Source organism: Dipodomys merriami, unplaced genomic scaffold, assembly GCF_024711535.1.
Source record: "Dipodomys merriami isolate MVZ:Mamm:240054 unplaced genomic scaffold, mDipMer1.0.p SCAF_1499, whole genome shotgun sequence".
Taxonomy (NCBI): Eukaryota; Metazoa; Chordata; class Mammalia; order Rodentia; family Heteromyidae; genus Dipodomys; species Dipodomys merriami.
This window is the reverse complement of record NW_027202825.1, coordinates 1,358-73,446: the sequence shown is the minus strand read 5'-3', so window position 1 is coordinate 73,446 and position 72,089 is coordinate 1,358.

Below are 72,089 nucleotides of genomic sequence, written 5' to 3'. Positions count from 1 at the left end.
AATATTTTCCTCTTTTTTAAGTTTGCTTATCTCAGGTCTGAGACAGAATGCTAACTAATAACACAGATAGTATTGAAAATGTTAATACTAATGTCAGGTGTTGGTGGCTCAAACTTGGAATCCTAGCTACTCAGTACGCTGAGATCTGAGGGTGGCAGTTCAAAGCCAAGCCAGACCAAGCAGGAACGTCCACGAGACTCATCTTTCAAACTCAAAGAAAAACAAACAAACTTGAAGTGGAGCTGTGGCTTTCATGGTAGAGCACTAACCTCAAGTGAAAAAGCTTAGGGACAGTATATGCAAACCCCCAACCAGCACCCAAAGGAAAAAAAAACACGAAACCAGGCAATGATGGCTCACACCTGTAATCCTAGCTTCTCAGGAGGCTAAGATCTGAGGCTCTCAGCTTGAAGCTAGCCTGTGCAGAAAAGTCTGTGAGATTCTCATTTCCAATTGGCCAGCAAAGAGCCTAAGGCAGAGGAATAGCTCAAGTAGTACAGTGCCATTCTTGAGTAAAAGCAGGCAAGCAAGCATGCAAGGCCCTGAGTTCAAGCCCCAGTACTGGCACACAAAAAAGAAAAAAAGAATTATTAGAATTGAGGTATGATGCATGCTATCTACACTGCCAAAAAGATCCCGAGATAAAAACAAAACAAAACAAAACAAAACAACTTGGCAGTGTTTATCCAACCTTATCCTGGGGGAGAGATGCTTTGTTGGGGGGGGAGAACTATTTCATCAGCCCTGGGAGAAATTATTCCCTCAAAACCAGTATCTTTTTAACACAATACATCTGACCATGGCCTCATATTGAAAATATACAAGGAATAAACCCCATCCAAAGCTAATAAACCAATCACTAATGGTCTAAGAAGCTAAGGAGAGACCTTCTCTGAAGAGGTAAGAATGGTAAAGAAATACAGGAGGAAATGCTCATCAGCCCTGGCCATAAAGGAAACAAATCAAAACAACTCTGAGATTCCATCTCACCCATGGTGGATTGGTCAGCATTGTGATTTCGAACAACAAATGCTACGGGAATGTGGGGAAAAGGGAACCCTACTGCACTGTCGGTGGGAACAGAAAGTAGTGTAACTATTCTGGACTGTAGTCTGGAGGTCAGACCCTCCCTACCACTCAGCCATAACCACTGGCCACCTACCCGACCCTAACCAGCCAGGATACCATAGAGATACCTGCACGTTCAGGTTCACTCCTGCATGACTCACAATATCCAAGCTACAGAAAACACCCAGATGCCCTACAAATAGTGGAATGGATCAAAATAAGAGGTACCTATACACAATGGAAATTTACACAGGCATAAGAATATCGCAGGAAATTCATGGCTCTAGAACAAATCATGTTAACTGAGGTAAGCCAAGTTCAGAGAAACAAATGGTGCATGTCTTCTACTACATGAGGAAGCTAGACCTAAAATACACGGGGACATGATAAACTATACAGGACTCTAGTAGATAAATACACAGGCACATCAATATGCATCTGATCACATAACACTTATCAAAATGAACTCCAGGAAATGGAAACAAGAGATTTTTGTTGTTGTTTTTGTTTTCTTTTTGTCTTGTTACTTCATCTACCTTTGGGAGAGTAAAGCAGGGCACAGAAATAGAGGGACAGAGGGTGAATAAATGCAACAGTGATACTCACTAGACACTGTTGAAAATGATCTATATAACCTGTGGGTAGTTATGGGAAGGCAAAACTGAGAAAGTGCGGGAAGGGGTGACACTGTCCAAAAGAAATGTACTCTTTACCTGGTTTATGTGACTAGAACCCCTCTGCATATTATCTCTTTTCTCTTTTTTTTTAAAAAATCTGTTACAGGGTTTGAACTCTGGACCTGGGCGCTGTCCCTCAGCTCTTCAGCTCAAGGCAAGCACTCTACCACTTGAGCCACAGCTCCACTTCGGGTTTTCTGAGTGATTTATTCGAGATAAGAGTCCCACAGGCTGGCTTTGAACTTGATCCTCAAGATCTCAGCCTCCTGCTGGGTGCTGGTAGCTCACCCCTGTAATCCTAGCTACTCAGGAGGCTGAGATCTGAGGATCATAGTTCAAAGCCAGCCCAGTGAAGGAAATCCGTGACTCTTATCTCCAATAAACCAATCAGAAAACCGGAAGTGGCTCTGTGGCTCCAGTGGTAGAGTGCTGGCCTTGAGTTGAAGAGGTCAGGGACCACGCCCAGGCCCAGAGTTCAAGCCCCCAGGACTGACCAGCAAAACAAAAACAAACAAAAAAATTAAAAACAAAACACTAGTATCTTCTGATGCTTGATTCTGGTTAGTAAGCAGGTCTTACGTTAGAAATATAGCTTGTGCTGAATTGGCAGGTGTGAACATGAAAGCCACCAAAGGCACCCTATGTATTTTAAATAAATAGTCTGTCCCACAAAAAAGGAAAAAGTAGCATTTTTGTTTGAGTGGTGCTGGTGGTGGTTCTGGAGTGTTGAATTCAGGGTATTACACTCGAGCTCTACCACTTGACCTCCAGCCCTTTTTGCTTTGGTCAATTTTGGGTCTGGTAGAGGCTCAGGCCTGCCTGGACTGTCCTCACAGTAGACTCTTCTCACCTCTGCCTTCCTGTAGCAGAGATTACAGGTGCTCATAATATTGGTGATTGCAGCTCACTACCATAACTGGCACAAGAACTTTAACTTATAGAGCTCAGGGACTAATTTAGTCATCTGAAGGCAATCGTGATAGAGCAAGACACATTTAGCAGACATTCAACTAGGTGGATTATATAATCAGAGTGACCACTTTCAAAACAACTGATGAACAGATGATTTTGCTGGGGAAAGAAAGACTAGAGAAGGCAAAGTACACAGCACATAGACAGGAGGTTTGTTCACTGTTGTTCTTTAGTCAGTCGTGGGCCTTGGCACTGTCCCTGAGCTCCTCAGCTCAAGGTGAGCGCTCTACTGCTTGAGCCACAGCACCACATTAAACAGGTTTTGCACAACCAAGGGAAGGTGCTAGTCAGTCAACATTTGCTGAGCACTCAGTGCTGATGCAAACATTCTTACTGACTAAAGCTGAGTGCTCCCATGGACAAAGGCCTTAACCAGACAAGACGTTTCCCCGCTTGGTGGTACTGGGGGTTGAACTCGTGCTAGTGAGGAAAGTTCGCTTCTACTTGAGTCATGCCCCAAACCCCTTTTCTGCCTTGGTTTACTTTCAAGATAGGGTTTAGACCGGCGTGAGCAACAATCTTCTTACTTGGGCTTCATATTGCCAGCATCTGCCACCAGGCCAAAGAAATGGTTGAGATGGAGTCTTATTAGCTTTTTAATGCAAGAGCCCCTCATCTCCCTACAGTTACAGACTTGCATCAGTACTTACCTGTGAATTTCAGGGGGGAAAAATCATGATGTGCTGAAATTAGAATAGAAATCAGAAAGAAAAAAAAAAGAAAAAGGAAAAGAAAAGAAAAAGTGATGGGAATGTGGCTCAGTGGTAGAGTGCTTGCCTAGTATCCAGGAAGCCCTGGGTTCGATTCCTTAGCACCACAAACACAGGAAAAATGGGAAGTGGTGCCGTGGCTCAAGTGGTAGAGTGCAAGCCTTGAGGAAAAGAAGCTCAGGGACAGTGCCCAGGCCCTGAATTCAAGAAAGGAAGGAAGGGAGGGAGGGAGGGAGGGAGGGAGGGAAGGAGGGAGGGAGGGAGGGAGGGAAAGGAAAAGGCAAGGCTTTGCCAGTACCACAGCAGCCTTTGTTCTGGACTTAACAATGAACTGCCTTCCTGGGCCTTCAGCCGTTACACTGAACCAATCACCCCCTTTCATCTGTCTCTCCTCTGCCTTCTTGTAACTGGGATTACCTGCTCCCCATCTCCTGCCTTTCTTTCTCCCAAATACAAAATGCCAACTAAATTGTTAGGTTAAGTGTATGGCATGCTTCCCTTCTGCATTTCACCACCATGGCTTCTGAAACACTTATTCTCTGCTTTCTTGTTTTCTTTTAAGCTCCTCAGAAGACCTACTCCACTACCTATTTTCAATAAAAACACAACAAGAGGACTGTTTCTTCTACAAACAGCCTTTTGTTTCCAGTTCCTCCAGTGCTGAAACAAAAGAAAGTCCTTTATTTATTTAATTTATTTTTGCACATTGTAGGACCTGAACTATGGGTCTGGGAGCTGTCCCTTACCTCTTCAGCTCAAGCTAGTTCTCTAACACCTGAGCCACAGTGCCACTTCCAGCTTTTTTCTTTTTGCTTATGTGGTAGTGAGGAATCGAACCCAGGGCCTCAGGCATGCAAGGCAAGCGCTCTACCACTGAGCCACCTTCCCAGCCCCTCTTGTTCCAATTTTTAATTGGTCTTCTCATAAGTTTATTTCCCACCATCACTGATATCAGACATGCTCATCTGAAATGAGCAAAAGTACTACTTCATTACAGAATGCAAGAGGAGGAAGAAGATAGCACAGGGCACACAGCTGATCTACAGAGACAGGAAACACAGGGTAAACAAACAACAGGTATCACATCACAAGCATTCCTCTCCCTCTCACCTAAGGGCACCTTACCCCCATGTGGTAGAGGCTCAGGTCAAAAGCACTGTTATTGCCCTTACCCTATCTCCCCAACTCACTCCGTGTATTTCAGTGTGTCTCCCTCCCTCTCTTCCCTCACCCTGTCTCCCCGTGAATCAATGCCACCATTTCTCCCTGCTACAGTTAAATGTGTTGGGATCCTAGTCCCTAAATCCCTGTTTCGATGGTGTTTGAAGGCACTGAGAAGCAGGTGAGGCTGGGAGTTTGCACAAGGAGACCTGGGATCACAGGCTTGCCAGCTTGGAGTCTGGGAGCTCCCCACCTCCACAACTTGACGCCAAAGGCCTCCAAATGCCTTAAACTTGTGAGGTATCTTATTTACTAAAGCTTCAGAAAATAAACATCCTTAATACTTCCCCCACTGGGTGGGGAATGCCAGAGGGCAGATCAGGATAGAGAAACCTACTCGTCTGTGATGGGACAGACAGACACACGTGCTTCTGATGTGATTTTCTTCTGCTGTTCTGGGAAGTCTGCCAATATCTTGATCATTTTGTATGTTATAAATATTCAATGGCCCTTGCTTTATGATTGCCACCACTTGCAATAGCTTGTCGGAGCTTACAAGGTCCTCATGATCTAGTATCCACAAATTTCCAATTCCCGCTATTTCCCTTGACTTACACCTGGACTCCCTTCTCAGTCCATTAACTTGCTACACCTAAAATTATTCTGGCGTTCAAAACCTGTGCCCCTCACCCTAACCCCCTCCAGCACTTTGGAGATATTTGCATTACCACTCTCTTTCCTCAAAACTCTTCAGCCAACAGATATGGAATGACATATTCAGATGCGTGAAGGCAAAGCTCGCTGGGTTCACTGCTGTGCATAATACACTCAATGTAAACGTACCCCAAAAAGACATTTGAATCTGAGAGCTACAGTCAGCCACGCAAGTATTAGAACTATTAAAGTTTAAATTTTTCTTCCTTTTCTCATTTTTGCTACGTAAACTCTCTATTTCTTCACAAGGAAAGCTACACACAGGACGTGTACCAGATTAAAAGGGAAGCCCTAATGCCGGGCGCTGGTGGCTCATGCCTGTATTCCTAGCTACTCAGGAGGCTGAGATCTGATGATCTCGGTTCAAAGCCAGCCCGGGCAGGAAAGACCATGAGAATCCTCTCTCCAATAAACCAGCAGAAAACCGGAAGTGGCACTGTAGCTCAAGTGGTAGAGCGCTTGCCTTGAGCTGAAGAGCTGAGGGACAGCACTCAGGCCCAGAGTTCAAGCCCCAGGACCACCAAAAAAAAAAAAAAGGGAAGCCCTAGAGTGTCAGGAGACAACCATCAGACAACAACGTACTATGTATGCCCTGGAGAGCATAAGGACAGACCTAGACTCAAGACAAATTTCAGTTCCATCATTTATATCATGTATGTCCTAAAGACAGTCATCATTTATCTGAGGCAGTTTCCATCTTTTCCTAAGAGTTCTATGTCAGCCAAGCACCAGCTCACTCCTGTAATCCCAGCTATTCAGGAGGCTAAGAGCTGAGGATCATGATTCAAAGCCACCCCAGGGAAGCAAAGCCTCTGAGACTCCTATCTCCAGTTAACCATCAAAAAAGCAAGTGGTAAAGTGCTAAAAAAAAAAAAAAAAAAGGTCCAGGGTCAGTACCTAGGCCCTGAGTTCAAGCCAAGACTGGCACAAAAGGAAGGAAGGAAGGAAGGAAGGAAGGAAGGAAGGAAGGAAGGAAGGAAGGAAGGAAGGAAGGGAGGGAGGGAGGGAGGGAGGGAGGGAGGGAGGGAGGGAGGGAGGGAGGGAGGGGGTGGGAAGGAGGGAGGGAGAAAGGAAGGAAAAGAAGAGAAAAGGAAAGAAAAGAGAAAAGAAAAGGGGCTGGGAAGGTGGCTCCGTGGTAGAGTGCTTGCCTTGCATGCATGCGCCCCTGGGTTCGATTCCTCAGCACCACGTAAACAGAAAAAACCAGAAGTGGCACTTTGGCTCAAGTGGTAGAGTGTTAGCCGTGAGCTGAAAAGCTGAGGGACAGTTCCCAGGCCCAGAGTTCAGGCCCCACAATGTACCAAAAATTAAAAAAGGGCAGGGAAGGATTTGCCAGTCACTGGTGGCTCACGCTTGTCATCCTAGCTACTCAGGAGGCTGAGATCTGAGCATCGCAGTCCAAAGCCAGTTCAGGCAAGAAAGGCTTTTCTACCCATGAGACTCTAACCAACAACAAACCACCAGAAAACCAGAAGTTGTGCTATGGCTCAAATGGTAGAGCACTTTCCTTGAGCTGAAGAGCTCAGAGACAGTGCCCAAGCCCAGAATTCAAGACCCACAACCAACAAAAAAAAAAAGAGAGGGGAGACTTTAAATTTTCAGGTAATTCGGCTGGTAAGGTGGCTTAGTGGTAGAGCACTTGTCTTGCATGCATGAGGCCCTGGGTTCAATTCCTCAGTACCACAGAAGCAGAAAATGCTGGAGGTGGGGCTGAGGCTCATGTGGTAGTGCGCTCACCTTGAACTGAAGAGCTGAGGGACAGCACCCACGCCCAGAGTTCAGGCCCCAAGAGCAACCAAAAAAAATTTTTTTTCAGGTAATTGGCAAAAAAGAGTAAGTAACTGGGGGATTGGGTATCTAGCTCGGGACGAGCACTTGCCTGGCAAGTTCAGTGCTCAGCCTTTATTTTTTGTGGGGGGCGGGGGCGGAGGAGGGAGAGGGAAGAGTAAGTAATTAGCTGTACTATAAAGGTGAGCATATGAGAACTTTTTTTGTGCCAACCATGGGGCTTGATTTAAAATATTTTAGAAGTCTCTTAGTGTTCAATTATTTCTATTGATCATGAACATTGTAACAACATAAAAAGAAAGGATACCTTGGTAAGTTAAAATGCACCCATAAGATGTCATATAAAAGCAAGCACTCGGGCTGGGAAGGTGGCTCAGTGGTAGAGCACTTGCCTTGCATGCATGAGGCCCTGGGTTCAATTCCTCAGCACCACATAAGCAGAAAGAAAAGTCGGAAGTGGCGCTGTGTCTCAAGTGGTAAAGTGCTACCCTTGAGCTGAGGGACAGCGCCCAGGCCCAGAGTTCAGGCCCGCGACTGGACCCCCCCCAAAAAAAGCAAGCACTCCTGCTACAAACCTGTAATAACCTACACCTGCAGAACAGAAAGGAATACAAAGAAAGAATAAAACTCCATTTCCAGATCACAATGACTAAATACAAGAAAGAATCTTGTGGGGAAAAATAAGCCACATTATCTTTGAGAGTGTATGTGTTCTAGTACAGAGTGATTACAGACCCAGTAAGCTGCAGTTTTAAAATGAAGGTTGAAACTGCAGTCGTAGATGAAAGGGGGCCTCTCCAACATTTGCTCTGGGTCCAGCGACTCTCAGCAGTTGGCTGGAGTCTAAGCTGCATTATCCTGCCTGGCTGCAACAAAGGGACGGCCCCTCCAGACCCTGGGTGAGACAATGTGATAAATGACTGCTCTGTCAAGGGACCCTGAGATGGAGATGTCTAGGAGAAGGGGAATGTATCTAATTTAGGAGGCCTGGGGGAAGGGGAAATAGAGGAAGGCAGAGTGTCTGACAGACAGGTGCACCATCTCCTTGTCACACAAACACCAGACCAGAAAACTTTAGGAGTAAACTCTGCAAAACCCCACATCACACAAACTGGAGCTTAATACTACCATGTCACAGGAGACCTAGTTTGGTCCCTCCCAAGTCACTTGGACTTTAAGGAAAACGTTTCCACCTTCCCAGACCTCTATTCTCTATCTCCAAGTCCAAACTTAAGAAAATACTGCTTGTCCGGGCTAGGAAGGTGGCTCAGTGGTAGAGTGCTTGCCTTGTATGCATGAGGCCCTGGGTTCGATTCCTCAGCACCACATAAGCAGAAAAAGCCAAAAGTGGCGCTGTGGCTTTGAGCTGAAGAGCTGAGGGACACTGCCCAGGCCCAGAGTTCAAGGCCCACGACTGACCGAAATAATAACAATAATAATAATAAATAATAATAATAATAATGCTCATTTGAGTTCTGGGGATGGAATTAAATACAAAGTCCCTTCCTTCCTTCAATCCCCCAGCCCACTAAAGACTGCTGAGTCAGAACTGAGTGAAAGTACGGGAGCTCAAAGCTCATGCTCAAATTAAGGAAATATCCATTGCCATCAAGAGAGAGAAAGAGAGGGAGACAGACAGACAGACAGACAGACAGATGTTAAATCACATGGGAGGCCCATCATTTCAATTCCTCTTCCCAGCTGTCATTGTTTACACAACAGAGGACTAACCCTGGCTGGCTCCACAGGACCTCTCTGCTGGGGAGCCCAGCTGTCATTGTTTACACAACTAGTCCTAACAGAGGACTAACCCTGGCTGGCTCCACAGGACTTCTCTGCTGGGGAGCTTTACTGATGATGACACTCAGTCAACACAGACTATGAATTCATACATCAGCACATAAGGCATTTCCAATTGAAAAAAAATGTTATCAGAATTGACTGTGGTATAAATGCCAGCCTTGAAAACAGCTATCCAAAGAATAGTGAATCTTCATCATGCAGTCAGCATGTGATAAAAGAATAGTAAAGCAAGTTTACTAAAACTGCATGTTCAGGAACAAGCAAGCAGCATGAAAGAGACCTTCATTAAGTCGGGCACGAGTGGCTCACGCCCACAATCTAGCTACTCAGGAGGCTGAGATCTTGAGGATTGCGGTTCAAAGCCAGTCCTGGCAAAAAAGCTCTGTGAAAGTCATTTCCACTAAACTACCAAAGAAGTGAGAAGTGGGGCTGTGGCTTAAAGAGATAGAGCACTAGCCTTGAGCAAGAGCAGCTCAGGGACAGCACTCAGGCCCTGTGTTCAAGCTGTACAACCAATCAAAATAAAATATTATGTATTAAAGTTACTGTTACACAATAATAATATGTTGTATTATTGTGCAGAAAACTTTTAAAGCCAAATTGACCTTTACCTGCAATTAAGTACAATATGACAGAGTGAAGAAGCTAGAATTTACTTCGGGTGTACGGTTCCCTTTGAAGATTACTGTTAAAACTTATGCTCCCAGGCTGGGAAGGTGGCTCAGTGGTGGAGTCCTTGCCTCACACGCATGAGGCCCTGGGTTCAAATCCTCAGCACCACAGAAAAGAAAAAGGCCGGAAGTGGCATTGTGGCTCAAGAGATAGAGCACTAGCTTTGAGCTGAAGAGCTCAGGGACAGCGCCCAGGCCCAGAGTTCAAGCCCCATAACCGACAAAAAATAAAAAAAAACTAAGTAAATAAATAAACTTATGCTCCGGCCTGATCTAAGTTATTACTGGAGGTTCTGAACATCAGATTTAATAACTACACACCAGCAAGGTATTTATAATCTAACGGCATGTGACAACCAGGAGAAAAAAGAAATCACTATTTTGCTGGATTGAGATGGATTAAGTTGTTAGTTTCTTGAGGGTGAAAAAGAGCTAATGAATCTATTATAGGGAGAACATATCTGTGACCTTTCTAGAATTTTAATGGATTAAAAGAAAAATGACCTCTCAGGCCAGCCCAGGCAGGAAAGTTAGATACTTTTCTCCAATTAAGCACCAAAAAAACCCCCCCAGAAGTAGAGCTATGGCTCAAGTGGTAGAGGGCTAGCCTTGAGTGAAAAAGCTCAGGGACAGCATCCAGGCCCTGAGTTTAAGCCCCAGGATTGGCACCAAAGAAAACAGTAAGTTCCGGTTCATGAGCTGGCATTCCTAATCACAGAATCTCAAAACTTCAAGAGATTTTATTGTTCAACTAATCAAAGTCATCAGATGCATAAGAGACTGCAAGAGACTAGCAAGCAGAAACGTAAGATCTGGTCTACAGTTTTGTCTTTTAAGTTTTCAATTGGTTGTCTGATGTTGAAGGGAAAAAAAACTTGGGGAAAGTTTATATAAAAAAATGAGTCCTTCACATCCCTTGAAGAATCAGTAAGCTCTAATTCTGATTCATGGTTGTTCATGACAAGATCCCACAGAGGCTAATGAGTGACTGGTCTTTTAAAATGAAAATGTACACTCCATTTCACCAACTAATACATCGGGCCTACTCCCAAACTAGATCACCTATCCAGCTCTGTGGGTGAGTTTTCACATCCACAACGTCAATAATGGGAAGTCATCCTGAACTGTGCTCAGTATGTTCTTTTCAAGTTAAACAGGTATTCTTATCCCTTCCTTCCCATGTGGGCCTGCTCCTCCTCAAGCCCTCTCCCAAAACAGATACTTTCTTTCACCTGTAACACTAAGGAGTAACACAAAAGTCTTAAGATAGGACACTCAGCTGAGCGCCAGTGGCTCACACCTGAAATACTAACAACTAAGGAGGTTGACATCTGAGGATCCTGGTTCAAAGCCAGCCCAGACAAAAAAGTCCATCAGACTCTTATCCTCAATTAATAAGCAAGAAGATGGAAGTGGAGGTGTGGCTCAAGTTGTAGAGTGCCAGGCTTGCCAAGCAAGAGTGTGAGGCCCTGACTTGAAGCTCCAATACCAACAAACGGTATCATGCAGGCGTGGGGTTTTTTAATCCCGGGTATTAAAATCTGAAGCAGCAGCCTTGCCCAGAGAGCAGGCCAAGTAACAGGGAAGGCTAATCAATCATAGCTTGAAGACAGGAGCTAGGAAGTGAGGGAAGAGGGAGCCGGCCAGAGACAACCAAATGTGATCAACTACCAGGGCTGAGAGTAAACTGACTGCTGGAGGGTTGTGAAGAACAAAGGGCTAGGATACACATGCCAGATGAGGAAGGGAGGGAAGACATGCAGGAGGAGCAGGGAACTCAGTTGCAGAGAGGCAGGGTCACTTCTGGAGAAACCCACCTGCATGGTTTCTTGGGAAGGCTCTGCTCCAGAACGTGAGCTGGGCTCTGGGGGCCTGGCAGTGTGGTCTGAGGATCACAGATCAAAGTCTGGGGGAGGAGGGCCTCCAGAGCTCCTGGAGCTGGAGCCTGTCTGCATGTGTGGTGGATGTGAGCATGAGCGTGGTAGGCAGGACAGATGTCTCCTTCATCCAGGAGGGTTTGTCTAGAAAGGAGGCAAGAGCTTTATAAAGCCCGGGACATGAGTGAGACGCAGAGTGGCGAAGCACCTAAAATCAGAGCCTTACCTCCAATTAACCAGAAAAAAGCTAGGATGGAACTGTGGCTCAGTGGCAGAGTGCTTGCCTAGCATTCATGAAGCCCTGGGTTCAATTTCTCAGTACCACATACACAGAAAAAGCCAAAGGGGTGCTGTGGCTCATGTGGTGTAGAGTGCTAAAAGAAGCTGGGCGGGGGGGGGGGGGTAGCTGGGAAGGTGGCTCAGTGGAAGAGTAGCTTGCCTTGCATGCATGAGGCCCTGGGTTCGATTCCTAGCACCACATAAGCAAAAAGAAAAAAGCCAGAAGTGGCGCTGTGGCTCAAGTGGTAGAGCACTAGCCTTGATCTGAATAGCTGAGGGACCCAGAGTTCAGGCCCCATGACTGGACCCAAAAAAACAAAAAAATAAAGAGGCTCTGGGACAGTGCCCAGGCCCTGAGTTCAAGCCTCGGGACTGGCAAAATTCAGTTAAGTTGTACCTTTAGCCAGGCATTATGACATTCGTCGGTAGTCCCAGCTATTCAAGAGCCAAAGCAGAAGGGTCACTCCAACCTAGAAATTCAAGTTGCCAGTCTAGACAGCATGGAAAGACTCCACATTCTGTAGGCACCAGTACAAGTTAGTACTAAATGAGTTAACTGACCATCATACTAAAATTCCTTAGGCCCCAAATAAGAGACAATGTAGCCGGGCACCAGTGGCTCACACCTGTAATCCTAGCTACTCAGGAGGCTGAGATCTGAGGATCACAGTTCAAAGCCAGCCTGGGCAGGAAAGTTTGTGAGACTCTCATCTCCAATAAACCACTAGAAAACCGGAAGCGGAACTGTGGCTCAAGCTGTAGAGTGCTCGCCTTGAGCTCTGGAGCGCAGGGACAGCGCCCAAGCCCAGAGTTCAAGCCCCACAACCGACCAAAAACAAAACAAAAAAAACTGTCAATAGGCACATTTCAGAAACTAAACATCAGGGGCTGGGAATGTAGCTTGGTAGGAGAATGTATACTTAATATGCAGAAGGCCCTGGGTTCAATTCCCAGCACTACAAAGAGGGGGGAGGGAGGAAGGGAGGGGATGTTACAAACTTAATCACATTGTTAAGATCCAATGGTGAGGCCCAGTACTTGTATTTTGCAGAAGCAAATGTTTACGCCTCCGCATTTCTAGTTATAATAGGTAAGAACACCAGTACTAGCCAACACTGGTGGTTCACATCTATAATCCAGTCGACTTGGAGGCTGAGATCTGAGGACGGAGCCAGTCCCCAGCAGGCAGGCAAATACAGGTGACCATCGCGAAATTAACCCAAAAAAGAGTGGGTATGGTTCGAGTGGCTGAGCACCAAACCAAAGCAATGAATCCATCGACAACCAAAAACTCCTAGCTACTTAGAGATGAGAGAATCTAGGTTCAAAGCTAGATCAGAGAGAAGTCTAAGACTGGATCTCCAAATAGGTAGCAAAAGCTGGCTGTAGCTGGCTATGGTAGAGTACCAACCCAGTGGAGCAAGACCACCACCAGGCCATTCTAGACCACAGTACTGCCATGCAACACACACCTGCATGTGCATGGGCCCTGCCTACTCTACAGACTCAACCTAACCATAAACCTCCACTGATGTCTTGCTTTTGTTTTCTCAATGTTGTTTTGTTCCTGCATCAGCCTTCACAACCTGCCACAACCTTGACAAGTTTCTAATGAACTTCTTTTTCAAGAGAAGGCTGTTTTAAATTTTGACATGTACTTAGCAGTGGTCTGGAATTTACAAGATAAATGGAAAGCCTAATGTCAGCCTTTGGATTTCCCTATCTTGTCTTACAGCTAACATTTCAAGTATGTGATCGACGGTAATGACTTGCAGGGAAACCTATGCTCAAATCCGACGCGCATTACATCACATCCTTGCGCTCAGGGAAGCTCCAGATGGACCCTTACACTAGATTGGACAGCAGGGACTGATGGACTTGTTCCAAAGCACTAAGCCACCATCTGCAGCCTTCTGTTAATTCCCTCCATCTTATCTTTCCCATTCCAAAATCTTTTTATATACCCATTGCACCAGTAACCCAGATTTGTCCTGCACCTAGCTCCTTCCCATAAGACAGAAATAAATATAATATTATTCTCAACTAAACAATGTTTTCACATTATCCTTTAAATCCTAAAACATTACTCTGTATTTAACAGCAAAAGTACCATGCAAGGTACTTTAGAGTACAATACTCGGTCACTAATGACACAGGAACTTGTCATGAAACGGTGAGAAAATTATCATTTTAGGCCATCTTTGTTCTGCTGCTAGGCTTGGCTCTCTCCTGGTTCTATTTCCAATTAAGCCACGATATGTTGTGTGAGCTGTACATTAAACCCAAATTATTTCTAACATCTTTTCCATCTCTTACTGTCTGCCGGACTCCAGAACGTGTTGGAGTTGCCTGTACACAATAAAGAGCATTCAACGTCAAGTGAGAGTCCAGCAATGACGTCACTGTATGAGCAACCCCAGAGCTGGAGGCAGAGATGGGATGTAGGGCTACTCAATCCCTCAGGACAACCTCAAGTTTTCAAAGACTGCCTAGGCTACACCGTCAGATACTGTTTCAGATAAAATCAATAAATAAATGTATACAACCTGCAGTTCCTGGTGGTTTTTGTTGTTTTTCTGTGTATGCATGTGCACACTAGCACATACAAGCACACATGTGTATTATCAGTACTGGGGCTTGAACTCAGGGCCTTTTACTCAGTTCTTTTGCTCACAACTGGCGTTCTACCACGAGACAAACCTCCACTTTCGGCTTTTTGCCTATTATTTGGAAATAGAACTCTCACAGATTTGTCTGCCTGGGCTGACTTGGAACCATAATCCTCAGATCTCAGCCTGCTGAGTAGCTAGGATTATAGGCAGGCATGAGTGACCAGGGCCCAACTATTGCTTCTTGCTTTGAGACAAGGTCTCATTACATGGCTACGTAGTAGCCTAGGTGAAGCTCATACTCACAACCCTCCTGCCTCAACTTCCCTAGTAACTGCTGGGATCACAGACATATACCTACACCCACATTGATCATAGCTCTGCTTTTAGGAAATTATTTCTTTCACTTGTTCATTCATTCATTCAGTCAGTCAGTAAATATTTTCTGAGTCAACATACAGAGAAGATGACAGACAGATCCTGTGGATATAAGTGTAAAGAGCTAAGATCCCTGCTGATAGGACCTATATTATTAGAGAACCATTTTTGAGAGAAAACAGACAAACTGAAGAGAAAAAGCAGGAAGAAATGAGTTGGCAAAACAGGGAGAAGGTGAGATGTGAATGCTATTTTAAGCCTGGTGACGATAAATAAGAGATATCAGTAATGACTGAAGCTTACGGGTGGGAAATACTATTCTCTTCATTTACTTACAATTTTTTATGGTGATGGGAGTGGGGATTGAATTCAAAGGCCTCAAGCTTGCCAGGCAGGTACACTAGCTTCCACATCTCAGTCCTTTTTCATTTGTGCTAGTTATATCTGGTTCTTGCTTGCTGCCTGGTTTTGTACCTGGGCCCCAATAGTACTGCACTAACTGGGAGATGATGCGTTCCACCAACACGCAGCTTCTTCAGGTGAAGTAAGAAAGCTGGGTTGGATTCCTCAGCACCACACACAAAGAAAAAGCAGGACATGGCACTGTGACTCAAGTGGTAGAGAGCTAGCCTTGAGCAATAGCAGCTCAGAGACAGTGCTTAGGCCCTGAGTTCAAGCCCCAGGACTGGTGATGATGACGATGATGATGATGAGGCAATTAGATTGTATAAATTGCTGGGAGCAGTTCTGGAGATTCACATTCTAACCAAACTCCAGACAGGAGTATTGTAGAACAGGGTTTTTCAAGCTCATCACTGCTGCCATCTGAGTCAGAGTTCTGTGTTTTGGAGGGCTGCCTTTATGGACTGTAAGATATCTGGCACTATCCCTGGCCTCTGCGGTCAGCACACAGACTTTTCTAGAGTGAGAAAAATACTCCTGCCTCTAGATGGTGCCAATCACCTTTTGTCTGTACTTCTGTCAGAAGAGACCTGGCTTCTCTGTATTTTGATAGCCCATCTATATGAAACAAAGGCTGGCTGATTTTATGGTAAGGTCATCTTCTACCCAGACAACTTCCGTTCTCAAAGCCCAGCCCAGATTTTACTCAGTACATTATCTTTGCCTTTTACAGCTTAGGGCCTTTCCCTTTCATCAATTACTAGCACCTGAAGGACTGTATGCAGTTTTACGTTTGTATTTGTGGACTTATACTTCCTATGATGCTTCCCTTTAAACCGTATGAAACATCCCCCACATACACACAGCAGCCTGGGCAGCCAGCTAGGAAAGAGCACACAGCTCTGTACTTGCTTGTATGCCCGGTCCTTGGGCTTGAATTCAGGGCCTGTTTTCCTTCAGCTTTTCTGTTTTTGTTTTTCTTTGTTTTTGTTTTTTTTGGTCGGCCATGGGGCTTGAACTCTGGGCCTGGGCACTGCCCCTCAGCTCTTCTGCTCAAGGCTAGCGCTCTACCACTTGAGCCACAGTGCCACTTGTGGCTTTTTCTGTGTATGTGGTACTGAGGGATCAAACCTGGAGCTACATTCATGCTAAGCAAGCACTCTACCACTAGGTCACATTCCCAGCCCTGTCCTTGAGCTTTTTGTGCTCAAGGCTAGTGCTGCTCTACCACTTGAGCCACAGCTCCACTCCCAGCTTGTTCTTGTAGTTAACTGGAGATAAGAGTCTCATGGATTTTTCCTGCCCCAGCTGGCTTCAGGAAGGGGACCCTACAATTGAACTCTTCAGTCTGCCAAAATGCTAACTACATAGGAAATGGAATTCAGCTATTTCTGGTGGTTTTTGGGGAAAAGAAAAAGTTCAACACCCTCCCACTTGCTCCCAGAGTGAGTTCTTTCCCAAGAGAACTTTTAGCCCTCCCCTACTTTCCTCTGATGCCACAGTGACTCAAATACCCTTCTGCAAGTCATCTTTGACCCCTCAATGCCCAATGGTTGTTTTCCACTGTCTTTCTCCTGTGTCTCTCTTATTACTCAGCAATACCAATCCTGTGACGGGGAGCAGAATCACTTTTTTTTTTTTTGGTCGGTCGTAGGGCTTGAACTCTGGTCCTGGGTGCTGTCCCTACATTTTTCAGCTCAAGGCGAGCATTCTACTGCTTGAGCCACAGCACCACTTCCGGTTTTCTAGGGGTTTATTGGAGATAAGAGTCTCACTTCCGGCTTTTTTCTTTTTGCTTATGTGGTGCTGAGGAATCGAACCCACGGCCTCATGCATTGCAAGGCAAGTGCTCTACCACTGAGCCACTTTCCCAGCCCAAGAGAAAGAATTTTTAATTCCATTTTTACTTTAAAAAGCTGCATATTGGCTGGGAAGGTGGCTCAGTGGTTAGAGTGTTTGCCTAGCATGCATGAAGCCTGGGGTTTGATTCCTCAGTACCACATACACAGAAAAAGATGGAAGTGGTGCTATGGCTCAAGTGGTAGAGAGTTAGCATTGAGCAAAAAAAAAAAAAAAAAGCTCAGGGAGAGTGCCCAGGCCCTCAGGTCAAGCCCAGAACTGACAAAAAAAAAGTTGCATATTACAGAAATGGAAGTACAGGAATAAAGATGGGATCTATCCATCACTAATGTGAAAACTCCAGTCAGGAGGCTGTCAAGTAGATCCTTTTCGCAACTGATCCCAGCATGATGCAAGCTGGTCTGTGTGCCGTTTGTAACACACAGGGATTGAGAAGAAAGGTCAGAAACAATAGATAAAAATCAGTACATGTGTAAGATACTCACTCAAATCAATACCACTCTAGGAGTGTGAAACTTCTCATTATGGCAACCTGAGAAATCTTCTTTGAACACCTTTCCCTCCGTAAAGGTGTACCAAATGTCTCCAGGAAATAAAAACATTCTTACCCATAAGTAGGATTATTTACAAACAATCTTTCTGGAAAAGAGAACACACAATGGAAATGGAAGAAAGGATTTAAAATAGATCTGTTAATTGAACAGTCTTTGTCAAGCAAATCCACTATTCCTAGTGTGCTATTTATTGTGCCTAATAGAACCAACACTCAGGGAAAAGGTAGTCATTAAAAAGGACTGGTCAGAAGGGGGAAAACACAACAAACAAGCCAGCTTTAAAAGTTTCTCAATTTTAAGTGAGTTACTCTGAGGGAATTATCTGGAGGTGACTTTAAAGTTTAACATTAAAATATGAAGAAAAGATCATCATGTCCCCATCCCCTATTTTCACTTTTTTTGGGGGGTGGGGGATGTTATGGATGGACGGAGGGGCATGAAAGACCAGACGCAGTCTGCTATCACTTTAGGTTCAGGTAACCTACTGCCAAGTCACACAATTACTCCAGAAAACCTGCCTAAGGAATGCGGGCTGCCTGTCAAGGTTACAAGCTGTCCACTGCAGTGTAAGATTTACAAGAAAGTGACATCATGTAAACCTCATAAAGGTCACATGGTGTCAGGAACTTTAAACGAGAAAATAAATACTATCCTCCATCTAATTTTGTATACTAATTTCAAGTCAGCATACATAAATACCACACAGCACACAAGAGCATTACCATAAGGGGTCACTTGCTCTGTGAAGAAAACACTGCTTTTGGCTGTGAAAGTAACTGATTTCACAGGAGGCTATTTACACAAATTCTAGGATTTTAGCACCTTAATGCAGGCCAGAACTTTACCCCTCCTCCACCAACCCCAGAGCAAGTCCCAGGACATCAGGAGAAGAACACAACAATGGAGTGAAGAGAAAACAAAGGCAAGGGGTTCAGGACTTAACCCCAGCTGAGAGAGAGAGAACAGCATTGTGGCTCAGAGGGCGAATGCTTGCCTGACAGTTGCAAGACACTGATTCAATACTCAGCACCAAGCCTTTGGCCTTCATCTGTAAGGACCAAATGAAATAGCTCAGACAAGACTAGGTGATAGGTGCTTCCAGAAAAGACAAGAGCCACGGGTAAGAGGAAAACACTGCCTTGATGTTCTGCAATATGTTCCCTCAAGAAGCTCAAACTTTTCACACAAGTACACTAGGCTGCCTAGGTCACCACCACAATGCCATCCTCTCTAAAAACCATCTACCCATGGTAGATACCACCTTGGTATCTTTGCCTGGAAACCCAATGACATTCAAAAATCATGAATGATTATTAGAGTTCTGTCATTTTGAAAGATGGGAAAATGAATGTGTTATGTGTCCGGAACACATATTATCACCACCACCACATGTGCGCGCGCGTGCACCCACTCCAGAGCTGACAAGAGTGCTGGCGGGCAATGGCTGCAAGGCCACAACAGCACAAAGCAGCCAGCCTGCCACGGAGGCCTTTATAGAAAGAACCAGGCAGCTTCACATCTCCCTCCCTACTGCTCCAAAACACGCTTCTTTAATGATTCCCCAAGAAAGGTTTCTTGGAATAAAACCATAGAAAGGGAAGGGATGGTAGGGGGAAAATAATGGAGGGGGTAACAATGTTCAAGAGGAAGTGTACTCATTACCTCACTCATGTAACTGTAGCCCTCTGTATAGCATCTTTACAATAAAAAAAAAATTAAAAAAAAAAAAGAAAGGAATAAAACCTAACTAACATCTGTTTCCCAGGTTTACTGACCTGTACAACCGCTGACAGCATGCAAATCTGGAAGCCTAGCAACTTCCTTCAATTTCTCTAAATGGGAATCCTGAAGAATTTGAATGGGGGGGGGGGAGGAATCACTGTTTTGTAGTGTAGAGCCAGGGACACTCCTCGGTGTGCACCAGTCCCCCACCCCCGAGGACATCTCATGTTGGCATCTGGTTTGCTTTTACACGGATGTGAATTCTGTCTTGCTTAATTTTGTGGAACACTATCAGGACAGCCTAAAATACAACTGGGCGGCTCAGTACAAGCAACCATCTGCCCTGTGACCAGGTGAGGCTCAGGGCTAGATTCCTGGTGTGCTAAGGGTCCAGAATGAGGACTGGCCAAGCACAAGAAACACGTATGTGCAGCGCAGAGACGCGGGGGTGGGGGGGCGCACCACCAGCCAAACGGGTTTCCACCTAGCTGGTGTGACACACACCCTTTCTTTCAGGGCTCCCGTCGCACATGCACCATTCTGCCACATGCCCTGTCCCTTATCTCACTCTGAAAAGGAACCACAACTGGACTGCAGGTCATCTCTCTGCCATTGAGTCTGGGTTTCAGATGGCTCATCCATGCAAGAATTTTATGTTAGATGAACTCCAGGTATTTCACAGACCCAAAGTTCTGTGATTTTAGGAGTGTTTTTGAGCATGCATAACAAGCATGGTGGAGAACCCTGGTCAGGATCCTTACCACCAAGTAACGATCTACCAAATACCTACAAATCCATCCTCGGCGCATCTGAACTAGGGATTTTTCTTCTTTCTGTTCAATGTCCAAATTACTTTTAAAATAACTTCCGAGGCTTAAAGATTAACCTTTTCCTCAATTAGACCTAAAATTGTGAGGAATTCTGGAGGACAAATGTCTTAAAACTATATTTTGCCCTTCTTTCACTCCTCTTTGTTCTGTTGTATTTGAGATCCTCGTACATAGAACCACGAATAAAACCCAGGTCTAGTTTGTGGCTTGCCTATCCTCCATGCTGCAACATCATGTATGGAACTGGGACCTCTCCAGAGAGCAGTGTCACCCACCCTCATATTTTCATTTTTCACTGGGTACTGTTCATTGCTTTTTTGTTGTTGTCTTCATATTAGCCTCTAGCAAACACTAGTCCACATCTGTCAAAAACATGGGCTCAGTGTCTTTGTCAGTAGTTCTTACTGTTAAAAGAGCAATGGTCTAGGCTGAGGAGGTGGTTCAGTGGTAGAGTGCCTGCGTGGCATGCATGAAGCCCTGGGTTTGATTTCTCAGTACCACATACACAGAAAAGGCCAAAAATGGCTCTGTGTCTTAAGTAGCAGAGAGCGGCTCAGGGACAGAGCCCAGGCCCTGAGTTCAAGGCCTAGGACTGGCAAAAAAAAAAAAAAAGGAACAGGCTCAGGATCTTTGTGATTCTTTCCTCAGCAATGCTATTTTGGGCCAGATACAACTTTTAGTGAGGAGCAGCACCATAAATTAAACTACAGTGATTAAGGGATGGGCCTCGCTCCGTGTGCCCCGCTGGGCTTTATTTCTTACAACCCATTGACAGACTTCTTCCAGGACTTACTGATTTGCTTATTATCTAGTTCATTCCACGAAAAAGAAGGCAGTTATTTTTGTGTTGTGTTTACAAGTTTCACACCAGCACCTACTTGGCCTGCCTAACACACAAAGGATGCTTTATAAATATTTGCTGAAAGAAACAACTCTCCCCACTGTAATCCTAGCTACTCAAGAGTCAGAGGTCAGAAGATCACAGTTCAAAGCCAGCCCAGGCAGGGAAGTCCATGAGACTTTTATTTTTGCCAGTCCTGGGACTTGAACTCAGAGCCTAGACACTGTCCCTGAACTTCTTTGGCACAAGGCTAGCGCTCTACCACTTAAGCCACAGAGCCACATCCAGCTTTTCTGTGTGTGGTACTGAGGAGGTGAACCAGGGCTTCATGCATGCTGGGCAAGCACTGTACCACTAAGCCACATTCCCAGCCCCTCCAGGAAACTCTGATCTCCAAGGAACCACCAGAAAACCTGGAAGTGGTGCTGTGGTTCAAGTGGTAAAAACGCTCACCTAGAGCTGAAGAGCTCAGAGACAGTGTCCCAGGCCCTGCCTTCAAGCCCCAAGACCAACCACAACAACAACCACCACCAAAGAAATAGGAACTCAGCGGGATGCTGGTGTCTCATGCTTATCATCCTAGTTATTCTGAAATCTAAGACCTGAGGATGGCAGTTCAAAGCTAGCCTCAGGAAGGAGAGTCCAGGAGACTTTTTTTTAAAAAATCAATTGTGAAGCTTCTTAACTCAGGGTCTCCGATACTGTCTTGATCTTTTTTGCTCAAGGCTAGAGCTCTACCATTCTGGTATTCTGGTGGTTCACTGGAGGTAAGAGTCTCCCAGACTTTCCTGCCTGGGCTGGTTTCAAACCTTGATCCTCAGATCTCAACCTCCTGAGTATTACAGGTGTGAGCCACTAGCACCTTGTGGAAGACAGCTAGCCTTGAGCAAAAGAGCTCATGGGTAGGGGGACAGGAGAGAGGGGAGGGGTCAGGGAGATGAGGGGAGGGAGAAAGGAGAGGAGGGGAGGGAGGAAGAGAATGAGAGAGATAGAGAGAGCACATGCACAAGAGAGAGAAGAAACATGATCTTGCCCCTGTACTCAGTTTCAGTAGAAGGCTTAAAAAAGATCTTCTGGCCAGGTACTGGTGGCTCATGCCTATGATCCTAGCTATCCATGTGGCTAAGGCCTGAGAATAATAGTTCAAAGCCAGCCAGGACAGGGAAGTCTGTGAGACCCATCTCCAATTAACTACCAAAAACCATGAAGTAGAGCTGTGCTCAAGTGGTAGAGTGCCAGCTGTGGCCAAAGACTAAGGGACAGTGCTCAAGCTCCAGAACCAGCATACACAAAAGAAAAAAGGAAAGAAAGAGAGGAGAGGGGGAGAGAGGAAGGAAGGGAAGGAGGGAGGGAGGGAGGGAAGAGAGAGGGAGGGAAAAGAGGAAAGAAGAAAGAGAGGAGAAAGACAGAGACAAGACAGGACAGGACACCTGGGCTCTGGTAGCTCATGCCTGCAATCCTAGCTACAAAGCAGGCTGAGATCTGAGGATCATAGTTCAAACTCAGCCCAGGCAGGAAAGTCTGTGAGGTTCAGGTGGTAGAGCACTAGCCTTGAGCAAGAAAAGCTCAGAGACAGCACCCAGCACCAGTACAAAAACAAAGGCCAGTATGTTTCAATTAAAATAGTTTCCTGGGAGTATAGTTCAACAGTACAGCACCTGCCTGTCTAGTATACTAGAGACCTTCTTTCTTGATCCCTAGTCCTGCCAGGAAAAAAAAAATACATGTTTCCTCACTCAGTCCACTACATCTAGTCATCATGAAATGAATACCCTAATCAGGGCTAACTTATTATTTCCTGTAGTTGAGGCCTCTTAAATCTTTGATTGAAGAACCTCCTTCAGAATTGATTAAAATGTTAAACCACAAACACATTGCCAGCAGATTGTGTATAAGTATACGAACTCAAAAATCTACCACCCATCCTTTGGCACCATGTGGAGGAACTGTTGATTGTATTTTTAAGTTCCTCCTAACCTTTAGTCTTTTTGGGGGGGGATGGGCAAAAAGGAAGGGGCCAGTCTTGGGGCTTGAACTCAAGAGCCTGGGCACTGTCCCTGAGCTGCTTTTGCTCTCTACCACTTGAGCCACAACACCACTTCTGGCTTTTTCTGTGTATGTGGAACTGAGGAGTGGAACCTAGAACTTCATGCACACTAGGCAAGCAATCTACCACTGAGCCACATTCAGTAATTATTTTAATGTGCAAATTCATGGCTTGTGCTCCCAGTAAGGAGTTAATCCAAGGAAACACCAAGTATAACATTCAAGACTCAGCATATTATATCCAGGTGATCATGCGGGTTAGGTAAGGGACTTTAAACCACATAAAACCACAATCAGAGCCCAACACCAACCAGTGGCTCACAAATATAACCCTAGTTACTCAAGAAGCTGCTGGCTGAGAATCAAGGTTACAAGCTAACCAGATATACCAGCAGAAAAGTTCAAGAGACTTTTATCTCCAATTCACCAGCTCCTCTGATAGAGAGCCAGCCATGAAAAAAAAGCCTAGTTAAGATTCAAGGCCCAGACTTCAAGGCACAGTACTAACCAAAAAAGAAGAAAGAACTAGAAAGAGACACAGCAAAGTTAAAGATTAGGTTCTCAAAGGCAAGAAGCTCATTAAAAGATACATGAAAGCAATCAATTAATTTTCATTATCCTGCTACCATAAGAACTACATAAATGATTCTACCTGAACATTTCCAGTTCCTTTGGATCAGACCACTGAAAAATCTCCCTTATCAAGTAAGGTACTAGTTTCTGAGAAGACCACTTGGTTAGGGGAAAATGCTAAATCTTTGAAGAAGAAACCAATTAGCTTTTCTCTTTGGAGTCAACAAAACTTAGCCAACCTAACCACTAAAATATTAAGCAATTACATAATGCTAGATTAAATAGTATACAAGCTGGGCAACAAGCCGGGTGGCTCACGCCTATAATCCTAGCTCCTCAGAAGAATGAGATTTGAGGATCACAGTTTGAAGCCAGCCTAAGCAGAAAAGTCCATGCGACTTTTTTTTTTTTTGGAGGGGGTCCGATCGTGGGGCCTGAACTCTGGGCCTGGGCGCTGTCCCTCAGCTCTTCAGCTCAAGGCTAGCTCTACCACTTGAGCCACAGTGCCACTTCTGGCTTTTTTCTTATGTGGTGCTGAGGAATTGAACCCAGGGCCTCAGGCATGCAAGGCAAGCGCTCTACCACTGAGCCACCTTCCCAGCCCCCATGCGACTCTTATCACCAATTAACCACCCCACAATCAGAAGTAGAGCTGTGGCTCAAAGTGGTAGAGCACTAGCTTTGAGTACAAAAGCTCAGGGACAGCACCCAAGCCCCATGAACAAAAAATAAACAAACAATTGTGGCTCTGAGCTACTTTTTTCTTTTTCTGGTCGGTATTGGGGCTTGAATTCTGGGCATGGGCGCTGTCCCTCAGCTCTTTAGCTCAAGCCTGCGCTCTACCACTTGTTCCACAGCTCCACTTCCGGTTTTCTGGTGGTACACTGAAGGTAAGAGTCTCAGGGACTATCATGCCGGGACTGTCTCTGAACCAAGATCCACAGATCTCAGCCTCCAGAGTAGCTAGGATTACAGACATGAACCACCAGCACCCTGCTCTGAGCTACTTATTAACTGCCAATCTTCTGACAGGACAGTTATGAGCCTAACTGATATTATCTACTTCTATATAAAGCACATAGTAGGTACTTAATGATGCCAACGATTTAATTCAGTGTCACTAATCCACTGTCTTAACCACCCGCATACTTCAGTCTCCTCTGAAAAAATCCCTACTGTATGACACAAATACATTGTGAATATATTTAGGAACTAATAAATATACAATAGGCTACAATGTTACAAGTTTTTAATCTCATGGGTGATAGTGGGTTATTTCAAATTTTTACGTTATTTTCCTATAATGTTCAAGGTTTATATAATTTTATGCATTTGTATGTGTGCCCATACTGGGACTTGAACTCAAGGCCCAGGCAATTATCCCTAACCTTCTTTTGCTTGAGGTCAGGAATCTTATTACTTGAGTTGAAGCTCTACTTCTAGCCTCTGCCCCCCTTTTCTAAAATAGTTTATTGGATATAAGAGTTGCACGGACTTTCTACCCAAGCTGGCTTTGAATCACTATCCTCAGACCTCGGCCTCCTGAGTAGCTAGGATTACAGGCGTGAGCCTAACTACCACCTGGCAATTTTATGTTATTATTTTTTAAACCACAATTAAACAATGTAAAGGATCATTAACCGTACACTCACAGATTTCTGGACTGATGATTACAAACACTTTATTTAGGGCATAGAAGCATTGAAGTCCTTAGATATATCTCCAAACGAGGTGCTGGTGGCTCACGCCTGTAATCTTAGCTATTTAAGAGGCTGAGATCTGAGGATCACAGTTCAAAGCCAGCCTGAGCAGAAAAGTCTCTGAGACTCTTATCTCCAATTAACCACCAAAAACAGGAAGTGGCACTGTGGCTCAAAGTGGTAGAGTGCTAGCCTTCAGCTCAGGGGCAGCACCCAGGCCCACAGTTCAAAGCCCCATGATCAACCAAAAAACAAAATCTCCAAATGATAAGAGGCTAAGGAGTTTAATGGTAGAAGCCTCGCTAGCATGAGACCATGTGTCCAATCTCCCAGCTCCCAGCACCAGGGAAAAAAAAAGTATGTTGCCTTTCCTGAAGAAATCCTCTATATTCAAGGCTGCTAACGAAGTAAAAATATTTTTAGCATGCCAATATAAAAACATCAGCCCTTCAGGGCTGGGAAGGTGGCTCAGTGGTAGAGCACTTGCCTTGCATGCCTGAGGCCCTGGGTTCGATTCCTAAGCACCACATAAGTAAAAGAAAAAGGCCAGAAATGGTGCTGTGGCTCAAGTGGTAGAGTGCTAGCCTTGAGCTGAAGAGCTGAGGGACAGCACCAAGGCCCAGAGTTCAGGCCCCACAACCAGACCCCCCCCCCAAAAAAAAAATAGAAGCCAAGTCCTTGAGGATTCCATAAATCCAAATGTTCAGCCAGGTAATCAAGAGTTAAAAATAGAGGAAGAGATCTGTCCCACAGGTGAAAACTGGCTTCCTTTAAAATAAAATAAAACAAAACACGGGCTGGGAAAGTGGCTCAGTAGTAGAGCGCTTGCCTACTATGCATGAAGCCCTGGGTTCAACTCCTCGGTTCCACATACATAGGAAACGCCAGAAGTGGTGCTGTTGCTCAAGTGGTAGACTCTTTTCTCCTATAACCATGCCAGGCTGACATGTTAGCTACTCTGGAGGCTGAGATCTGAGGATCCAGGTTAAAAGCTAATCAGGGCATGAAAGTCTGTAGAACTCTTACCTCCAATTAACCACCAAAAACCCTGAAGGGGAGCCTTGACTCAAGTGGCAGAGTGCTAGCCTTGAGCACAAAAGTTCAGGGACAGCACCCAGGCCCTGAATTCAAACCACAAGAATGACACCAAAAAAAAAAATTTAAGCCAGGCTGGAGGCAGAGCTCAAATGTTAGAGCTCCAGCAGTGAGCAAGGAAATTGAGAGGCTATGAGTTCAATCCCCCATTAGAGAAGAAATGATATCCAACTTCTACCTGGTATTATTCACCATTTCTATCTTTTTTTGGGGGGGTATCTGGTCGTGGGGCCTGAATTCTGGGCCTGGGTGCTGTCCCTCAACTCTTCAGCTCAAGGCTAGTGCTCCACCACTTGAGCCACAGCACCACTTCGGCTTTTTTCTTTTTGATTATGTGGTGCTGAAGAATCGAACCCAGGGCCTCAGGCATGCAAGGCAAGTACTCTACCACTGAGCCACCTTCCCAGCCCACCATTTCTACATTTTCAAGTTGCTGTACTTGGGCCTAGGACCTAACCTAGGAATCTTTTCTTTCTTTCTTTGCCAGTTCTGGGGCTTGAACTCAGGGCCTGGGCACTGTCCCTGAGCTTCTTTTTGCTCAAGACTTAGCACTCTACCATTTGAACCAAAGCACCACTTCCAGCTTTTTCTATTTTATGTGGTGCTGAGGAATCAAACACAGGGCTTCATGTATTCTAGGCAAGCACTCTACTACTAAGCCACATTCCCAACCAGATTTTTTTCTTAAACAGTCAGGCCAATAAACTATTTGATATTTTTTAATTACCAAAGAAAAATAAAAATCAATTATATTGAATCAAACTGATTAGTGTCCTCAGTTCTTCACAGTTGAGTCAAGTTTGGTAAACAACTAATTCAACATATCTCAACTTTTGAAAAAAAATCTCTACTTAAAACATAGCCATATAGCCCATCATCCTAGCTCCTCAGGTGGCTGAGATCTGAGGATCATGGTTTGAAGCAGCCTGGTCAGAAAAGTCTGTGAGAAGACACTTATCTCCAATAAATACCAAAATTCAGAAATGGAGATGTGGCTCAAGGAGTAGAATACAAGCCTTGAGCCAAAAAAAAAAAAAAGTAGCAGCTCAAGGGTGTGCGTGCACACACACACATGCACACACGTACTTGCACACACACAAAGGGGGGCATATCAAAATAAATACACATGATCTACGATAGAGATACAAGAACCAGAGCGTTAAGTAAGTAGGTTACCTAACGTCTCCAAAGAAAAAGAAGTGTGAAGAATATTTACAGGGCATACATACTGGAATCTAAATAGGTATCTGAGGTGTTTTTCAAATTGCATATATTTTAATTGAAAAGAAAAAAGTTACTCCCAAGGAAGACTAGAATTAGAAGACAGACACTTCGGGTGTCTGCACCAGTCACTGTGTAAGCTACAATCACTTCTCATTTCTCCTTTAAATATACTTGACCTCTTCAAACAATCTGCGTTTCTCTTTAGGAAGTGAGCCCGCTAACACTCAGAAGCCACACACGTGTAGGACCCAGGACAAATGATTCCCAGGATGCTGGGAGCATGGCTGTCTTCAGGCTGAAATGAGACAACCTCTCCTTTTCCTTCCCCAAAATGGGTGCACGGGGGACCCAGGGACCGGGTTCGTTTCCCCCCAAAGTCTCTCCTGACCCGGCATCCTCTCCAGGGTCCCTTGGAGCCCGAGGAGGGAGTGCGGGGTGCAGGGCCCGGCGGCCTCCACGGAGAGACGCAGCCCTGATTCGCTGGCCATGGTCGGGGTGATTTTTTCCTGCTGACCCACTAAGGAAATTCAGAACATTCGGGAGTAACTGTCAGAAAACAAACAAACCAACCATCCAACCATCCAACCATCCATCCAACCATCCATCCATCCAACCATCCAAGCATCCAACCATCCCTCCTGCGGACTTCAGGCTCCTGAGCCTCAGCTGCCCGGATTCTAGTGAAGGGGCTCCCACCGAGAAGAGGAAAAGTCGTTAGAAAATCACCTGGTACCACAGCCCCCTCCCCTCCCCTCCCCTCTCCTTCCTCCTCCTCCCCCTCTTCTTCCTCCTCCCCCTCCCCCGCCGCCGGAGGCAGCCCACAACTTCCCAGCATTGTTCCTCGCACCACCATGGGAGCTCAGGCCGCAGGAGCCTAGGTCCCCGCCTCTCCTTCGTGGAGCTCGCCTCCCCTGCTCCGGGAGCAAGGCTTCCCCACCGGGCCGGGTGCAGGGCGGGCGCAAGGAGGGGAGAGGAGGGGGGGCAGGGAGAACAACAACAATACAACAACAGAACAGCACAACAACAACCACCACAACACAAAAGCCGCACAAGTTTCCAGCCCCCCGCCATCCCCACCGCCCCCACCCCGTGGCTGGGCAGGGCTGGGCAGGGCTGGGCGCGGCGGGAAGAGGCGGCGCCCGACTTTCCCCGCGGCCCTTGGAGGACCCCCTTCCCCCCCCCCTGCCCGGAGTTGGCGGCCGGCTCCCGCCGCCTCGCTGGGGGCGGATGAGCTCCTGGCGGCCCCTACCCGGCCCTTGAGGGGGCTCGCGGCGCAGCCCGCCCTGCTCCCAGCGGCCCCGACAAAAGCAGGCTTGGCCCTGCACCGCGTGCGGGCACCGCCGCTGGATGTCCTGGTGGCACGCGGAGCGCCGCCCGCACACGCCGGCGGCCCTGGCCCCGGCCATTGCCCCCTCCCTCACACCGCCATGGCCCGGTCCCGCCGCTCACCTCTATCTCGTAGTCCGGCAGGCGGAAGGCGGTGCGGAAGACCGAGCAGAAGTGCTCGATGGCTAGCACCTCCCACCAGGAGCGGAGCTCGCCCAGCCCCACAGCACTGCGCTCCTCTGGGCACATCGCTTGGCGGCCGGGCGGGCGCCGCGGCTGGGCTGGTCTTGCTCGCGCGCCTCTGGCTCTGGCCCCGCGGCGGCGCCTCAGCGCCTTGCGCCAGTGGCTCTGCGCGACCTGTGGCTGAGGCACGCGGCTTGGCCGGGTCGGGCGGACCGCTTCGCGGCGGGCCGGGGGGTGGGGAGGCGGCTGCGACGGCGGCAGGGCCGAGTCTCCGAGGCTGCAGCGGCTCAGGCTGTCGGCGGGGTCCGCGCTCACCCTGTCCCACGGCGGCGCTGCGGCCGCCCCGGGTCCCGCAGAATATAATCCACTCAGCGCAGGGGAAATCAGATGGGGCCGGGGGCGGGGCCGCCACGCTGAGGGGCGGGGCCTGCGCGCCACAACAACAACCCCGCCCACCCTGGCGCATCTGGCTTGAGAGCTGGGGCGGAGGGAAAGGGGACATGTGGTCATGGGGAGGGGCGTGGGGAGGAGCGGGGCCAAGCAGGTCCCCCTCTTTCTCCCTCCCCGACCAGCCCTGAGGGTCGTTCCGGCGCGCAGGCTCTCGCGAGGTCCCGCGGGGTCTCCCCTCTCCTCCCTAGGCCCCCGACTACGCACGTGCAGGAGGGAGAGCGCTGAGGCCCGTGCCGGCCCCTGGACGGCGGGGTCCTGCCAAAAAGAGCAAGGAGTCAGACCCAGCCCAGACGCCGGGGCCGCGGCGCCCACCGTGCCTGACCGCCTTCGGGCTGGCCTCAGCTCTGGCACGTGCGCACCGCCCTCCTGCGGGGAAGGCCTGCCTGGCCTGACCCCCCTGGGCCCCGCAAGCCGCTGTGACCTGCGCTGGGAGGGTGGGGTTTGAACTCAGGACCTCGAGCTTCCCGGGCGGGGCTCTAGATGCACGCATGCACACCCACACCCCCAGACCCCTCACAGGGTCCTCCATGTGCGCCCCAGCATGCAAAGGCAATCCTCCTACAAGCACCTCCTTTCCGCCTACCTCGGATGGTCCCTCAGTGGTAACAGCCACACCACCAACACAGGCGTGCACACACCATGCACAGATCTGCGTCTGAACGTGTGCACAGTGGTAACAGCCACAGCACCAACACTCGGTGCACACACCATGCACAGATCTGTGTCTGCACATGGCACAGTGGTAACAGCCACACCACCAACACACCCGTGCGCACACCACGCACAGATCTGCATCTGCACATGTGCACAGTGGTAACAGCCACAGCACCAACACTCGGTGCACACACCAAGCACAGATCTGAGTCTGCACATGGCACAGTGATAACAGCCACAGCCACACCACCAACACACGCGTGCGCACACCACGCACAGATCTGCGTCTGCACATGTGCACACCTGATCAAACTCAATCTTGCCACTCACCAGTGACTCCACTCTGTTCATGATAATCCCAACTGGCCTCCTCCCCAGCCCTTCCAACCCGGGGCTGATCTCCTCCTGCCAAACTGGTGCCTACACCTAGGGGCTTACCCCACCTCCTCCCTTCTGGCTGGGCTGGTCCCCTGCCACCCACAGAGGGACTGCCTTGCCTGACTCCTGTCCAGCCCTTCCGGTGTCCTCCTTGGAGTGGTATGCAAGTCTTTTACCGTGACTGCAGTTACCCTTTCTTCTCTAGTATAGTACATTTTTAGGGGAGATCCTCCCTGACATGTGCTATCTGAGTGATTCATTTGTATAATGATGAGTCATGTCACCTACCATAAGAAATTCAGGTCAGATGCCAGTGGCTCATGCCTGTCATCCTGGTTACTCAGGAGGCTGAGATCTGAGGACTGTGGTTCAAAGCCAGCCTGGGCAGGAATGTCCATGGGACTCTTATCTCCAATGAACCCCCAGAAAATCAGAAGTGGAGCTGTGGCTCAAAGTGGTAGAGCACTCAACTTGAGCGAAAAAGCTCAGGGACAGCGCCCAGGCTATGGAGTTCAAGCTGCATGAGACAAAAAAAAAAGTGGTAGAGAGCTGTCCTTGAGCAAAAAGATCTCAGGGACAATGCACAGGCTATGAGTTCAAGACCCACGACCACCACCAACAACAACAAAAAAAGCAGGAAATTCAAAACTCCTCAAAAGCCTAGTATGACTTACCTCCCTCCCTTGCCCTCTCTTCCTCCTCTCCTTCCTCCCTCCCTCTCTTCCTCTCTTCTACCCTCTCCCTTCTTTCCTTTCTTCCCCAGTGCCTTCCTCCTTCTCTTACCCTCCTCCTTCCCTGCATTGTTTGAAGGAAGAAAGTATTAGAGACTACATGATATAATTTATTGACAAAGTTTAGAATAAAAGAAATATATGGGGGCTGGGAAGGTGGCTCAGGGGTAGAATGCTTGCCTCGCATGCATGAGGCGTTGGTTCAATTCCACTGCACCACATAAGCAGAAAAAGCCAGAAGTGGTGCTGTAGCTCAAATGGTGGAGGCCAGCCTTGAGCTGAAGAGCTGAGGGACAGCGCCCAGGCCCAGAGTTTGAAATTGAGCCCTATGGCCAACAAAAAAAGAAAATATATATGTATATGGAGTTTGAGCTTAATGGTAGAATCCTTAACAAGTATGATGAACAAAAGTAGGAGCCAAAGTCACTGTGACCAGGTATGGTGGACTTCATTCCTTGGGAGAGGCAGGAGGATTGGTGAACACAGATCCAGCCTGTGCTGTCTCAAGATGCTGGCAGAAATTAAAAATTAAAACTATATATATATATATATATATATATATATATATATATATATATATATATATATCACTGTGAATAGACAATCTGACCTCAGAAATCCTCTGACTAACCCTTTCATGCTCCCTTTTAGTATGCTTCTGTTTCCAGGGCTTATCCATCCATCAGTTGGGAGTAGCCAGGCTCCCCTTAGACACACCTGTCCTCGGAGCCACTTTAGAATGACATCTTTTCATTCCTGTGAATTGCAGTTTTTGCTACAGTGGCAAACCTGCCCCAGACCAAGGCTATGGATCTTTGCCCCTAAGTGTAGTGACCGTCTACTTGACCAGCGAGGAAAAACGACCACCACTCCAGGAGTCTTCTCAGATCAGCTTTATTGGAGAGCCTTTTAGTTGTAGGAGAGCTTGGGCGCGAGAGAGCGTGCACCCGAAACACAGCCGCTTATATAGGGAATTCGAACACGGGTCTTTTCTATTGTTGGTCGCCTGCCTTTTACCGTCACCAGGTGTCATGGGATTGGCTGGGGACACTACCGGGCTCGCGCACGCGCACAGCCCAGGCGTCCCGCCAAGCACCGTCTGGAGTGGTAATCCTCAAAACTGCAAGGGAGTGGGCGGAGTCTCGCCTCGGCTCCCTACAGTTCCCCCTTCTTTGTTTTATGGCAACAGGTAAGAGTAGAGGTTGGGCCTCTGTCTAAGACATTAATGAGAGGACCTTGCACTGGCCTTCACCTGAGGGGCGCGCCTTCCCCAGTGATGACCAGGCCCGTCCGATGCCTTTTTTGCAGAGGTGGGATCTTGGGCATCAACCCACTTGCAACCCAGCATGCTCTTCTTGAGGAGATGAGAACCATCTCCTCAAGTGCAGTGCACTTGCCTTGCACCCTGTCCCAAATTGCAAATTGCATACCTGTCCCGGTGCAATGGGATCCCCTGATCCCTCGGGGTGCTAAGGCTATGCAGAATGGTAAGGCTTAACTGCCTCTTAGGGCCGACAGCCAAATCTGGGGTGAGGATCCACTCTCCAAAGCGGCTAATGCTTGCAAGATAACAACCTTGTCCCTTCTGGTTTGGGCTCGAAGGCAACAGACCAACCATAGGCAGACCACACATCCTCCCAAGCAGCAGGCTAAAAACATTCCGACTCCCACCCGCTCTTTGACAAAGGACACCACAGAGGCAATCCAGTCAGTAAATTGTAACAGCCCACAGCATCATCAGTTTAGCTATCACAGGGATTGTTATTAGCACTGTTGCTAACAGCAGGAAGATCAGCTGCATCTTCAAGAGGGGGTTCTGTTGCAGTCTCCACTGGCCTGGTCAGTCTCATTGGCACCCAGTGAGGTACTTCTTGACTCTGTGGAAAAACACAAACAGCTCCCCTGGATCTCGTTATTACCGGATCCCGTCCATACCATTTATTATTAATAACATCCTTCCACATAACCATGTCTTTAGTATCCATGGAGTCTCTTGTCATATGCCGATCTGCGGCAGACTGATCGTTGTCATTTAGAATTAAAAAATTAAGGGTAAAGAGCGCAAGAGAAAGTCTTTCCCTGGGGGACGCGGACTCAGCAACTCCCCCTTTTTGTTTTTGGAGCATTTCTTTTATGCTTCTATTAGCTCTTTCCACTATACCTTGTCCTTGAGGATTGTAGGGCAATCCGGTGGTGTGGGCAACCTGCATTTGTGCGCAAAAGGCGCGAAAACCATGGGAAGTATAAGCAGGGCCATTATCCGTCTTAAGTCTAAGGGGCTTTCCCCAAGCTGCCCAAGCTTCTAAGCAGTGTATTCTGACGTGAGACACCTTTTCTCCTGCCAAAGGTGTGGCATGAATGACACCAGAAAAGGTGTCCACAGACACATGTAAATATTTCAACTTACCAAATTCCGTCAGATGAGTAACATCCATTTGCCATAGGGCATTTGGTCTCAACCCCCTGGGGTTTACCCCCACATGGGGAGGATGAAGAAAGGTGACACAAGATTTACAGGCTTTAACAATATCTCTTGCCACATGCCTGGACAAATTATATCTTTTCCTAAGGGTATTAGCAGGTACATGATACAATCTATGAAAGTCTTTTGTCAATTCTACAGGATCAGCAGCGACCAGAGCCACAGCCCGAGTTGCCTGGTCCACCAAATCATTACACTTTGCCATTGGGCCCGGTAACATAGAGTGGGTGCGAATATGTCCAATATAAAAAGGATGTTTTCTGTTTAAGATAAGGGACTGAATCTGTAACAAAACATTAGAAATTGTACTGGCCTGCTTAACTGAAGCAGCAACTTCAAGAGAAGCAACGGCATTTACAACATATAATGAATCAGAAAATAAGTTAAAAGGTTGATCAAATCTTTTAAAAACTTCAAGCACAATTAAACATTCAACAGCCTGTGGGACATTCGGCCGAAAATTAAAAACTACCGGCTGTTTGTGTCCTTGAACAAAAAAGGCACCTTGTCCAGATTTTGATCCATCCGTAAAGATGGTTAGAGCATCAACCAAGGGCTCCTTTGAAGTGACAACAGGAAAATACACTAAATTTTTGTTAACTATGGCAAGCAGAGGATGCTTAGGATAATGATTATCAATTACATTTGGAAATGAGCAAACAAGAATTGCCCACATATCCATTGTGGCTGCTAAAATTTCAACTTGCTCACGGGTGTATGGAATAATTAATTTATCTGGAATTTTTGCAAAGTGCATTAAACAATACTTCATACCCAAAATTGCCTGTTTTTTTTTAAATTTTTTTTTTATTTTTATTTTTTTTTATTTTTTTTTTATTTTCTCAGATCAAAATTGCCTGTTTAGCCACTAATTCAGGAAAATATTGAACAGTTTTTGCTCCCACAGAATCATAGCATTAATAGTTAGCCTTTGAAGCAAGGCAGTGGTATAATTGGCTGTCACTCCATAAGTCCTGACTGCCTCAACTAAATCTTTTAACTGGGAGTAGGAAACCGGCTCAAGAATTCTCTCATTAGTAATGGGATTTTCAAAAACTGGAAAGGCGGCCGCTAACGGCGACCAGGTGCTGCCTTTTATAAAGTGACTCTTCCCTGCCGTCGGGCACGGCAGGGGGGCCGACGGGTGAGGGGCAGCTCCATTTCCTCTCCCTGGCTGCTGCGGTACTCCCACCCCTAGGGGGCGCCACCCTCCATATCTGTCTGCCACGTGCTCCGCCGCAGCCTCTTCTAAGTCTTCACTATCAGCTGGATCGAGCTGTTCTCCCTCCTCCTCTAACATTTCTTCCTCTGAGTCACTCACAAGATTACTATATTCTTGGTCCCGCCCTTCCACGTGTAGGGCTGAGAACCGGTTTGCTTTTAAAGAAGGGCGCGGGAGTCTCCTTGAGACCCCCTCCTCTCTGAAACCCTTCTCCTTTTGTGAGGGCTGCAGCCCCTCTTGCTTTAATTCTTTAGGATCCTTTTCTCTTTTTTCCCTTTTTCTTTTAGGCCTATTTTCCTCCCCCTTACTGTATGCTGACTCTGATAGACTATCCTGATGCCGTGTTAGTACTTTGCATCCTTCCTGGATTAAATCAAACCCTCCCTCCTCGAGGCAAGTGCGCACCATAAAAAAGACAAGCCACAAGGGAAGAAGCAATGCAAGCAACCAATAAATATCTAAATCTACAGTGAACAGCATATCGGGGGATATTTACCGACGTCTCCTCTCCGCGTGTTGAGTTCTGGCTCCAATTCGGCCTCTCGCGCGGGTCCCGTCCCAGGTTCGTTCCCGGGTTTCGGCACCAGTTGTAGTGACCGTCTACTCGACCAGCGAGGAAAAACGACCACCACTCCAGGAGTCTTCTCAGATCACGCTTTATTGGAGAGCCTTTTAGTTGTAGGAGAGCTTGGGCGCGAGAGAGCGTGCACCCGAAACACAGCCGCTTATATAGGGAATTCGAACACGGGTCTTTTCTATTATTGGTCGCCTGCCTTTTACCGTCACCAGGTGTCATGGGATTGGCTGGGGACACTACCGGGCTCGCGCACGCGCACAGCCCAGGCGTCCCGCCAAGCACCGTCTGGAGTGGTAATCCTCAAAACTGCAAGGGAGTGGGCGGAGTCTCGCCTCGGCTCCCTACACCTAAGCTGGGCAATTTGTTATTGCCATGAACTGCGAGGCACAACCCCGCCCCCCGACCCTGCTGAGAGGCTGCAGCAGGCAGCCAGATTCCACCAGCGTGGGCTGGAATGGGCAAACGTCCTGTGGAGTTTTTGTTTTGTTTTTACAGTCTAGAGATGGAACTTCAGGTCTCACACAGTATCTCAGCGCGCTACCAATGGACTACGCTCCCAGCCCCACACAGCCATGAAAAGAGAGATGACAAAGTCTGGTGAACTTAGAACTCAACGGGGGAGAGTCCAAAGGGGCTGAGAGACTCCTTTCTACCTCAGACCTTGAATCTCAGGACTGGAGGTCAGGAGGGGAACTCAGTGGTAGAGCACTTGCCTAGCATGTATGATGTACCACAAAAGAATAAAATAAACCCTGCCCACTTTGTCGGTCCTGGAGCTTGAACTCAGGACTGGGCACTGTCCCTGAGCTGCTTTTGGCTCAAGGCTGGCACTCTACCACTTGAGCCACTTCTGGCTTTTTCTGTTTATGTGGTACCAAGGAATCGAAACCAGGGCTTCATGCACTCTACCACTCTACCACTGAGCCATATTTCCAGCCCTAAAGTCCTGCTAGAGAGCTGTTGTTGCATTCTTTTCTACAAGCTGTATATGAGAACTCTCTCCCTCTTGCTACCCCTGAGTGGCTTAGTCCATGTTTATGCTTCTCCAAAATTCCTCTCTGAATTCCTGAGTGTCCTGCCACAGCCTAGCTCATTGTGACATCTCGCCTTGTTCTTGACACAGGTCAAACAGCTTTGTAGCAACTCAATTCTCAGCACCATTCAGAAGCTGGTGAATCTTAATGAGTTCTTCCTTTAATCTCTTCTCAAAAGGCCTAGGATCCTTAATTTCTCTAACTTTCTTTTAAATTATTTTAGCTCCTGGGTTATTTCCTTGGCCTCAGACCATCCCTGATCGGTTTAAAGGCCACTTTATTTTGGTTGACAAATGGCCCAGGGTTGTACATATTGGGTCTCAAACTCCTCAGCAGTGCCTCAATTTCTCCCCCCCCCCTTAGTTTTACTCACTTTGAAATTCACATTCAGGTAGAAGTATCAGTTTCAGGCCTCTCAAGTTTCTAATTCGATCGATAAAATGGTAAGATTGTCAACCTAATATAAAGAGTGGTTAGAAATAATCTAATCTACTTGTTTGCTGTAGAGAGCTCAGAGGAGAAAATATCTTGGTGTGTGCTGCAATTTCCTGAGGAAGAAGGGTCTCCAATTGGAAAGGAAAAAACAGCGGGTTCCCTGTATTCAGAACTTTAAACCTTTAATACAATTTTATTAAGGAAGTTAATTTAGAAACTTATTTATAAAAGTTCCAGGCATAAATTGAGATTTGCTAGGAAAAGCAAGAGCCATATTGCAGGGTTCAAAGAATCTGGGATTTGCCAAGCACCCATGGCTCAGGCCTGAAATCCCAGCAACTCAGGAAGCTGAAATCTTGAGAAACGTGGTTCTGGTTCAAAACCAACCCAGGCAGGAAAGTCTGAGAGACTTTTATCTCCAGTTAACCCCAAATGGCTGGAATGAAGGTGTGGCTCAAGTTGTAGAGCACTAGCCTTAAGTTAAAAACAAAACAAAACTCAGCTCCCAAGCCATGAGAGCAGCCCTCCCTTCCACCCACCCCAAAAAAGATGCACCTAGGAAAAAAAAAAGATGACAGTTAGAAATGCATCATGTATCATGGTCCAACTGTCTCGATGGGCATCTGGTCAACCTCCCACCCAGGAGCTGTTCTGAGCTGTCAGGCTCTGGGTGACCACCTTCTGGTTGTACAGATAAGGAGTCACTCCTGCAAGAGGCAGACTGTTCTAGATTTGATTGACTCTCGTTGTTCAAAGAATCGTCTACAGTGAACTGATAGCTGCCTCCCCCCTAAGTTTAACTCAGCTATCGTTGGTTAAAGAGTGATACAAAGACGTATTTCTTCCTCTTCCACCCAATACACTGTTGCTCTAGGATGTTTCGGCTCTCTGGTTTTGCTTGCTGTGTTTTCTGTTGACCATATTTTTCAGTGTTGTGGATGGACCCAGAGCGGGAAACATATTAGACAAATGCTCTATCACTGAGCCTGGTCCCGAATTGTTCAATGTTTGTATTCCTAGCACCTAAAGCAGCACTTGAAACTGAAAAAAGAAAAAAAAAATCCAACTAACAGGAAAAAAAAAAAAAAAAAAAAAAGCATCGACTTTTAGCCTTTTCTGTGCCAGGTATGGTAGTCACCTGTAGGTGTAGATTTACAAAGTTCAATAAACCAGGGTCTATGCACCATGGCAATTAAAGTCAAGGAAGGACATCGAGCCAATAAATCAAGGATTAGACTTTTAAGTGTAAGCACGGCGCGCGAGGAAGCCCAGAAGAAGAGAAGCCAAACTAAACGAGGACAGCGGGGTTTACTTCCTGGGCGGCAGCTGGGACAGTGGAGCTTGAAGGACACTGTGCCAGCTGGATGGAGAAGGAGGAAACAGAGAAAATGGTATAAACACAGCCGCTGCGTAGTTCAGTGGCTGCTGCGTGGCGTTTCTGCAGAGCATGAGGGGACTCTAGCACCAAGTTCAGAGTTCAGCTAAGCTTTATCATAAGATAACTGAGGATGACACCTATTGACGGACTTTAAGCAAGAGAATAAAGTAGATTGAAAGCCAGGCTTGGGCCTTTTGAGAAAGACACCCTGGGATCCTGAAACCATTTCAGGATCCATGCAAAAGCGGGAACCAAGTGAGGAGGTTCAGGTTGAGGTTGGCAGGGATGGAAGGCAGAGCAGGGTCTGAAGAGAGGCAGCCCACACATCTGCAGACACTGAAGAAGGGAAGCAGTCAGAGGCAACCCCAACTTCTCATTAGTTAGTCACTAGTTGTATTTTTCATTTGAGGTTTTGCAATGCTGGGATTGAACCCTAATCCCAAATATGCTAGACATGTGTTCTAACCATATCCCCAACCCTAAAGGTGGTGTGTGTGTGTGTGTGTGTGTGTGGTGTGTGTGTGACTGTGTGTGTGTGTGTGTGTTTAAGCAAGGACTTGGGGTATTTTGCTGTATACCCCAGATTAGGCTCAAACTTGCCATTTTCCCCGCCTAAGCCTCCCAAGTGCTGAGACAGTCCCTTCAGTTTTGAAGCAAAGAAAGTGAATAAATCAGGCTCCAAGTATGATTCCAGTGTCTCCCAGAAAAAGAAAAAGGCATCAAGGGGTAAGGAGAGGACATTGGGAGAAGGGAGAAGACATCAGGAGGAGGAAGATCAGGAGGAGGGAGAAGACATCAGAAGAAGGGAGAAGACATCAGAAGAAGGGAGAAGACATTGGGAGGAGGGAGAAGACATCAGAAGAAGGGAGAAGACATCGGGAGGAGGGAGAAGACATCAGAAGAAGGGAGAAGACATCAGAAGAAGGGAGAAGATATCAGGAGAAAGAAGACATTAGGAGATGGGAAAATACTTCAGGAGGAGGGAGAAGATATCAGAAGGGAGAGGGAGAAGACAGAGGAGGGAGAAGACATCTGGAGGAGGGAGAAGACATCAGGAGGAGGGAGAAGACATCAGGAGGAGGGAGAAGATATCAGGAGGAGGGAGAAGACATCAGGAGGAGGGAGAAGATGTGGGGAGAAGGGAGAAGACATCAGAAGGGAGAAGACACCAGGAGAAGGGAGAAGATATCAGTAGAAAGGAGAAGACATTAGGAGTAGGGAAAATACTTCAGGAGGAGGGAGAAGATATCAGAAGGGAGAGGGAGAAGACAGAGGAGGGAGAAGACATCAGGAGGAGGGAGAAGATGTGGGGAGAAGGGAGAAGACATCAGGAGAAGGGAGAAGATATCAGGAGAAAGGAGAAGACATTAGGAGAAGGGGAAATACTTCAGGAGGAGGGAGAAGATATCAGAAGGGAGAGGGAGAAAACAGAGGAGGGAGAAGACATCAGGAGGAGGGAGAAGACATCAGAAGGGAGAAGACATCAGGAGGAAGGAGCAGACGTCAGGAAAAGGGAGAAGACATCAGAATGGAGATGAGGGCTTTGATAGGTGTTTTGTACACCAGACTCCAGAGAACCTGAAGCATTTTTCTTGTTGCTGTTCTCAGTGCTAGGGATGGATCTCAGGGTTTGTGCATGTCAGCCATTGAGTTACATACCAGGCCCATATTGCTTGTTTGCTTGGGAGTATTTTGGTAGCAATGGATTTTGAACTGAGCCTCATATATATAAGGAAGGCAGGTTGACCACTTGATTCAAACCTCCATTTCTAGCTTTTCATTGCTTAACGAAATAATCTGAGACAAATTTGATGGATTTGTCTGTCTGGGCTGGTTCTGAATAACAGTTCTCAGGACTCAACCTAGCAAGCGGCTAAGATTACAGACATGAGAGTCACACTTGCTTGGCTACCTTACCATTTTTTAAAAATCTGAAATGAAGCTGGGTGCTGGTGGCTCACGCCTGTCTATCCCAGCTATTCAGGAGACTGAGATCTGAGGATTGCAGTTCAAAGCCAGCCTGGGCAGGAAAGTCTGTGAGACTCCTATCTCCAATAAACTACTAGAAAACTGGAAGTGATGCTGTGGCTCAAGTGGTAGAGTACTCGCCTTGAGCTGAAGAGCTGAGGGACAGTGCCCAGGCCCAGAGTTCAAGCCCCATGACCGACCAAAAAAATAAAGAGCCAAAGAGCTGAAGCTACCGCTCAGTCGTAAACTTACCTAGTAAGGAGGAGCCCCTGGGATCTAGTCCCAGCACCACCTAAAATAAAAGATAAAATAAAAGTAAAAGCACAGAAACCTTCATTTGGCAGAGAAGGCAAACAGGACGTGTTATTCGGCCTGTGTGCCTCTGTGTGTCAGATCAGGCATACACAGAAGATACACAACCCCGGCCTGGATGTTACCAGACACGCACACCTCCTGCCCCTCTGCTGTGCCAAATCTGGGCCTTGAGAAGAAAGGGATCTCCCTCCCTTTCTCATATTTTTCATGGGTCTCCTCTTTTCTTTTTCCTCCAGCTCTATACCTTATGCCTTGCTAACGTCAGATCAAAACGAAAAAGGCTAGATTTCCATTTCAACTGAAATTCTTTCCCCCACGGGACTCAAAACCACAGGCTAAAACCCAATAGCACAGTCCCGGGAGAACAACCCAACGGTGTGGTGTGTATATGTGGTAGACACCCAGGATGCAACTCCACCAGAATGAGAGCCAAGCTGAAGTAATTACAGAGAAAATTGCAGCCAGGCTGGGTGCTGGTGGCTCACACCTGGAACCCTAACTGCTCTGGAGGCTGAGATCTGAGGATCGCCACAGCTCAACGCCAGCCCAGGCAGGAGAGTCCATGAGAGTTTTTCTCCAATTAACTACCAAAAAGCCAAAAGTGGAGCTGTGGCTTGAGTGTTAGAGCACTAGCCTTAAGCAATAAAGCTCACAGTGCTAAGACCCTGTGTTCAAGTCCTAGGACTGGCATAAAAAAAATTGAAGATACACTTAGGCATTTGGGAGAGCTCAGTGGTAAAGCACATACTTTGATCCCCAACACCTTGAAATAACGAAGAGACAAAAAGAATGTTGGAGTGGGGCTGGGAAGGTGGCTCAGTGGTATCGCACTTACCTTGCATGCCTGAGGCCCTGGGTTCAATTCCTCAGCACCACATAAGCAAAAAAAAAAAAAGCCGGAAGTGGCACTGTGGCTCAAGTGGTAGAGCGCTAACCTTGAGCTGAAGAGCTGAGGGACAGAGCCCAGGCCCAGAGTTCAGGCCCCATGACCGGACCCAAAAAAAAAAAAAAAAAAAAGAAAAAAAAAGAATGCAGGATAAGCTAGTGCCAGTATTTGGCATATCTGTAATCCTACATACTCAGAGGACTAATATGTGAGGGTTGTGGTTCAAAGCCACCCTGGGCAGGAAATGCTCACAAGATGGGCACACACAATAATAAAAATAAAATAAATTTTTAAAAGAAGGGGGGCCTGGGAAGGTGGCTCAGTGGTAGAGTGCTTGCCTTGCATGCCTGAGGCCCTGGGTTCCATTCCTCAGCACCACATAAGCAAAAAGAAAAAAAGCCAGAAATGGAGCTATGGCTCAAGTGGTAGAGCGCTACCCTTGATCTGAAGAGCTGAGGGACAGCACCCAGGCCTAGAGTTCAGGCCCCACGACTGGACCCAAAAAATAAAAATAAAAATAAAAATAAAAGAAGAGGGGACTGGAGCCAGTGACTCATGCCTATAATTCCAGCTACACATGAGGCTGAGATCTGAGGATCGAGGTTCAAAGCCAGCCTGGGCAGGAAAGTCTGTGAGACTGTTCTCTCCAATGAACCACCAGAGAACTGGAAGTGATGCTGTGGCTCATGTGGCACAGTGTTCCACTTGACCAAAAGGAGCTTAGGGACAGTGCCCAGGCCCAGAGTTCAAGGCCCAGGACAAGAAGAAAGAGAGGGGGGGGAAGGAGGGAAGGAAGGAAGGAAGGAAGGAAGGAAGGAAGGAAGGAAGTACTTCTTTCAGTGAAAAATAAATGGTTAAGACTGCGAAACTTTGAGTAATTTGCCTCAATTTCTCATTTGTGACTAGGAACTGTACTGATTTTAAGGAACACAGAAATGGCTTTAGAATGGCCACTGGCCATGACCCTTACATAACTTGGAAAATAAGGATGAAGATAAACACATAGTTCAAATTACCCATAAAGGGTTCTCAGTGCTCAGATAAGTGGAGGGTATTGTGTGGGCCCAAGAACTATAAGCCTGGAGGCCAGGATAATGCCTTGTGCCTATAATCCCAGATACTTGGAAGGCAGGGCTAGGTCTTAGACCAGGTGATGGAAATCTGTCTAAAAACTAAAGAGGACTGACTAAAGGCATGGTTCAAGTGGTAGAGCACTGCCTAGCAGGCTCTAAATTCAATACCTAGTATGGTAGAGGACTAAATCATCCCATTAAGGGCAAGAAGACATTGCCACTAGCCCAGTGTGGTTGTGTGTGCTGAAAATGTAAGATGTGATTGGGGCATGGTGGTACCTATCTGTAATCCCAGCACTGAGGAGGTGAGGTGGGAAGACTGGGAGTTGTTCAAAAGCCAACCTAGGCTACAACAGCAAGGACCTGTATCTGAAAGGGAGGGAAAGAGAAAAGGACAAAAGGAAATGTGTGGGATGGGGCACACAGCTTGCCTAGCATGCAAGAGGCATTGGATTCCATCCCACACACTGAAGGGAAAGAAAAGAAAAGGTAGGGGGCTGGGAAGTTGGTTCAGTGGTAAAGCGCTTGCCTTGCATGCCTGAGGCCCTGGGTTCGATTCCTCAGCACCACATAAGCAAAAAGAACAAAGCCGGAAGTGGCGCTGTGGCTCAAGTGGTAGAGCGCTAGCCTTGAGCTGAAGAGCTGAGGGACAGTGCCCAGGCCCAGAGTTCAGGCCCCACGACCTGACCCAAAAGAAAAAAAAGGTAGGGTGTGTTCAGCCTGCAGGGGTTTTGTGACTAGGGCACGGGGTGTGATTCCCATTCACTTCCCAGACACCTTTCCAAGCAAGCTCCTTGCAGCCAGGTGTTCACCCACCACATCTGGAAACGAAGGTTTTCCAGGTGGCCTAGGCTCCGTCGACCTGGAATATGAACATGTGAACCAAGAATAGCTCTGAGATGGACAAACACCTGGTCCGGGCTGACAAGCAACAGGACTGGAGAGGGGAGAGGGGCCAGGCCCGATGCATGGCTGTGCTCGGAGCATGGAAAGTCTCTTGGTTCTGAATGAGTTGGGAGGGAAGGAAGAGCCCTTCGCGTGGCTCTTGGTTTCTTTCAGGTCAGCTGGAGAGGACTTCCCAGGCCCAGCCCAGGGCAGGAGAGGAGTCCCTGTGGGGAAGGCCTTAGGAAACAGGAAATGGCCTAGTGGATGAGCCCAGTAAGGTACACACACACACACACACACACACACACACACACACACAAACGAAGCTCTGAAACCTGCCTGCTGTCTGTGGCCCTTATGTTTGTTTGTTTTCCCTTTGGCTTCCCCTGGCTTTTGGGAGGAGTCTGGCAAATTCCCACTGTCTTTGGAAGCGAAAAGAAGGCTTGGTGATTTTCCAAGCTGGGGCCAGAGGGACATATGCCGTGCTGGCACCTGGCTGGCCAGGCACCCAGTCAGCTCCAGGTGCCATGACCTCCCCTCAGGTGGGCCAATTAAAGGCTCCTGTGAGCTCACCCAGAGACGCCTCTGGGAGGAGGGAGGCCGCTGAAACTCGCTCTCTTTGAGCTGGGGGAGGGCGGATATCACTCTCCATCAGCCACTTCATTCCCCGAGGGTGCTAATGCACACCTCAGCTTCATTTCATCTGTTTGATTAAGAACTTGATAGCCATAGCCGGGTGCTGGTGGCTCACGTCTGGCATCCCACTACTCAGGAGGCTGAGATCTGATGGTCGTGGTTCAAAGCCAGCCCGGACAGGAAAGTCCACGAGACTCTTATCTCTAATTAACCACCAGAAAAAAATGGGAAGTACCTCTATGGATCCAAGGAGTAGAGTGCTACCCTTGAGCAAAAAGAGCTCAAGGACAGCACCTAGGCCCAGAGTTCAAGCCCACAACTGACCAAGAAAAAAAAAAAGTGTTCATCATGCTATGCATACTAGTACATACAAGGGGTCACCTTCTGGTTACAGTCTTAGAGCACTGGACAAGGGACCGTGATTTATTTGTTTTAAATATTCCTCTGGTGGACAGCTAGTTTTCCATCATTTTGTTATTCTGTGCCAGACCAGGGGCTTGAACTCAGGGCCTGGATACTGTCCCTTTTTAGCTCAAGGCTGGCACTCTATCACTTGAGCTACAGTTTCACTGCCAGGTTTTTGTTGTTGGTTTGTTTCTTTGCTTGTTGCCAATCCTGGGGCTTGAATTCAGGGCCTGGGTGTTGAGCTTTTGTGTGCAAGGCTAGCACTCCACCACTTGAGCCACAGCTCCACTTCCAGCATTTTGGTAGTTAATTGGAGATAAGAGTCTCACAGATTTTTCTGCCTAGGCTGGCTCCAAACTTTGATTCTCAGATCTGAGGCTTCTGAGTAGTGGGGATGATAGTTGTAAGCTACCGGCACCCAGTTATATTTTGCTTTTGTTGACCTGAAACTGGTGACCCTCCTGTCTGTTTCCCGGGTAGCTAAGATTACAGGTATGTACCACCATGCCTGTGTCCACTGGGGATCCTACCCTGGGCAGGGCAAGTTCCTTACGAGGGGACAAATATGAATGACCACGTTTTCAGTTTCTGTTCCAGGAGAAGCCAGCGCAGGAGCCACCACAGGGCAGAAAGCCCAGGGTGAATATACACATCTGAGAGGCATCAACAAGTGTCCGTCCTTGGGAGACTTGGATGTGTGCTAGGCCATCCAGGAAGGAGTGAGCTGAGCCCAGCCCTGGGGAGCAGCTGCGGGTGGCCACCATGGAAACTACCGATCAGGGAGCTCTGAACATGCCCCTCTGAGCTCACTGCTGTGGATGCCGCTCTTCTTCTTCCATGCCAGCAACCTGACTGTTCGATGCTCTCTATGCAAATCTAACTCCTTGTCAGAAATAACAATGTCAGCTTCCGCCTAACACCTCAGCTCCAGCAGCCTTCCCTTCTTCCCTGCTCCCAACAGACTGCCAGCACAGCTCACCCTAACAGCCTTGTGCTCACCTGGTCTCCAGCAACAGGAAAATCCCCCTAAGGTCAAGCATTGTTGCTTATTTGCCTTTGATTCTCCACACCTGGTCTAGTGTAAGCATTTAAATAATGGCTGTTGAAGGGCAAATGCAGTGGTTCACATCTATAATCTCAGCTACACAGGAGGCAGATTATCAAGATCACCAGCCCAGGCAAAAAGCCAGCAAGACCACATCTCAACCAACAACAGAGGGTTATGTCGGCACATGCCTGCATTATCCCTGGGGCTGGGAAGGTGGCTTAACAGTAGAGTGCTTGCCTAGCATGCATGAAGCCCTTGGATCCGTTCCTTAGTACCACATACACAGAAAAAGCCAGAAGTGGTAGAGCGCTCGCCTTGAGCTGAAGAGCTGAGGGATGGCACCCAGGCCCTGAGTTCAAGCCCCATGACAACAAAAAAAAATCTGAAAAAGTCCCCAAAATGTAAGCACGACCCAAGTGTGCAGCAGTGTCTGAGTTTGCTCACAACCTGCCAGGCCCTGGGAGAACCCAAGTACAGTCTGCACAGCATCATCACAGCTGATGTGCAAGCTCAGACCCATACACAAGGTTTTATGTTTGCATGACTTCTGCCTTCCTGAGCCTCCTACCTAATTTCCTTAGCAGTTTTGTCTATTTCATTCTGAGTCATTCTTAATAAACAAGACAGGTTCATCTACAAGAAGGGTAGTATGGCTCAACCTGCCAACCCTTAGAGGAATAGAACTTCTGTAATTGCTACGGCTCAGAGAGGAAAAAAGTCGGAGATGGAGCTGTTGTTCAAATGGTAGAGTGCTAGCCTTGAGCAAAAAGGAGATCAGGGACAGCTCCCAGGCCCTGAGTTCAGGTCAGAACAGATAGGAGAGAGAGAGAGAAAGAGAGAGAGAGGAGGGAGAGAGGGAGAGAGGGAGAGAAGGAGAGAGGAAGAAAAGAAGGAAGGAAGGGAGGAAGAAAGGGAGGGAGGGAGGGAGGGGGGAGGGAGGAAGGAGTAATAAAATCTACATACAAAATTTTGACTACTAATTCAACAGATAAGATTTTTTTAATTGTGGTCACCACAAAAGAGTAGTAAAGTAACAAAATAATTTTCAAAGCTGTGCTCAATCATGTCCCAGGTAAAAACACCAGGCTTCAGTGGGCACTGGTGGCTCACGCCTGTAATCCTAGCTACTCAGGAGGCTGAGAACTGAGGATCGCGGTTCTAAGCCAGCCTGGACAGAAAAGTCACAGTGAGGCTCTTATTGCCAATTAACCACTCAAAAACCAGAAGTGGCGCTGTAGCTCAAGTGGTAGAGCGCTCATCTTGTGAACAAAGAAGTTCAGGAACAGCCCCTAGGCCCTGTGTTCAAGCCCCACAACTTTAAAAAAACAAATAGCTCACCAGATCCTCTTCTGTCATTACCACTGTCTTAGGAAATATGAGAGGCAGAGCAAATATCTTTGGCCTTGCCTAGCATACTCAAGACTCTACTTTCAACTCCCAGCACTGCAAATTAACTAATTCATTTAATTAATTAATAGTTTACAAAGACTGGGGTGCGGCTCAAGTGATACAACACCTGTACAACACACTCAAGGCATTGTACCAAGGCTACAAAAGAGAGGAGAAAGAGAGAAGATAAGGAAGCAAGGATGGAAGGAAGCCAGGCACTAAGGCTCACATCTGCAATCCTAGTTACTCAGGAGGCTGAGATCTGAGAATCCTGTTTTATGCCAGCCAGGGTATGAAATTCCATGAGACTCTTATCTACAATAAAGTACTCAGAATAAGCTGCAAGTGGTACTGTGGCTCAAGTGGTAGAGCGCTAGAGCATTGAGCAAAAGAAGCTCAGGGACAATAGAACCCAGGTCCTGAGTTCAAGTCTCAGGACTGGCAAGAAGGAGGAGGAGGAGGAAGAAGAAGAAGAGGAAGAAGAAGAAGAGGAAGAAGAAGAAGAAGAAGAAGAAGAAGAAGAAGAAGAAGAAGAAGAAGAAGAAGAAGAAGAAGAAGAAGAAGAAGAAGAAGAAGAAGAAGAAAAAATAATGAGAAAAAGAAGTAATCTACTGCCTTTCATTGCCAGTAACAGTAGGGAATGATGAAATGATAGTATACAGAGCCCAGGACTGTTTACATCGGGGTGTCATTTTTCCAAGAGAGTTGGTGGTAGCCGTTGCTACCACCAGCCCATAATCTAAACCAGAAAGTGCACTTAAGGAAATAATTAAGTTTCCTTGGCTCATTAAATCTTGTCGTTCGGGAAGTGGCTGTAACCATGTGTAGTTGTCTCTCTGCTGAGCATTAAACCCAGATCATTACTTTGGGGGAAGTCAGTGTGGAGTCTGTGTCAAGGCCTACCTGCCAACTTGACAGAGTCTCTTTGCCGGCTCCAACCATCCAACCAAAGGGTCCAGGTCTTCATGCTCTGGGCACAGAAAACCGTGCGAAACTTATAAGAGATGCAAAATGAATTGAAAACGTCATCGTTTCATGGGAGGCTTTTGATCTGACTGTAAGACAAAATTAGCATTTTTGAAATGATTGAACAGTAAGCTGGGCACAGGTGGCTCACGCCTATAATCCTAGCTCCTCAGGAGGCTGAGATCTGAGGATTATAGTTCAAAGCCAACCCAGGCAAGAATGAGACTTCTTATCTCCAATTAACTACCTCCCTCCTTCCAAAAAAAAAAAATGGCCAGAAATGGCCGGAAATGGAGCTGTGGGTCAAGTGGTAGAGTGCCAGCCTTGAACACAAAAGCTCAAGGACAGGGCTGGGAAGGTGGCTCAGTGGTAGAGCACTTGCCTTGCATGCATGAGGCCCTGGGTTCGATTCCTCAGCACCACATAAGCAGAAAAAGCTGGAAGTGGGGCTGAGGCTCAAGTGGTAGAACACTAGTCTACAGCTGAAGAGCTCAGGGACAGTACCCAGGCCCAAGTTCAGGCCCCACAACCGACAAAAAAAAAAAAAAAAAGCTCAAGGACAGTGTCAGGTGCTGAGTTCAGAAAGAGAGAGAGAGAGAGAGAGAGAGAGAGAGAGAGAGAGAGAGAGAGAGAGAGAGAGAGAGAGAGAGAGAGAGAGAGAGAGAGAGAGAGAGAGAGCAATTCCAATTTCAAGGAAAAGTCAGGAGCCAGTGGCTCAGGCCTGTAATCCTAGCTACTCAGGAGGCTGAGATCTGAGGATTGCGGTTCAAAGCCAGCCCAGGCAGAAGAGTCCCTGTGAGACTCTTTATCTCCAATAAACCACTCAAAAGCCAGAAGTGGGGCTGTGGCTCAAGGGGTAGAGTGCTAGTCTTGAGCAAGAGAGCTCAGGGACACTGCTCAGGCTCTGAGTTCAAGCCCCACACCAGACAAAACCAAAACCAAAACAACTAACTGAAGAGCTGCAGATTTCACATGTCACGTGTGAGCAGGGAGGCTGGGGATCTCAGAGCACAAGAATGTCTGTGATAACCTCTTCCTGGGTGCAGGCACACTGTGTGGCCAAGACGGCTAAGCCAGTTAAATGGGTGCACTATGTTCCACCCTGCCCACGACACCCTAGAAAAATCCTGAACCCCTTTCATTACAGACCTGGTCTGCGGGGACCAGCAAAGGGCCCCCTTCTCACTTTTCCGCGACTCTTTTCCTTCTTCTTTTACTGTACTCCTGAATTTGCTCTGCTTCGGTGGGAAGGCAATCCCTTCAAGATTGGGGGTTCAGCTGGAAGATGTGATGTGCCAAATGAAGGCTTTTATAGAAGTGAGGATGTCTCTGTAAAGCAGGTAGCTGGATTACCAGGACAGGTCAGGGCTGTCTCCATTGCTTGTGCAGGCCTGGTGGAGAACAATTTGGTGGGCAGCCTCAGGAGGCACAGCCAGATACTTCCCGGCCTCGAAGTGGCCCCCTGATTCTTCACCCCAGTGGGAGAGTGGCAGTCAGCTGTGCGCATCCATGCTCCTGGATACCCGGCCCTCTCTGCTTCACCAGCACTGTTCTATAAGGGGCAGGTCAGCTGTCTGCCTCCTCTAAACAAAGGGTCTTTGCCACACACCTGTCTGCTACCCTGCCTGGTGTTTTTCTTTTAGTTGTTTGAGCCTTCAATAAAGACACTTTGATGCCTACACTGGACCACTTCCACTGAAGAACCAGGGAACCAGAGGGCAAATTGAAGCCTGAGAAGCCAGGCATCCTGCAGGAGTATTCTGGGCACCTGACTTTGGCTCCTTTGCTGTTCCCAAAAAGGCCTTTAAAAAGAGGTGCTACACCAAGATACAGAAACAACCCAGAAGCCCCACTACAGATGAATGGATCCAAAGACTGCGGTACCTATATACAATGAAATATTAGGCAGCCATTAGAAAGGACAAAATAACGGCATTTGCAGGGAAATGGATGGACCTAGAAAAAAATCATTTTGAGTGAGGGAAGCCAAGAGCAAAGAGACAAACGGCACATGGTCTCCCTGATATGTGAATGTTAAATCCAAAATGTAAGGAGACACAACAAAGTATACAGGACTGGAGAAACAAAGGACCTCCACTGATCTGGTTGAATCATTACTAAATGGCCCATGCTACTGACACTGGAGGGAAGCCAGGAGGAGGACTCAAAAATAGAGGGAAACAGGGGAAAACATACAACAGTGGGACCCACCAGCTGCACTGGACATTGATGAAAACAAACTAAGCAACTCAATGGCAGCAATGGGAGGGAGGGAATGAGTGGGAAAGAGGGAACGGCTGAAACTAAGCAAAAGGAAAGAGATGTACATATCACCCAGTGTAGAAGAAACAACTGTATTGTCAAAGCTTATAGCATAAACTTTATAGATGACAATAAAGACAATTTGCCCCATGAAGGTTAGAATGTGTTTGTGACTTTAAGTATCACTATCTCACCATACTGTGAAATTTATGTAATCACTTAATCATGATAAAATTTTTTTTAAAGAGGCTGAGATCTGAGGATTGCTGTTCGAAGCTAGCCATGGCAGGAAGTCCATGAGGCTGTACCTCCAATTAATCACAGGAAACACCAGAAATGGTGCTGTGGCTCAAGTGGTAGAACGCTAGTCTTGATCACAAAGAGGCTCAGAGACTGCACCAAGGACCCAAGTTCAAGCCCCAGGACCAACAATATATAAAAAAGTATAAATAAATAAAAATTAAATAAAATGAACAAATAAAAAATAGAGATATAGAGTTCCGGGAAGATGGCGGAGGAGAAGCTGGAATCTGAACAAGCTCTCGCATAGAAAGTAGTTTTAGAGTTCCAGTGAACAGTCCTAAGCCAGAGAATCACACCAAGTGTGCCATAACAGGACAGAGAGTTAGACAAGAGAGGGGAAGCCAAGGAAACGCATCAGCTGCCGCTCCTGCGGCGGGGTCGCGGCGGCGACCACCGCCGCGGGGTCATACCTGAGACACAGAGAGTCGGGGACGAAGGAGCCAGACGCAGTGGACGAGCAGATTCTACTCAACACCAACAAGAACTGACAAGGAGCAAACATCTTCATCCTGCTGTTTGCAGACCAGAGATGACCCAGTATCCAAGACTCGGTGTGAGTACAAGCCCGACATCCTCACTCCTCAGGGAGCAGAGGAGGGAAGGCCACCCCTCCCCCCCCAGCACCGGTGATCTCCATCTTGGATACCGACAAAGCTCAGAGGAGCTGCTAGCTCCAGCTCAGGCCTTGGAATAAAATGAGTCATTTAGCAGGTCACAAGAACTTAACGGCGAAGTGACCTGCCAGACTCAGCTCCATCCAGGGAAAAGTCACCCAGCTCAGGCGCCAGCCATTGGAGTGCCTTGCCTCACTGGGTAACCAGAGCCAGAGGCTGCCCCTCCCTCTAGCAGCCTCAACAATCATTGAAAAACAGAATCCCTGAGAATGGCTCCAGGCTGGGCACTGTGAGCTTTATCACAAAATAGCCCCAGGGAAAAGCTACTGTTTGTTGAAAGGCCTCAACTCTACCCAGAACCTAGCCTCATCACCACATCCCTGTGATTCTCAAAGCAGACCACCCTCCCAGAAAACTAACCTGGGAGGGGGATCTCAAAATCTTGGGTAAAGCAGAGCATTTTTCTGCCTCTTCCAACCAACCGACTTAAGAAACCAATCAAGCCACAGGACCTCAAGCTGACCAGAGACTCCAACAAGAGACTGGTTGCAGACAAAAGGGAGATACAGGATTCTTCCCACTCCTCCCCTCCCCCCCCCAAAAAAAATCAAAACACTTCTTTTTCTTTTTTTTTCTTTTTTTTCCTTCTTCTTCTTCTTTTCTTTTTTTTTGCTTGTTTTTTGTTTTTTGTTACCATATATATATATATATATATATATATATATATATATATATATATATATACATATATAAATTTTTTTCCCTTCTAAAACTTTTATTAATCTTTAATTTTTGCCTCTTCTGAAAAAATAATTGTTTTCCAGTAACTTTTTTTTTTTCTCATCTTATAATTTTTATTTTAGGAATACGTGAATGAGCGTTTTCCTTTCTTTTCTTGTCTTCTTTCTCTGACATTAACCAGGCCCTGAATTCAAGCCCTATGACCAGCACCAAACAACAAAAAAGCTCAAGTGGTTGAGCTGTGGTTCAACGTGTGAAGCCTGCTTGCCTGTTGAAAAATAACAACCCTCAAAGAGAGACATCAGACCATTAAGAATAAGATATAAAACCTGCACTGAAAAAGTAAAACAAAGACCCAGTATAAATGAAAATGCAGGCATGAAAAAGAGCTAATTAAAGGTTTTTAAACCTTTACACTCACACCTGAAATCCGACCTGCTCACAGTCACTGAAATCTGAGGATCATGATTCAAAGCCAGCCCCGGCATGAAAGTCCATGAGACTTGTTTGAATGTGTGCCAGTGATGCACTTGAACTAGAAGTATTTTGCTCATGGCTAGAACTCTAATGCTTCCTGCCTCTTGGTTAATTGGAGATGAGTCTCATGGACTTTCCTGCCCAAGCTGGCCTTGAAAGGCAATCCTCAGGCTTCAAGCTTCTGTGTAGTGCCCTTGGTTTCCTATGGGACTCTTATCTCCTCTTCAGCACCAGAAAATGGTCAAACAGAAAAGGTAATTGGTGGAACTGTGCATCAAATTGTATGAGCTCCAAACCTTGAGGAAGAAAAACAACTAAACTGTTAAGAAGTGAAGGAGAAAGGATGGAAATAGAGACCAGACTCAATCTTCCACAGGCAATGACTGTTAATTGAGATAGAGCAACGAGGAACAGCCTTCCCACAGGCTTGGAGACTGTGTGTCAGAGCTGAGACAGGAGCTAGGTTTTATGAAGTCTGAGCAAGGAGGCAGCTCATGAAAAAGCCACTAGGTCAAAGGCGGTGTGGGTAGGCCCACAGTGGTGGAATGCTCACAGCTGGGCTTAGAGTGATTGTCCTGCTGGAGTCAGGCAGTCGACACTTATCTTTGGTGGGTTGCTGGTATCTGTATGCACCTGGGAAAACAGGGTGGGAATCAATCCTTCATATTCCATCTTTGGATACATAAAAAGAATTGTGCTGAGAAGGGAGCAACATGTTATAGCAAGAACAAAGCAGAGTCTTATCACAAACAAAAATAGTGGGCAGGAAGTGAGTTCAAGCCCTGGGGCCAGCACCATAAAAATAAAAAAGGCAGAATTTCACCTGTGGCTAAAGCTGTAAATCCAGTAACCTTGAGGGGTAAAAAATTAGTACAAATTGCAGGCGATGATTCCAAAACCTAGCACTAGCTCCCAAAATTTTAACATTTTTAAAAAGTCAAAATTTCTGCTTTGGCTTAAATTGTAGATTCTGCTAGTCTTGAATAAAAAAAAAACATTAAAAATGAATAGGATGGTCAGGCCCTCACTTCAAGCCCTGCAAGTGACAAAGTGGCAGATCAGAAGTCACTCCATCTGAGCATGATGAATGAGCTCCCTCTTTAAGACAAGGAATGTCTTACATAAGGTTTTAAACCCCTTTACAGTCTCAGCATATGTGATTGTGGCAGGCAAGACCTGGTCCTGAGTGCAAACTTATGGTGATTCAGAAGTAGAAAGAAGTCCACTGGCCACCCAGGCTGGTTGTATTACTTTTTCAGTTCAGGTTTTATGCCTTATTCTTAAAGGCCTAGTGTCTCTCCATGAGGGTTGTTATTTTTCAACAGACAAGCAGGCCTCACACGTTGAGCCACAGCTCAACCATTTGAGCTTTTTTTGTTGTTTGGTGCTGGCCAGATGTCATGCTGTTGAAAACTTTGGAGAAAGGGGGATATTGACATAGTGATGGGACCATAGATGGCCCCAAATACACTCAGCAGGGGGGAAGGGAGTAGAGAGACCCAGATGCACTTACCCTACTTGCTGTGAGCTCTGTCTCACTCTCTGATCTCACAGGTGCCATTTCTAAACCCTACATGCTTATGAGCCTCAGGTCCATACCCTGTGTGACCCTCTGGCCCCTTATTGGTAACACACACACACATTCGTAACAAACACACATATACACACAAACCTCTTCCTAAGAACAAGCCTGTCAAAGTAACAACCCTAGCAATCTCCTGGCAGGAAACCTAATTGAGCAACGGTGAAAGGTCAGTTTCAACATGCCAGCTTGAGTTTATTGAATATATCTCCTTTCTTTGTGTGAGCAACTTTGTAGCCAGTTGAAACAGGAAGCAGGCATTTTCATGTGGATAAAGGTGTTAGCAGGAGAGGGAGGAAATACTGTTTGTTTTCCTAAACTGTTGTGGAATGTGTGAGAATTGAAGTCTTCACTTATTAAAGTGTGAAGAATTTCTCTCATACAACCTGTTTATTATTATTATCATTATTTTTATATTCCCTGCTTGTCCTGGGGATTAAACTCAGGGCCTGAACACTGTCCCTGAGCTTCTTTTTTATCATCAAGGCTAACAAATCTATCACGTGAGCCACAGCTGTTAAATGGCTTTTTTGCTGGTTAATTTACAAATTTTTCTTCCATCCAGGGCTGGCTTCAAGCAATCCTCAGATCTCAGAATCCTGAGTAGCCAGGATTACAGGCTTGTTATAATTCTAAAAAAAAAAAAAAAGGATTACAGGCTTGAGCAACTAGCCAGCTTCAGAGCCTGATTTTTATAGAATCTTGGAGCCTGGAGATCCCTGAAAAGTTCTTGAAGGCAAGGGGGCAGTGTATTCCCTGGTGGGAGGAATAATGAGGATCAGTATTGGTCCCTTAAAATATTTCATAATCCCTAGAACTCTACAGGGGTTCAGTAACATGGACAAAAGAGATTTGGTGGACATGAATATATTAAAAGGAAACTTTCTCACATTATCTACGGTGGGCCTCATGATATGCTACTCAGGGTCTTTTTTTTAAGAGAGGAATGTCTGAGGGAATGAGATGTGACAGCAGAAACAGAGTTTGGAGAGGTGCTGCTATGAGCCAAGGAATATGGGTAACCTATGTAGACATTGGAAGAGGCTCTGCTTTATATCCTCCCAAAAGGAGACTGCTCTTCACACACCTTGATTTCCTATGAGAGCCCATAAGAACCCTGTGGGATTTATTTTGAATTTGTCATTTCCAGAACTTGGAAATGTTGTTGTTTGGTTGTTTTATGCCACCAAATCGGTAGTCATTTGTGACAATAGCAACAAGACACTGACACATCCATCCTTGGATCTTGCATTCCTACAATTTACTCCAGAATACCACCCATTCCTTAGTGGCATTTGTGGAGAACAGATGCCCTTTAATGTAAGGACATTTTAGAGACCTACTATACATTGTACTTGAAGTAAGAATTACACCTGTTACTCCTCATAACAACTCCGTACTCCATCACCACTACTACCTACACCATTAATTCTCTATTCCTGTGTAACAAATGCTTGCAAACACTAAGCATTTATTCTCACTCAGTTTCTGGGAGTCAGGAATCCAGGAGAAGCTTAGCGTGAGGGTTCTGAGTGAGGAGCTTATGATACAAGTGTGAAAGTTTCCACTGGGTCTAGGGTCATCTCCAGGCATGACTGCTTCCTGCTCATGTACTCTAGTCATCAACTGGAAGTTGCAGCTCCCTGTCGTAGGGCCATCTCCATACACTGCTCACACATGCAATTGTTTCATCCAGAGCAAAGGGTGAAAGAGAGACAGAGATCTCACTGTGAGAGCAGGAGCCACTTACATGGCAATCTCAGAACTGATAGCTCTCATTTCTACTGTATTCTGCTCACTAGAACCACGAACTAGATCTGGCCACGTCTGAAAAATGAAAGTGAAGATGATTGTTACAGTTGGTGCAGTTTTGACCTAGGACTTACTTTAGAGTGTGCTCCCTAAAGGAGACCTGTCCAGCTAATGGCTTATGCATCCTGAAATGAAGGGACAATCTACACCTTATCTATGCTCTGTCATAACCAGTGTCTGAAGGAGTCTGTGCTCAAGATACCTGGTTTCAGAGAGGGTTGGGTGTGCCTGGCATAGTCTGGAACCGCCCCAAGGCTAAGGGTCACTGAGTGGGACAGGAAGAAAAACAGCATAAGAAAAAGGTAAGGGCCCATTATTCTACCACATTGAGAAATTGGCAGTCATGACAAAACGCTGAGGCAGGAAGATCATAAATTCCAGTACAGCTTGGGCTACATCACCCAAGTCTATCTCAAAAAGGAAGGGAGGGAGAGACAAAGGGAGGAAAAATGCAACGAAGGAAAAGAAAAGGAGGAACTAGTAAAGAAAAGGAAGGGATAAACAGAGGAAAGAAGGTAGGAAATTAAAAGACCAATAATAGAGGGAAAGTATATGTTAGGATGTGTAAATAAACCTCAATAATGAACCAACAACGATAAATGACAGCAACGAATTATGGAGAGTTTTTAAAAGAGAAAGAAGCGGTTCCGGGAAGATGGCGGAGGAGAAGCTGGAATCTGAACAAGCTCTCGCATAGAAAGTAGTTTTAGAGTTCCAGTGAACAGTCCTAAGCCAGAGAATCACACCAAGTGTGCCATCACAGGACAGAGAGTTAGACAAGAGAGGGGAAGCCAAGGAAATGCATCAGCTGCCGCTCCTGCGGTGGGGTCGCGGCGGCGACCACCGCCGCGGGGTCATACCTGAGACACAGAGAGTCGGGAATGAAGGAGCCAGACGCAGTGGACGAGCAGATTCTACTCAACACCAACAAGAACTGACAAGGAGCGAACATCTTCATCCTGCTGTTTACAGACCAGAGATGACCCAGGATCCAAGACTCGGTGTGAGTACAAGCCCGACATCCTCACTCCTTCTCAGGGAGCAGAGGAGGTAAGGCCACCCTTCCCCCTCCAGCACCGGTGATCTCCATCTTGGATACCGACAAAGCTCAGAGGAGCTGCTAGCTCCAGCTCAGGCCTTGGAATAAAACGAGTCAGTTAGCAGGTCACAAGAACTTAACGGCGAAGTGACCTGCCAGACTCAGCTCCATCCAGGGAAAAGTCACCCAGCTCAGGCGCCAGCCATTGGAGTGCCTTGCCTCACTGGGTAACCAGAGCCAGAGGCTGCCCCTCCCTCTAGCAGCCACCACAATCAATTGAAAAACAGAAACCCTGAGAATGGCTCCAGGCTGGGCGCTGTGAGCTTTATCACAAAATAGCCCCAGGGAAAAGCTACAGTTTGTTGAAAGGCCTCAACTCTACCCAGAACCTAGCCTCATCACCACATCCCCCTCTTTTGTGATTCTCAAAGCAGACCACCCTCCCAGAAAACTAACCTGGGTGGGGGATCTCAAAATCTTGGGTAAAGCAGAGCACTTTTCTTCCTCTTCCAACCAACCGACTTAAGAAACCAATCAAGCCACAGGACCTCAAGCTGATCAGAGACTCCAACAAGAGACTGGTTGCAGACAAAAGGGAGATACAGGATTCTTCCCATTCCTCCCCCCCCCCAAAAAAAATCAAAAGACTTTTTTTTCTTTTTTTTTTCTTCTTCTTCTTCTGCTTTTCTTTTTTTTGTTTGTTTTTTGTTTTTTGTTACCTTATATATATATATATATAAATTTTTTTCCCTTCTAAAACGTTTATTAATCTTTAATTTTGGCCTCTTCTGAAAAAATAATTGATTTCCAGTAACTTTTTCTCTTTTTTCATCTTATATTTTTTAGTTTAGGAATACGTGAATGAGCGTTTTCCTTTCTTTTCTTGTCTTCTTTCTCTTTTCCTTTCTTTCTTAATTATCTTTTTGTTTTTTATCTAGCTCTACTGAACTTCTGATCTTTTCTTCTCCCTTTCCCATCCTTAAAGTTTTTCACATCTCCTCTATGTCCCTCCCTTTCTCTGAACATATTCACATTCCTCTCTAAATAGACGGTCTTTTAACCTCTATAATAACATTAATTTTTACGTTTCTATTCTTTTTCTGGTCTCTCTTTATTCCCCTTTCCGTCTCTTCTTTTTCTCTCTCTCTCTACTTGCATCCTACCCAACCCATTTCCTGCACTGTGATTAGGACATAGTTAACTCTCCCTGTGCCTCCCCACACCAATCTATTCCTATTTTTTACCCACATCTCTCCCTAATCCTAATAATTTCTGGTTTTCCAAATTCTTTTCTGCGCTTCGAAGTCCTTTAACATATAGTCGTTTGATGTTGAATAGATGTATCTGTTGAACTAGATTGTATCTGTAGACTATTGACTGTACAAATGCAAACTTTGGTTGATGGTTGCCTTAAGATAGTGTTCTAGCACAAAACTGGTGCAATCTTTATCTCAAATGGGCCGAGTAAGGGGGAAAAACACAAGAAAAATGGCAAATTCGGGTATCTCAATTCCCAACCTTGATAATCAGGGATTAGAACAGATAAAGAATAATCCAGAGGAGAGTTCCCAAATAGCTCTACAAACACTAATAGCAAACATGATAAATGAGAAGTTTGACAATGTACAAAGGACTCTGTATGAGCGTGATAGGGAGAGAGAGGAGGCATCCCAGAAGTTTATACAGGAATATCATAAGCGTGAGGAAGCTACTCAAAAACTGATACAGGATTTGCGTGAACAACTTGAGAATACTCAAAGAGAAAGGGAGGAATGGCGTGAGCAGGCTGAAACACGCAAAGAGAACTGCAGGAATCCCACGAACGTGAGGAAGCTAAACAAAGAGTAATACAGGAATTGAGAGACCAGGTAGAGAACACACAAAGATCACTAAAGGCATCCATAGAATCCATTAACAAAGAGCTGAAGGAAGTCAGGGAGACCACAAAGGGAATGCTGAATGGAACCCAACACAAGGAATGGGAGTCCAAAGAAACCATAACCAATCAACTAAGTGATTTGAGAACAAACACTGAACACCAAATTAAGGAAGTAAAGAAATTCATACAAGACCTAAAACAGAGCTTCAACAAAGAACTTGAAGCCATCAAAGCTGACCAATTAGAAGGAAAAGAGATAAAAAACAAAGTAGAGAGTCTTGACAGCAGGTTAGACCATGCAGAAGATCGAATCTCAGGGATTGAAGACAGCCTAGATATTATAGACAAAGAATATACAACCATCCAAGACAAGTCCAAGAACTATAATAGATCTATCCAACACCTGGAAGACACCATCAGAAGGCCCAATCTAAGGATAATGGGTGTAGAGGAGCACCTAGAAACAGAAGTTAATGGTCTAGGAAATTTGTTTAACAGGATCCTAGCAGAGAACTTCCCAAACATACAAAAAGATAGGCCTATTCAGATACAAGAAGCTTTTAGAACCCCAAATAGACCAGACCAGAATAGGACATCCCACTGTCACATTATAATCCACACAGGATCAACCCAGACCAAGGAAAAGATCCTTAAAGCTGTCAAGGACAAAAGGTTAATCACCTATAAAGGGAAACCAATTAGAATTACCTCAGATTTCTCAGCAGAGACAATCAAAGCAAGAAGAGCCTGGAATGACGTATGCCATGCCCTAAAAACAAACAACTATCAACCAAGAATACTGTACCCAGCTAAACTCTCCTTCATAACTGAAGGCCAAATAAAAACCTTCCATAGCAAAGAAAACTTGAAACAATACATCTCCACCAAACCAGCCCTGCAAAAGATTCTTAAAGATGTCCTACACATAGAAAACCAACAAGAACGCAACAAAGGCCAAGAAACTGCACCCAAACTGAGAATCCAAGAACCTTAGGAAGAACGCAGTTTTCACAGCCCCCAAGAAGGTGGATAACATGGCAGGAACTCCCAAATACCTCTCAGTCCTATCTCTTAACATTAACGGACTGAACTCTCCAATTAAGCGACATAGACTGTCTAGTTGGATTAAAAAACAAGACCCTTCTATCTGCTGCCTGCAGGAGTCACATCTTGCCCGTAAAAACAAACACATTTTCAAGGTTAAAGGCTGGAACAAAATCTACCAAGCAAACGGCCCTCATAAACAGGCGGGAGTTGCAATCCTAATATCAGATAAAATAGACTTCAAGTTAAAATTCGTGAGAAGAGATAAAGAAGGTCGCTACATACTAATTAAAGGATCTCTCCTTCAAGAGGATATTATGATTCTAAATATCTATTCACCAAACAATGGAGCCCCCAAATTTATCAAAGAAACACTACTTTCCCTCAAATCCCATATAGATCCAAAGACATTAATTGTTGGGGATTTTAACACACCACTCTTCCCACTAGATAGATCAACTCGGCAAAAACTCAACAAAGAAACCGCAGATCTAAACAGCTGCATAGATCAACTAGACTTAACAGACATTTACCGAACATTTCACCCAGCAGCATCAGAATACACGTTCTTCTCAGCAGCACATGGAACGTTTTCTAAAATAGACCACATTTTAGGCCACAAAGCAAACTTGTGTAAATTCAGAAACATTGAAGTTATACCTTGCATTCTCTCTGACCACAAGGGAATAAAATTAGAACTCAACAACAAAAGCCACCAAAGAAAGTCCGGTATCACATGGAGGCTGAACAACACATTGCTGAATCATGAGTGGGTCATGGAAGAGATTAGAAAGGAAATTCAAATGTTCATGCTATTCAACAAAAATGAACACACAAATTACCAGCTCCTCTGGGACACAGCAAAGGCAGTACTCAGAGGCAAGTTTATAGCTCTGAGCTCCTACATCAACAAATTGGAGAGATCGGAAACTAACAATTTAATGACACATCTAAACCTCCTTGAGAAAGAGCAGCAAGGTAAACCCCAATCCAGTAGACGGAAAGAAATAATCAAAATTAAATCAGAATTAAATGAATTAGAATCCAAAAAAACTATAGAAAGAATCAACAAAACAAAGAGTTAGTTCTTCGAAAAACTTAACAAAATTGACAGACCCTTAGCAAACCTTATCAGAAAAAGGAGAGAACACACCCAAATTAATAAACTCAGAGATGAGAATGGAAACATCACCATGGAAACAACCAAGATTCAGAACATTATAAGGGAATACTTCTCAAAACTTTATGCTAATAAGTTTGAGAACTTGACAGAAATGGACCTTTTGCTAGCAAATATTGACATGCCAAAACTAAACCAAGATGAGTTAAACCAGCTTAACAGGCCCATATCAAGCATTGAAATAGAAACAGCAATAAGAGACCTCCCAGCTAAGAAAAGTCCAGGACCAGATGGTTTTACAGCGGAATTTTACAAGGCCTTCAAAGCAGAGCTCACACCAATACTCCTACAACTCTTCAATGAAATTGAAAGAGAAAGCTCACTACCGAACACATTCTATGAAGCCATCATAACCCTCATCCCAAAACCAGGCAGGGACTCATCAAAGAAAGAGAACTATAGACCCATTTCTTTGATGAACATTGATGCAAAACTTCTCAACAAAATTTTGGCCAATCGACTTCAACAATTCATCAAAAAAATCATACACCACGATCAAACAGGATTCATTTCAGGGATGCAAAGCTGGTTCAATATACGCAAATCAATTAATATTATTCATCACATCAACAGGAGCAAGAATAAGAACCACATGGTTATCTCAATAGATGCAGAAAAAGCATTCGACAAGATCCAACACCCCTTCATGATGAAGGTTTTGGAAAAATTAGGAATCCATGGAACATTCCACAATACAATAAAGGCTGTATATGACAAACCTACAGCCAGCATTATACTCAATGGTGAAAAACTAAAGCCATTTCCTCTTAACTCAGGAACAAGACAAGGATTCCCACTCTCTCCACTTCTCTCCAATCTAGTATTAGAATGCCTAGCTACAGCAATAAGACAAGATGCAGACATAAAGGGGATCCAAATAGGGAAAGAAGAAATAAAACTCTCCCTCTTTGCAGATGACATGATCTTGTATTTAAAGAATCCCATAGACTCCACTCCCAAATTACTCAAGCTGATTCAAAACTTTGGCAAAGTAGCAGGTTATAAAATTAACCCCCAAAAATCAATGGCTTTTCTATATGCCAACAATGAGAAAAGTGTGGCTGAAATTAGGAAAGCAACTCCATTTGTAATAGCCCCACAAAAAATAAAATACCTAGGAATTAACTTAACCAAAGAAGTGAAGGGCCTCTATGATGAAAACTTTAAAATCTTGAAAAAGGAAATCAACACAGAACTTAAAAAATGGCAAAACCTCCCATGCTCCTGGATTGGCAAGATTAACATCGTGAAAATGGCAATACTTCCCAAGGCTATCTACAAATTCAACGCGATACCTATCAAAATTCCACCCTCATTCTTCAAGGAAATAGAAGAGGCAATCCAAAAATTCATACGGAACAATAAAAGACCCCGAATAGCAAAAACGCTCCTCAACGGAAAGAACACTGCTGGAGGAATATCAATACCAAATTTCAAACTCTACTATAAAGCCATAGTAATTAAAACAGCTTGGTATTGGCATAAGAACAGACCTCAGGACCAATGGAATAGAATTGAAAGCCCAGAAATGAACCTACAGACCTATAGCCATCTAATCTTCGATAAGGAAGCTAAAACAATAGAATGGAAGAAAGACAACCTCTTCAGTAAATGGTGCTGGCAAAATTGGTTAACTACATGTAGAAAACTAAAGCTAGATCCTCATATATCACCCTGCACCAGAATCAACTCCAAATGGATCAAAGACCTTGAACTCAAAGCAGACACTCTGAAAATATTACAGGATGGAATAGGAGAAACCCTAGGTCTCCTTGTCTCAGGCCGAAATTTTCTGAATAGAGACCCGGAAGCACAACAAATCAAAGAAAGGTTGGACAAATGGGATTGCATAAGATTGCAGAGCTTCTGCAGGGCAAATGATATAGCTGGCAAGATCATTAGAAAGCCCACGGATTGGGAGAAGATCTTTACTAGCCATACAACAGACAAGGGTCTCATATCTAAAATATACTTGGAACTCAAAAAATTAAACCACCCAACAACAAATCCTCAAAGAAACAACTGCCCAATAAATAAGTGGGCGAAAGACTTAAAGAGAAGCTTCTCTGAAGAAGAAAGAAGGATGGCCATTAGACACATGAAGAAATGTTCAACATCCCTAGCCATAAAAGAAATGCAAATCAAAACAACATTGAGATATCACCTCACTCCAGTTAGAACAGCAAAAATCAAGAACTCTAACAACAACAGATGCTGGAGGGGATGTGGACAGAAAGGAAACTTACTTCATTGTTGGTGGGAATGTAAACTTGTTCAACCACTTTGGAAAGCAGTATGGAGGTTCCTCAAAAGACTTCACATAGATCTCCCCTATGATCCAGCAATCCCACTTTTGGGCATTTACCCAAATGTGTACAAACAAGACCACACTAAAGCTACCAGCACAACTATGTTTATTGCAGCATTATTTACCATAGCTAAGATATGGAACCAACCCAGATGCCCCTCAGTAGATGAATGGATCAAGAAAATGTGGTATATATACACAATGGAATTCTATGCCTCCATCAGAAAGAATGACATTGGCCCATTTGTTAGGAAATGGAAAGGTTTGGAAAAAATTATATTAAGTGAAGTAAGCCAGGCCCAAAGAAGCATAGGTCCCATGGTTTCCCTTATTTGCAATATCTAGTATATGTATGAGTCAAGTGGAAAAGGTCAGATAATGTGATGTTAGGAAAATGAACCCTTAAATATGTATTTTAATGTTTTAGTTTCTTTCATGCATGTGTTTCTAATGCATTTATAAGATTATTTCTTTGTTGCTTTGTATGTCCCTCTCCCACAGTGTAACCCCCGCTTTCACTATATTTGATGTCAGTATAACATGTGGAGGAGATGGGGACAACCAAGTCGTTTAAGGATTCAGGTAGACCTGTTGCAACAATGAGAAGTACAAAATGTCATGTCAAAACCAGCTTTACAATGTCGGTGTGGGGGGGAGGGGGGTATAGTTCGGTGGGGGAGGGGGTATAATTGGGTGGGGGGAGGGGGGAGGCGGGGCAGGGAGGTGAAGGGTAAACAAAGGAGGAGGCTGCAATGCTTGGTAAGAAATGTATGCATTATCCTGCCCATGTAATTGTAGCCCCTCTGCACAGTATGTTCTCAAATAAAATAAAATAAAATTAAAAAAAAAAAGAGAAAGAAGTAGTAGGTGACAATAATTGAGAAAATGAAGTAGGGTTATGGAAGAATAACTCCCCGAGATTCTTCTGTGAGTGAAATTACTGTTCTTGGGGGAGGAGAGATTTTTTTTTTTTTTTTTAACTAAGTCTTGCTATGTAGCCCAGGTTAGTGTGGAACTCACTATACAGGCCAAGTTGGCCTCACTCCCTAAACCTCCTGCCTCTGCCTTCTGCATCTGTGTGAATATAGCTTTATTTGAGTGTCTCATTTTAATGCTGTTGCTGTTGCCAGTCCTGGGATCAGGACACAGGATGTAGGCTCTATCTCTGAGCTTTTTTCTTTTCTTTTCTTTTCTTTCTTTCTTTCTTTTTTTTTTTTTGCTTAAGGCTAGCCCGCTCCCACTTTGAGGCTTGGGACTACTTGTGGTTTTCTGGTGATTAATTGTCAAGAAGAGTCTCATGGACTTGCCTGTCAAGGCTTCCTTGAAACCCAGATCCTCAGATCTCAGTCTCTGGAGTAGGTAAAATTATAGGTGTAAACCACCAGTGCCCAACCCATTATTTTCTGTCCCAACCCGCAGGACTTCAACGAGGGCAGTGAACCTAAGCAAGAAGGAATGAAGGGACAAAAGACACGAAGAAGGATAGCAAGACAAGGATTCTGATCAAGCTGCCAAATTTTATTTTTCACACAGGGGTATTTATATGCTTAGAATAAGGAAGCTTTTTCATTGGGCGTAGCAGCTGCAGGATGCTTGCTTAGGGCAATGTGAAATGGTGGTCAATAGCAGCTACCTGGTCTTTGTTTGGGGCAGGATGCAAAGACCAGATTCTGTAAATAGCCTCGAGAGATGTTCCAGCCAGATAGTCAAGCTTATCATGCAGAGAGACTCCCTGCAGGGCTCTGGACATCTCCCCCTTTCTTATTTAGAAAATTGACCATCAAATGTTGGCTGCAGTTTTTAAGGGGGTGATAGAGGCTCTGTTCCTCTAAGGGCACAGGGTTTTTCTCCACTCAGAGCGAGCATCCTCACTCGGGGAGGGGAATTTTACAGCCTTGGCATGTTTTTTGAGGAGACGGCTTGTAGGTATGCATGCCAACTGTCATGCAACAGAGCTTGCCACTCAGGGATCTTGGGTTTTGGGATCTCGCGGATCCATCCCCCTGCAGTCTTACCTGCACCCTTGATTTGAGCATTTTTTCTTCCTCCCATAGGTGCATCCTCCCCCAAGCTGAGCGGCCTATAGGTGGAGGGGCGAACCTATCCCTTATGGCAATCGGTCTTGCCCGTTGAATGGTCAGGAGTTATGAATAAGAAGGGTTTTCTAAATAAGAAAAAGAAAGGGGGCTGTTTCCCACTGGAACAAGCTCATGGCAAAAACACTAATTTCTAGATCTCAATGCTGCGGTCTGCCATATCAAGGCGATGGTGATGAACCTGTATGGGCTTAGAAACCAAGAGATTAATCTGTTATTTAAAAAATTCAAACAGGATGGTCCATGTCTGGAGTTCTAGCTGCATCTGCAAGAGAAAAGGTATCATCCTCGGGGGGGGGGAGGGAGGAAGGTTTCCCCTGGTTTGTGGTAAGCCATTAACCTGTTTTATCAAGTGTTCTGGCAGCCACCTTGGGGCCCTTTGTTCTTTTAAAAGTTGAAGGTGTTTTTGCCTATGTTGAAGAGTCTCGCGTAAAGGTGCCAGGTTAGGTAAAGGGGGGGAACATCTGGATCTGGAGGGGCAGTGGGCCCTTGAAAGGCCGGGTCACAAAAGGGAGAGGTTTTCAGTAAATTGACCAGCAGTCATATCTAATACAACCGATGGGCAAGCCACGGGTGGGGGGGGGGGGCGAGAGGCATTTTGGAGAACCTCCTCTCCTGTTTTTACAAGTTTTCAAATTCCACTATCAAATAGAGAACATTTTAAAACTTCATTAACTAAATTCCAATAGGAAAAGGCCGTAGCAGGAACCTTTTCTGGACCAAAGGTTTCATAATAACCTTTTAAACAATCTCCTACTCTTTGCCATCTTTTTTCATCTTTGAATCCTACAAGTCCTCTATGAATGAGAAAAATAATTCTAAATCCTTTTCCTTAACCCGTGTTCCTCGTGTCTTGAAGGCCTCCTTGAGGTCTGACAGAAATAGATCATGTGACAAATTGCTTGTCCCATGGTGGGTCACTCACCATGCACTGTCCCCACTCTCCTCCTGAATCTGTCTCTCGGCGGGGTCTGTCGAGGCGATCTCACGATCTCAGACTGTATTGGCCAAGTTTTCCTGGAGGACTGAGTTCCTTCCTTAGTCAGAGGCTCAAGGCCCACGTTGGGGGCCAGTTGTCCCGACCCGCAGGACTTCAACGAGGGCAGTGAACCTAAGCGAGAAGGAATGAAGGGACAAGAGACACGAAGAAGGACAGCAAGACAAGGATTCTGATCAAGCTGCCAAATTTTATTTTTCACACAGGGGTATTTATATGCTTAGAATAAGGAAGAATTTTCATTGGGCGTAGCAGCTGCAGGATGCTTGCTTAGGGCAATGTGAAAAGGTGGTCAATAGCAGCTACCTGGTCTTTGGGGCAGGATGCAAAGACCAGATTCTGTAAATAGCCTCGAGAGATGTTCCAGCCAGATAGTCAAGCTTATCATGCAGGGAGACTCCCTGCAGGGCTCTCGACAATTTTCCTTACAAAGACCTGTCAAGTAGAATAAGCTGTAAGCCCATAAACTATGGGTTGTCCTCTGGGAAAGACTTAGTATTTTATGCTTGGCCAACAGAGCTATATAAAAACTGCCATCTATATATACCCACTTGCATGCTGTATTATATGATTTATCATTTATTTGATTTATCATTTATCAATGTCTACCATGGAGCAAGATATTCAGGTAGGTATTTTTGTTGTGGTGTTATTGGTCATGAGGCTTGAACTCAGCCTGGGCGCTCTCCCTGAACTCTTTGACTCAAGGCTAGCATTCTATCACTTTGAGCCACAGTGCCACTTCTGCTTGTCTGGTTGTTAATTGGAGGTAAGAGTCTCACGGACTTCCCTACCCAGACTGGCTTTAAATCACAATCCGCAGAACTCAGCCTCTTGAGTAGCTAGGATTACAGGCATTTTCTAGCACCCCTGGCTAGAAAACATTTATACCTATGCTGAAACTGGATTCTGGTGGCTCACACCTGTAATCCAACTACTTAGGAGGCTACAATTGATCTGAGAATTGCAGTTCAAAGCCAGTTTGTGTAGGAAAGTTTGTGAGAATCTTACCTCCAGTTTACAAGCAAAATGTCTTCAGCAAACATGGTCCAGGTGGTAAAATGGTAAGTGTCAGCATTGAGCAAAAAGGCCAAGGGACAGAATGAGGCTCTGAGTTCAAGCCCCAATACTGGCACAAAATTCAAAAACAAAATAGACAAGTGCCAGTGTCTCATGCCTATAATCCTAGCTACTCAGGAGTCTGAGATCTGAGAATCAATGTTTAAAGACAGTTCAGGCAAAAAAGTCCACATGACTCTAGTCTGCAATAAACTATTCAGAAAAAGATGGAAGTGGCGCTGTGGCTCAAGTGGTAGAGCCCTAGCCTTGGGAACAGAGTCTAGAGACAGTGGCCAGGACGTGAGTTCAAGCCCCAGGACTGACAATAAAGAGGAAAAAGAAAAAGAAAGTTGAGCAAAATGAGTAATAAGGGGCTGGGAAGGTGGCTCAGTGATAGAGTGCTTGCATTGCATGCATGAGGCCCTGGGTTGGATTCCTCAGCACCACATAAGCAGAAAAAGCTGCAAGTGGCACTGTGATTTAAGTGGTAGAGTGTTAGCATTGAGCTGAAGAGCTGAGGGACAGCGCTCAGGCCCAAAGTTCAGGCCCCATGACTGCCCCCCCAAAAAAAGAGTAATAATAGTAATTAATAGGTGTTAATATACCACAGTAATCAATTATAAATGATCAAAACTGAAAGAAAAATATTCACTTGGTATGTATATTATTCTCTACATATGTGTGTATATTTATATACACATATATAAACTCACATATATGTAAGTTTACATCCTTGTATATAAGCAGTTAGGTTTTCCTATATGTACATGGATGTACTTAACTATAGACAATTGTCCTTGTGTAAATATATGCATATATGTAAACATACACACATATGTAAATATATACATATACACATATACAAGCATCTTACTAGGAAAGAAAGCTAACTGATGAAAGTCCCAGAATGTTTAATTACTAAAAGGTTTTGAAAGAAAAGAGCTAACATATCGCCTTAATAATAATTTGACTTGGGCTTGGAAGTTAGCTCAGTGGTAGGCTGCTTGCCTTGCATGCATGAGCCTCTGGGTTCAATTGCTCAGCACCACACAAGCAGAAAAAAATCTGAAAGTGGCACTGTGACTCAAGTTGTAGTGCGCTAGACTTGAGCTGAAGAACTGAGGGACAGCACCCAGGCTCAGTGTTCAGCCCCCATGACTGATAAAAAAAGAAATAAAATAAAATAATTTGACTTTTTTAATCTGTCACCTCTTGCTGTTGAGTTGTTGTCTAAGAGGGTAGGCAGGCAGACTGCACACATGCTATGTTTGGTGGTGACACCAGGACTTTTGCAGTTTGGATTGCTCATGTTGGGGCTGGAGGCAGATAGCTCTGCTTCTCAGTTGTCATTTTTGTTGGCTTCATCAATTCAGAAGTGGTCAAGAACTTCAGTTCCTAATGTGAATTTCCTATTATTCTTGTTTGTTTTTATTGTGAAAATACTGTACGGAGGGTTTACAATTACATGGGCAAGGTAATGAGTACATTTCTTATCATTTCTTCATAGCATTGTTGCCTCCTCCTTTGTTTCCCCTTCCCATCCCTTCCATGCCCCACCCCCCTCCCTTCTGCCCCCAGGCAAAGTTGTAAAGTTCGTTTTTTGACATAAGGACTTGTACATCTCATTGTTGCAATGAGTCCACCTGTATCCCTATTTGAATGATTTGTTTTTTCCCTTCCCCTCCACAAATTATACCAACATCAAATACAGTGAAAACAAAGGTTATACCATGGGAGAGGGAATACAAAGCATCTAAGAAATCAAATTATAAATATGTGAGAAACAATCGCAAAAAAGAACAAACATTTGAATCCTTATCTTGGAGTTTGTTTAGCCTAATATCAACTTATCTGACTTTTTTTGCTTGTCTCAGACATATACTAGTTATTGCATATAATGGAAACCATGAGACCTATGTTTCTTTGGGCGTGGCTTACTTCACTTAATATAATTGTTTCCAAATCTTTCTATTTCCTAACAAATGGAGCAATGTCATTCTTTCTGATGGAAGTATAGACTTGCGTTGTGTATATATGCCACATTTTCTTGATCCATCTACTGAGGGACATCTTGCTTGGTTCCATATCTTTTTTTTGTTCCATATCTTATCTATTGTAAATAATGCTGCAATAAACATAGTTGTGCTGTTAGCTTTAGTATAGTATTGTTTGGGATCATTTGGGTAAATGCCCAAAAGTGGATTACTGGGTCAAAAGTGGGGAGCTCTATGTGGAGTCTTTTGAGGAACGTCCATACAATTTTCCGAAGTAGTTGACCAAGTTTACATTCCCACCAACATGCAGTAAGGTTCCCTTCTGTCAATATCCCCTCCAGCATCTGTTGTTATTAGAGTTCTTGGTTATAGCCATTCTAACTGGGGTGAGGTGGTATCTCAATGTTGTTTTCATTTGCATTTCTTTTATGGCTAGAGAGTTTGAGCATTTCTTCATGTTTCTATTGCCCATCTTTCTTTCCTCTTCAGAGAAGTTTCTCTGTAAGTCTTTACCCCACTTATTTATTGGGCAGCTGTTTCTTTGAGGATTTGTTGTTGGGGGATTTAATTTTTGAGTTCCAGGTATATTTTAGGTATAAGAACATTGTCGGTTGTACTAATGAGAATTTTTTGAGTGTGTGTGTGTGTGTGTGTGTGTGTGTGTGTGTGTGTGTGTGTGTGTCTGTGTATTTGTCTGTAGAATCCCAGCATGTTAGTTTGGGTTCAGATCCAGGAATGTCATGTTTAAATGAAGGAGGAAGAGGGTAAAATGTCTTTGCTTCCTTGTGGAGAAGGTTGTTGTGAAATGGCACTATGTGTGACAGAGGTGCTGGTTATTACTCTGTAATGACTAATGCTGATTGAAGGACTGCTTACCCTTTCCATCTTGACCACTTCAGCACCAGGCAGGCACATTTATTCTCTGTGAATGATGTATTTTTCTGGTCTCTACAAGAGACTGCATTGCTATCCCCAGAGTGTTTTGTGAGACCATTGTAATGCAGACAGTTCTTTCAAAATTTCCACCATCTGACACCAAGCCTGGTATTTATTCTTTTTTTTGAGACAGACTCTCACTACCTCTGCCTTGTCTGGTTCCGACCTGGAAGTACAGATACGTGGCACCAGGCCCTGAAGTGGTCCTGAAAGTCGTAAATTGTATAACTGGGGTTAATTTGTAACTCTTCCCAACTAAGAATTAATGAGAGTTGGAAATAAAACAACAACAACAAAAAATAACCCAAAAGCTCTTCCTTAGCATTCCTATGTCCCATGTTTCTTTCTCTCTCCTTCTCTCCCCCCCCCTTCATGAATTCTTTTGTTCATCCACAGGAGGACCTAAATCAGGGCAGGAAACCATTACAGAATAAAGGGAAGTTCTATTGTGTCCCCCCTCCTACCCCCACCAAAGCACTGCCAGGCATGCAGCCCAGCAGTCCAGCTACCCAGGAAGAGATCTGAGAATTATGGTTCAAAGCCAGCCTGGGCAAGAAAGTCCATGAGAGTCTCATCTCCAATGAACCACCAGAGAACTGGAAGTGGTGCTGTGGTTCAAGTGGTAGAGTGCCAGCCTTGAACTGAAGAGCTCAGGGACAACGCCAAGGCCCTGAATTCAATCCCCATGACTGACCAAAGAAACAACAACAACAACAACAAAAAATACTCGAGTCTCACTGGACACTCTGTGGAAAATGTGGGTGGGGACGGGAGGGAGAGAGCAAGGGAAGGGGAACCCGGTCCACAAAGATGTCACTGTCACCCCTTTGGATGTCACCTTTATCATAACTAAAAAAAAATCCAAAAATCAAAAAAAAACTAAAGTAACAGGAAAGCAAAGAACAACCACTAAAGTCTCATTGCAAAAGTTGAAACTAGCGGCCAGAGTAGGTTAACAGCAGATGGGGGAGATGGCGCTGAAGCCAGTCAGAAAAATTGCAAGGGCTGGGCCCTTGGGCAGAATCAAAGGAAAGGGAGAAACAGCCGGGGGGCAGGGGAGGGGGGTCCTCCCTCTCTCCCCCTCTGTCTCTTTCCTTTGCTCTTTCTCTCTCCCTCTGTCTCTCTCCTCTCCTTCCCACTTTTCTCTTTCTCTGCTTTCTGGCCACCATTATAAGTGATACTCTTCTTTTCAACGGTCTCCCTGCCTCAGTTGGTAGAAATCTCTGCAAGGAGTCAGGATAAGACCTTCTTCTCCTGGAGTCGTTCCCATCCAGCGTTCCATCAGAAAGACAAGTGCCCATGAATACAATGACTGGATGTCCAGTGGAGTTTCTAGAAGGTGAGCAGTAGGCTGTGACCAGGGGATAACTGGGTGCTGCCCCAGCCACGGACTCTTTGGGAGGGGGGTGGTGAGGGTTGAAGCTGCTCCTCCCACCCAGACTTTCTGTCTTTTCCAAGTGTTAGCCAGACTCAGAACTGCCTCAAATAAATGTGACACTTCCTCCTGTTCCTGGAGGCTTCTCTAGAGGTGGAATATTGCTTTGAGAAGAACAAGACCAGCCCTGTATCAGTCCACTCTGTATCCTGATGGATAGAATGAGGACACCCCGTCCAGAGCTTTGTTAAACATGTTAGGCCGACTGGGCCTTGGTGTTCACACTTGTCATCCCCACTACTCAGGAGGCTGAGATCTGAGGAGCATGGTTCAAAGCCAGCCTGGGGAAGCAAAGGCCATGAGACCCTTATCTCCAGGGAACCACCACCACACTGGATGTGAAGCTATGGATCAAG